Here is a 70,899-nt window from a genome sequence, read left to right as displayed (position 1 = left end):
CTTAGGCTACACATCTAAGAAAATATACATCATTCTAAACATATTAAAAACCATTTAATAAAATTTAAAACGTGATTGATTTGATTTTGATGTTAATTTCTGAAGAATTCCAATTCCAAATCTCCATATTCTTTTCATTTTTTTTACGTATTCTTCTTTCTCACCATCTCCACCGTTGATGGTTCATGGGATACGTGCCGCTTTTCATAATTTTGCAAAATGAACGGTGTGGATAATGGGAATTTTTGAGTTGTTTTCTTTTTTCTGGCTTTATGACATTTTTTTTTAAAGTCAGAATAGTTGACTTTTTAAAGCCCGAATGTATGACGGACAGTGTTGAATCTGTTGATTAAATTTGATCCTCAATTATGGATAATTCTATTACTATAACGAATAAATGAATTAATATTACTCCATATAATTATATAATTTTACATCAAAATTCAATATATACATATACATAATTTAAGTTGGTAAGGCGTAGATGAGTTGGTAAGGCACTCTTCTAGCTTAAGTGAGGTCGCGAGTTCGAACCGTACTCATGTATGCAGCCGTTTAAAACTTGGGGTCAGAGCTTTGCCTCCTGCAAGGTACCTACCCGGCTCGAGTGTGGATAAGTTTGAATGTGGAAGGCTTAAAGGTGCCGTCTCATAGTTGGGACCCGTTCAGGACATCTCATGTACCCTGTACCAAAAAAAAAGAATATAGAGTAAAACTAAGAAAAAATGAACTCTCATTTTTTTTCTAAAATTAATCACTGATTATTTTTTAAAATTTTAAATCTATATCATTAATTGTTATTTTATTTGTCGACGTCAATTATTTTTCACTCTCCTAGCATAGATAGCATTATCTTTTAATAATTAGAATAAAATGATATTCTTTTATAAAGTAATGAAATTTTATTTAATCACAAGTATTTCCAAAATCACATCATTAAGTCGACTTAATAAATTACTTAATTAGCTTTTGTTAGATTTGAAACAATTACGGGATTCAATGTTTTTGATAGATATGAAATCATCATTCACAATTAGTTTAAATATTAAACTTGAGAGGTTACTAAATTATGCGAAAATTTTAAAATGGATACTGAATATTTTTTTTATTACAAATAAGTATTAAATTTAACAAAACGTTGCAAAAGAAGGATTTTCAATTATTTTTCGTTCAATCACTGGAGAACATGTGGTTGCAAGTCATTCTTTTATAATATTTTGCTCAATTTAATATTCATTTTGTAATAATAAATTATTTAATATTCATTTTATAGTTTTTATATTATTCACGTACTATCCTCCCAAGTTTAATACCACAATTATTTTTATACTATAGTATATATCTGGAGATCAAACTATAAAAATTCACTTGTAAATGAAATTGGACATTAAATAATGGGACTGTTCACCAATTTAGAGTCCCGTCTTGTCTATTCCATGAAATAGTTTAGGTTGGACGACTAGAATTGTCCTTTTGGTATTTATATTGACCTAGTTGGCACTATAATTTGTTTTTGCTACTTATGTCTATTTTTTAATTAATTCAAACTCTTACCTCATTTTAGAAATCGACGAAATATTTGTATTTGTAGCAAACATACCAACATTCACTTATCAAATACAATTCAAATGATGTTGTTATTGTTATCGATATGAATTTCAAGCTTATGAAAATTAAAATTTGATTGATAAACAAATTATAATAGAAAGTAATACATTTAATTTAAACTAAAAAATCCTGAAAAGATATTTGTTATCGGTGCAAAGTTTGAAGATAAATTATTACATGCAACCGTTACGCCATATCATTCGTGCAATAAACCAATAGTGCGTTAGCTATGTAGAAAAATTAATAATAAAAAAATTAAGTAATAACTAAAAGATTTTCCATCGCAATTGCTCCTTTTTTTATTATTAATTTTTCTATTATTAATTTTTCTGCTAGGTCGTGGGTTCGATTTAATTGTGTTAATATTAATAAAAAAACTGTTATTAACTTTCTTTATTATTAATTTTTCTGCTAGGTCGTGTGCTCATCATTATACAAAATATATTTTGTAATATAAAAAAAAATTAATTGTTCTAAATTTTTTATAAAGTTGATCATCTTCGATAAAATATAACACTGATATTTAATCTTTATAATGCGTGACATCAATTTTAAATTTGTATACTTCAGAATACTGATCATTAGAATATTGATGATATAGATGTTTGAATAGATGGTTCGTACTTAAAATTATCAATATTAAATTTTTATATTAATTATTTAAAAATATTTAAATCTTTAAAAAATGAAATTTATTTATAGAGAAAATTTATAATTAAGTAAGAAAAATTCAAATAAAAAACATATTTGCAAGAAAATTAGGGAGTAAAATGAAACAAAAAAAAAAGGAATGCCTCCTAGATAGAGTACAGCCAAATGGAATTTTGGTAAAGAAAATAAAAAATAAAAATAGACAGAATTTGGATTTGATGGGCATTTTGTGATGATGACGAAGTTGGCGTATTATAAGATTTGATGTAAGAAATAAAGAACAAAGGTCAAACTTCAAACTTCAAACCAAACCACTTGGCTTGCCTCATTTTTATAGGTGTAATGATTTTAGACGAAGCATAGATCAGAAGCTCGTGAATTTTATTTTCATAATTTTTAGTACTTAATTGTCTCTCTCTAAAACTAAAAAAAGCAACAGCAAACACAGTTGTTAATCAGAGGATTATCAGTATTCTAGTCCTTCCTTAAAGGAATTTACAGCCTTTCTCGTGATCTTCTCTCTTTCTATTCTCTATTTATCCCATTCTTCTGCACTTTTTTTTTTGTTTTTTTCCACCTTTTAAATTATTTAAAAACCTCTTCATTTTCTCTTTTCATGGTGTAAAAAAAGTACCCAGATTGCTAAAACTTGTTTTGAGAGGCAAAGTTTGAGTCTTTAGAGGAACCCAGTTGGAAATTCTGTAGGGTTTTTGAGAATTATGGGTAGCTGTGGAAGAGGTGGGACTGTGAGACAATATATAAGATCAAAAGTTCCTCGTTTGAGATGGACTCCTGAGCTTCACCATTGCTTTGTTTATGCTATTCAGAGACTCGGTGGTCAAGATAGTAAGCTTCATTATTATTCATTTTCCTTAGTTTTAATCTCTTTTTAATGTTGTTTTATGGTGTTAAAATGAGTTTTTTTTATGTTAAATTCTTTGCAGAAGCTACTCCTAAACTTGTTCTTCAGTTAATGGATGTCAAAGGTCTCACCATTTCTCATGTCAAGAGCCATCTTCAGATGTACAGAAGCATGAGGGGTGATCTGAGTAAACAAGGTGAGTGAATCTTCAAAGATTTTGTTTTTTTTTTGATGAAGAATTTAATTAAAGTTCATAAATTTTGATCAGGCTCTTTATCATCAATCACTATCTGTGAATATAAATATGCATTAATTACAAACTTAGCAATATACTTTCCCCTAATGGTTCACATCCACAGTTTCACAGTTTAAAACATATGATTTGAAAACAATATACAACCCTCACTTCATTTATTATCTACTCAAAGATTGTTCATTTTTTTTATGCCAAAAGAGTTGAGAACAGAATGAATTTGTTTCCTTTTCAGATCTTCTAATATTAGCATTTCTCATGAAACCCATAACCTTCTTCTTCTTCATCATCTTTAATGCCATTTGACCCTGCAATTGCATTTACTCCATTATTTTTAATAGTACTACCCTACTAAATGTTTGTCAAACTTGCATTTTTATAGGCTTATTTTATTGAATTTGGTGTCTCTTTTTAATATATGGCAGATAATAAGAGGTGTAGCCATGAAAGAAGACAATCTTTTGATGAGCTTGATGTTTGTATGGATGAAGTAAAACAAATGGAAGAATCTGATTCTCATTTGATTTACAGTACTTTTCCCTCTAAAAGGTACTATTTAGCTTCTTTTTTCTCTACAAACAAACAAAACTAGATTTCTATCATCTTTTCCTTTCACCTCCACTTTTTCTTTTCATCTTTTTTCGAGCGCTCGTGGGAGGAATTGAACCCCCGATCGTCGCTCAAACGCTTATACCATTTGAGTTATAGCTCGTTGTTTTATTTCTAACGTTCTATATTTAGTTTTTAACTTTTTATTTTGTTTTTTAACCTGTAGGGCAAGAATGGAGAGCAGGAGTGCAATCTCTGATAAAAACCTGCAATGCAGCCAAGGAATAATATGTGAAGAAACAGTCACAAATCCGTACTTTTTTGATGATCATACAGGAATAAAAGAAGATCATGGTGGTGGTTTCAGATGGGAACAGGCTCATTTTAAACCCCAATCAACGGTCTTCTCTCTGCCACATGAGCCATCCAAATCCACCAACTCATGCAAATATGCAGTTCAAGAATCTGATTTTCTTGAGGTACACTATACAAAAAACCCTAATATTCATTATTATTCTCTGTCTCTCTATGAGCCTGCATGTTGGTGAGGTTGAGTGTAATGTTGGGTTTGGTTCAAAGCTGGTTTGTTTGCAGTTTCCGGTTAATAATGGTTGAAACCAGTGGGTATGTGTGGAATATCCATTTCTTTTTTTAGGTCAACCTGTGTCACTTCTTTGGTGTTGTGAAAGTGTTTTCATGATTTTACAGCTTTAGATTAGGTAAACTGTTCTGTCGTCTATTCTTTTACTGCACGGACTTGTTAGAACATGGTAATTTTTCTTTTTTCAAATGAGGTGTTTTTTCATTACTTTTTTATCTCCTTTTAGAAAGGTTTTTACTCATTGGTCACATGGTTAAAAAAATTTATATTTGTAGGTTACTTACCATGCCTACATTTTAAAAGTGGTGTTTAAACTAAGTTACTTCAAGTCATTTGCTTTTAGTCATTTCCAATTGTCTTTGAAGATTCTTGTATATTTTTGTATAGTATTTTATTGTAAAAAAATTTAGGATTAAAGGTATTTTCGGTCAGTAAACTATAAGTTCTTTTATAGAATATGTATCATCGTTTTATTTGTTATATTTTGGTTACCAATTTTTTTTTATTTTTACATCAGCATGAGGTTACTATAGCAATTCGGACCAAAAATTGACTTATGTGACAACGTACACGTTGGATAATCACACAAATTTATGTGGCCATATAAATAAATTTTTATCTGAATTGCTAGCTATAGTAACCTCATGCTAATGTTTAAATAAAAATTCCATATCAAAATATTAAAAATGAAACTATTTTAACCGTTTATAAAATATCTATAGTTCAATAACCGCAAAACCAAAATTAACATAAAAAATTATTATTGAAATTTGAGGAACAGTAAGTTTCTAAAATAAAATAAAAAAAGTAGTAATTTTAATCTAAAGTTAGAAGTGATAGTCATTTTCCCTTTATGTTATGCACATGTAGTTTCCCTGTTCCCATAAGCTGTTATAGGAAATGAGTGAATGTGTATAGGTAAAAATTCTTATATTCTGTGTGTGGTCCAATATAAATATGGGGACCTCTGATATAGGAAGACAGACAGAATTAAAATTCAAAATACTTATTGATTGCATAGGAGCATATGCAGAACCCTAAGAACCTGTAATTCTACTGTTGCTCCATTATGTTCAATTCAATTTATACTGGATTGCCCCATCCTTATTTTATTACCTATACATCTACTTACCCTGTGGTCACCTCTTTAAACCAATGTGTTTATCGACGTGAATAAATTTCGTATCCGATAATTAAGAGACAGTCAAGTTGTCGAGGTATGTATATGTAGCACGGTAACAGAAATGCGAAACCGAGAAAAGTTGAAGTAGTAAACGGTTAAAATAAAATCTTAATATTGACAAGTAAATATTATAAATATAGGACAGTTAGAAGCATATTTGGAGATGGAAATAAAATGCTGAAACGTAAAATATCTTGATTGCAGATTTCCAAGGTAGAGGAGAAAATTAGCAAACCACATTCTTCAAAAATGTGCAAACACGAAGCTACTAGAAGCGGAAGAGCGGAAGAAGAAGAAGAAGCGAATGGTTGCGAGTTATCGTTGTCTCTCTCGTTACCCCATCCGTCGTCACAAAGAAGTAATGCATCTTCGACGAGTGAGATCAGCGAGGCGTTCTCGTATTCGAGGTCTATATTCAAAGACTGCTCCGGTTCTTCGTCAAAGAAACGTAAAATTAACTTAGATTTATCTATTGCTCTTTGCGGAATCTAAAAAAGTCATTGTAAAGAAAATTCATTTGTTATCTTCAAGTTATTCTCTCTTTTTGTGCTGTAAGAATATTTCTTAGTTCATTTTTCCTATCTTAATTTAATTCCCTTTAATTGACTGAGTGTTTTTTCAATCAACCATAGAGCTTTTACAAGACTTTTTGGACAGTCATAAATATGTTGCATTGCATTAATGTCTGCTGTGGAAATTGAGCAAGTTAGGTTATCCTTGACTATTAGGCTAGTTTAGTTGAGAGTAATTCAAGAAATTAAATTAGAGTAGTCTTTTTATTAGAAATTCTTAGGTAAATTTACCACGGTTAGTTGAATTGAATCTGTCTATCAATGAGTTGAAACAATGTCTAATACTATAGGATTGAGATTCCTTCAAGTTCAAATGAACTTGAGAGGGTCATGTTCATGATTTACAGCGTTCATTATAAAATGAACGGTATAGATGAATTTGATTAAAAATGTATTTTTTTGATCTACACCGTTTATTTTGTCATGAATGGTGTAGATCATAAATATGACCCCCTCAAGTTCAATAAACTTGAGAGAATCTCAATCTATTACTATATGTTTAAGTTATATATTGTAATTTTCAAGCTCTAGTTCTTTTGAATTTTGTTTCTCAATTTTCTGCATTAAAAAAATGAGAGGAAAAGAATTTTGTTTGAACAAGTTGCTGAAATTTTCCTTGAGGTGTATGGCCAGTAGGGGTGACCAAAAATTTGGTTAAACCGATTTAATTTGGTTAATTTGATTATATATGTTTTATTATTTGATTTAAGGGTTCTAATTAATTTGGTTAGTCCAGTCGGTTTGATTTTGTTAATAAATATTTTTATTTTGACTACGATCAAGAGTTTTAAAATTTTGACTAACCGAAATAAATAAATTAATTGAATGTTTTTAAAACTAATTTTAATGATAATTTTATTTGTACCGGTTTGATTTAATTAACCGACTAATTCAATATTATAATTTTAAGATTTTGGCTAATTCGAATAATTCTATCGGTTCGATTAAAGAGATAAAATATTTTGATAAATTTGAATGTAGTTAAATTGATCGGGGTTTTTTTAACTAAATTTACTGTTTGCTCGCCACTAATAGTACTGAGGTATTTTGGAAATTTCCATTGATAAATACATAAAATAATTTATATAAAATTTTAATCTATAAAAATAGAAAAAAAATAGTATTTTAAGGTAAATAAAATTATGTTACTAATTCTTTATTAATAAAATTATGTAAAATTTAAAGTTACAAGGTGAATAATATTCAATTATATACTACTTTCTGTATTGTATGTCGGTTCTTGGTTTCCTTTTCCACATAAGTATTTTTTGGGTGGGGTCTAATTGGTATAGAGGTTTAGAAAACTCCTTTCATAATAAAAATTAATATACACATTATAATTATTTTTCGTGAAATAAAAATTTATTATTTTAAAAATAGATAAATAGATATCTTTAAAAATATAAATTTAAAATATCAGCAACAAATTTTAATATATATATTTTTTTGAAATGCAATTTCAATCTCTTGAAAATAAGGTTTAAAGGCATCTCCAACAATAACCCTTAAAATAGTGTGAATTTTATACTAAAATTACATTACTATAGTGTTTCATCTCCAACAATAACTTTTAGGTAGACTTAGTCCACCACGTCATCCGTGTACTAAACCTATCATATAATGACACGTCATTAAAATGATGGCAATCTTGTAAATTCGTTTATTACTTATTTACACTTTTGAATAGTAATATTACAAGATTGCCATCATTTTAATGACGTGTCATTATGTGATAGGTTTAATCCACGGATGACGTGATGGACTGAGTCTAGCTAAGAATTTCTCCTATTTTTCACTCTAAAAGAATATTCTCATCATATTTCTAAATAATAAAATTTTAAACATTTTACACTTACATCAACTATATTCAATACTTACAAAATATAATATATCATTAATTTTAATAATATATTTACTAAATATGTTTATGTATGTATTTTCAATTACGTTTGCTAATTTTAAAATATTAATTTAATAATAAAAAACATTAAATATACTATATTTATAAAGTATTGAATTAATTAATACAAAAAATTATTTATTGTTACATATTTAAATTTCCGATTAAATCGAACATTCTTAATTTTGGACTATATTGTAAAAAAAATTAACAAATATTTAATAATAAATTTATAATAAAATAGAAAATCAAAAGTAAAATAGAGTTACTCTATTTTCTTCTCCAATAGTACTCTATTTTAAGGTACACTATAATAGAGTGACTCTTTAAATAAAGTAAAAAAAATAAGGTACACAATAATACAGAGTGTTTATCCCATGCAACCGTTGCGCCACGTCATTTTTACATCAAGCCAATGAGCATTTGCGATAGGGAATCTTTTAACTATTACTTATTTTTTTTATCATTCAATTTTCCACATGGCTAACGCACAATTGGTTTGTTGCACGAATGACATGGCACAACAGTTGTGTGCAATAATTTTTCATAAAATATTATTGGAGAGAATTTTTGGAGATGGCCTAAGGACCAAACAAATCTAAAAGTTTAGAGAGAATATCAATTCTATCAAAATCTTCACATTTTAACAACCTATTTTGACTTATTTATTTCTGTCGCAGTCAAACTTTTTTCAATGTTTAGATTTATTTTGTTTCAATCAGCTACTATTGAAATGAAATAAATAAAAATAAACTACAACTGATAAAAAAAAAATGAATAGAATTAAAATTCTCCCTGAATATTTATTCATTAAAAAAAAAACCAAATAGCTCCTCACACGAACTGAGTTTTTTTTATCCTGACCTGAAACATAAGTTAAAACGATTTCTTTAAGAATAAACCGATTAACAGACCGTCCAAATGTTCATATGAAACAAGGCTTGTTTTTGAACTTCCTCATAATTAGGTTTTAAGACAATAAAAGATTGTAGTTAACATAGGAAAGATTTTGAGTCCGAATATCCGATTCCTGGAAGAATATAGTGAAAACGCTACATGCATAACGTACAATATTCACCTAAATTTTTTTCTGTTTCTAAAACAAAAACATAGGAAAACTGCACTAGTTATCCTCACATTCATGATAAATAAATGAATTGATGACCTTTGCTCAAGTGATGGATGACATATAACTGAATGAAAAAGATGTAGTTTCAGAATCGCTTAATATGTTAATGTTAAACGACCATCTTCGACTGTTTTTTATTCTTCACACCGGCATCAGAAACCAGTGGCCTGATGCACAGTTTTGGCTTTATGCTAACAAGGTTTTGAGGAAGAACTGCCACAGCAGCAACTAATGATCCCAGTCCAGACACAGGCAACAACTCAACGAGTATGGAGAGCTGACAGATTCGTAATTATTGTTAGAACGAGAAGAAGGAATAAAAGGCAAAACTATATCATATTTTCAGCATCCTTACCTCTGGAGATTTGAGATCGACAGCTGAATCTGATACGACATCTTTAACTGCAGAAGCCACAACATCAAAACATTTGTTGCGCTCCAGCAAAGGACACAGGTTAGAATCCTTTGAAGCAGATTTCACATTCTTTGCCTGAGTCTCTTCAATACCTCTTCTGTTATATGCAACTGCAAACTATGAATCAAAGGATTAGTTAGATCAGGTCAATGTAGACAGTATGCCAAGTAGCAGTAGACTTTCTTCACCCTTAAAATTCCCAAAATTATGAATTTTAAGTTCCACTCAATACACTTACTGAAAACAATGAGAGAGAAGGGCGTGAAATTTTCGTAAATGCAATTTCTTATTTCATCCACATACCTGTAGTTCAGCATTTTAATATATAATAGCAAGATAATTTATTGTGACGGATTTTGCTTCTTTAACTTATTCAACCTCCCCATCTATTTTACCCTCGGAGGTAGCTATATAACATGAGCTGCCGATGAGCTCCTCAATTGCAGTATTAATTATCTCTGTTGATTAGAAAAAAGAACTCTATACCTTTAAGGTCTGTCCGGTCTTGTTAGGTTTCTCTTTCATGAAATCAGTAACGAGCTTTGACACGACTGTGTGCAGTTCCTTCTCATCCAGACGACAAGTAGCTTGGATAGGGAAAATGCGATGGCACCAGCTGCATCAATGAAACCCGGTTCAAATTAGAGGACAATATATGCACCACGAGAGACTAAATTGAGACAATCATGATCCATTAACATCTCTCTGGAAACTCGTGACTTACAAATGATGCAATCCAAAAAAGAAAGTTCTCTTACTTTATTCTCCATTTTGATGATTCATTTCAGATACCTTTTTAACATTACAAGTACTTAATTGTCTTTCAAAATGTTCAGAAAGTAATATTCTTTTAGCAGCTATCCATTACAGTAACTAGAATTGCGCTGTTTATAACTCTGATAGCCATTACATTCTTTTCTTTCTCTAACAAATTCTAATTTCACATCCTAACACTAAACTCCCTCTTAAAATCTCACGAACTCATCAATTGGTGATTATTTTCACAGGCAAGACCAGCATAGTTTTTTTTTTTTTTCCAAATTCGATAAGATAGCTAAAATCTTATCAGCCAGACAGAACACTCAAACAATGACAATGTGAAGTTTTCACTTCCTATATGAAAGACTTGATATATGTGATGTTATTCATATGCATAGTAATCTATTATATGCCTTTTGAAGATCAAGTGCCTGAAGATATGCAATCAAGTATAACATACAAATCTAAAAAAATGGTTCAAGATATGATTCAAAGGCAGCAGTTCATGTGAAGAGATGGCAGGCAGGTAAAAGAAAGAACTTGGATCAAACAATCATCAAGTTCATCTATTGGAATACCTAGAACTGTATCTGTTAGTAAAGACATAAACATAAGTACCAATCTGAGCTGAGGACTCACAGAGGTGATTTTAGATTCCCAGATTCGAGATGCTGAAAAATACTCGATACAATATCAATAACATTGAAACAACTTTCTCCCACAAAGGTTAGCAGAAGCAAGCCACTCTTTGTCAACTTCACCAGAGATATAGCAGAACTTGTTTCTCCTACTTTACATGTCTCCTCGGAACGCCCTTCTATAATCACGACAGAAAGTAATTTCATAAAATGACAAAAATTCAATATCTCACAAAGTTTTCACAAAGTCATAATAGCTATTTGCATGGTTAGTTAGAAGAAACTCATTACCTACATCATCCTCACTAATGCTTTCACTTTCTATACCTTCAGCACATATTCCACCCATTAACGTTTTCCTTCTTTTAGTGCTTTGTCTACCATTAAAACCCTCTGGCGTTCCATGATCATGGGTTACAATATACTGCAACATTATTAAGAATCACATTATCACTACTTGTTAACAGAAAAGTGCATTTCCACCATAAGATATATCTCAATCAATTTATAGCTCATATCACAAATTCTACCATAGAAAGAAGTGAAACTAGACAAAGTTCACGAAATGACACAGTTGAGACCTAATATCGACCTAATATAATTTGAACCTAAAGTGATCCATAGATTGCCTCCCAGCTATCAATCGTTTGCCCATTCGAAGTCTCCAAAGAATGGATACTGGCATCGCCTTCTCCTAATAAGAGGCGATGTACACCCCAACCCACTACGCGAAAATAACGGGCATCATGGTAACCCCTATACGCACTAACTGTAAAAGAACGTGGCAAAGACCACGTTCTGATCAGTTTACTATACCTTTCTGCTGGAGGCCTACAAATACCACTCTAATGCTAAGGAGGGTAATGCTTTTCTAGGCCTAAAAACTTACTTACATTCATTATCTTTACCAAAGAACCTTACTGACTCAAGCGTGGGAGTGGTTTTCAGGCATCACCACCCGTGGATTTTCTACATGTATGAAGACGGAGCTGATATCGGGCAAACTGATGTTTCTTTAAGATTGAGACTATCTAATAACTTTTCAATTACAGAAATCAACTAATAAAGAAATGTAAAGAAAAGAAAAGTTAAAAACCTTTTGAAGAATGGACATAACTTCTTTGGTGGCACTCTTTTCCCTCTCTGATACCAAACAAACAAATGAAACCCTAATAATTGAACTTCATAAACAAATGCAAAATAATTAATCATAAACAAAGTTAGGGAACTGACTGATGGAGCAGGTGACGAGAAAGCCGGAGTGAGAACGATTAAGAAGATTAGAAGGTGCGTTGTAATCGAATCTTGGTATGCTTATTACTGCTGCGTGCTGCTCCCATGGTTTCATTCTTTTTTCTTCTTCTTTATTCAGCTCTGCTCCTTCATTTGCCGTTGTTAGTTCATTTGGTTGTTCAGATTTTGATTCTGTGTCTAATTTCTTGGTTTCTTCTTGCTCTTCTGCCATTTCAGAAAGAAATTTCTTGTTTTGCTTTTCAAACTGTAGTTCTGTTATGTACTCTGTGTTTGGGGATTGCTCTGAAAAAGACGCTGGCTTTGAGGTTTCCTTGTTAAAATCGGAGATGGGTTCTACTTATTTTTGGACTTCGCATTCTAAAGTTCGAGTTGGTTGCGAACATTTGGGAAGTTTGTATCGGAAAGTCGAGCTGAGTTGCCTTTTTTTTCTAGTTTTTTTTTGTCGGAAGATATGCTTTTTTAGGGTTTAGTTATGGTATTTTGAATCTTTTAGACTTTTGTACTTTTTCATTTAAAATGTGTAAAAAATTTATCTCTATGTTATCAGTATATGATCATTTAGAAATTTAAAATTTCAATATTTATGATGTTTATATTGTTATTATGAGAAGTAGCAATGACACATTACTTGTTTAGAAGTTTAGGACACTTTCAAAAATATGTCCTAAACTTGGCCTTTTGGTCACAACTCACTTTTAACACAGAATTAAAATATTATTATATGTGTCTCTGTTTTTCTTATCCGTTTCTGTTCTATCTAGTCTCGAAGTCATATAAGACGTGATTTGAAATGAGTTATGTTTTGGTTTACATTTTTATAAATTTTAGAATCTGCAAATTAGTTTGCAATTTGCGATAGAAGATTAATATAATTTTAGATCTCGATTGAGTATTCTTTTCATATTAACTTTTTTATTAGATTTCTAATTGATGATGGTTGATTATTAGCATAATTATATTTTAACTGTCTCCAAAAATCATGAAAGAATTCCCTTTTCCTGTTTGAATGTTGGTTGATACTTGTTATAGGTGTTCAAGTTCAAATATAGTGATATGGTGTACATTGTAATCTGTTAATAGCTTAATTCTTTTGTTTGGTTATTTTGTTTCACTAGAATCACTACAACAAATATACTATTTACTGGCACTTTTTATAAGCTTTAACGGCATTTACAAATACCGCTATTTATTTTACCAGCATTTGATAAAATGCCGTTAATTGCAATGTCCCTGAAAGCTATAGTGACATTTAATGAAAAAGCTGGTATAAATAGATTAAAATGCCAATATACATTAGGTGTTTTAATGGCATTTACAAGTGATAGTAAAATTGATTTTATTTTCCCATCAAAATCAGTTAAAGATAGTTTTTAGTGGCATTTAAAATTTCCATTAAAATTTAAACATAAATTTTAAATATAATTATAATGGCACTTGTAAATGCCATAAAAAACACAAATGCAACTACTTTTTAGAAAATTGCAATTAATTTTTTTTTTTTGAGAAAATAAAATTTATTAAAAAGCAAGCTGCATATCAGCCATGGGATTGAACATCAGAAGAGACATTTCGCAACTAAATAGAAAAGTTGTCTAGAATTTTAAAGCATCGTTTAGCTAAAGAGTGTACTACCATATTAGATTTCCTTCTAGAAAACGAAAACCATTTACAGTATTAGCTCCACTTAAACTCAAGCAATCTTCAACAAACAATCCCACGTCATTACAAGGCAATTTTGAACGGTTGAAACAATCAATTACCACCTTCGAGTCTGATCTGATTTCAAAGGGAATAAGATTTGTTTCTATTGCCAGGCTAATTCCGTCACACACCGGACAAGCTTCACCCACACTAGTTTCAGCATTCGAATCATACCTTCTATTCGCAGCCACAAGAACAGTCCCATTGCTATCTCTAATTACTGCCCCTGTACCGAATTTCCTTCCTTTTACGTCAAAATCCGCGTCTACATTAACACAAAAAAACCCAAGCCTTGGAGGTATCCATCTATCATCACCTTTAACATTTTGCTCCTTATGCTTCATAGTGTTTAAGCTGCCAACCTTGCTATACTCTTCTAAGAAACTAGTAGCCCACCGCAGGTTAAACAACATTACCAAAGACTCTACCATTTCTATTACTCCAAATAATCCATAGAACAATAGCAAAAAGAGAAAAGTCAGATTTTCTTTGATCTGCTAAAAGCATGAAAGAGCAAATCTTGCATTTTCCACTGAATTTCAGGTTGTAACAGACTATAAAAATCCCAACTTTTCTAAATACCTCTCACTTTTTTACAAAACCAAAGACTATGAATAGCCGTTTCACAATCCTTGTTGCAAACAGGACAAATAATATCAACTTGCATACCTCTATTAAAAAGGTTTACTCTAACAGGTAAGTAGTTTTCAAAGCATTTCCAAATAAAAACTCTAACCTTATATGGGATATTAAGACCCCAAAAATATTTCGACCACTTCAGCATATTAGAATTATCAGAGTTGGAGCTGGACTGTTTCAAATCCACTGCAACTCTATATCCACTTCGAACACTAAAAGTCCCCTTCTTATCATGAAAAATTATTGCACGCAACTGTTGCGCCATGCCATTCGTGCAACAAACCAATGGTGCGTTAGCCATGTGGAAAAATTCATAATAAAAAAATTAAGTAATAAATGAAAGATTCCCTATCGCAAATCCCCATTGGCTTGTTGTAATTATGACATGGCACAATCAATGCATGGGATAAACACTCTCTTATCATAGTGCCATCAAAGCACATCAGGCTGCAAAGACTTTGGCAAAATACTGTCAGCAATACACGAAGCATAAACAGGTAAGAAGTTTGCGATCAATAAATCAGAATTCCATTGGCCATTAACACCAATCAAGTCTCTAACCATAGTATCCTCCCCCATCACTGGTTGGCTAAAACCTTTAAAAGACTTTACTCTAGAAAGCCATTGATCTTTGTAGACCCTTATAGATACACCATTACTAACCCTCCATCTAATCCTTGCCTGTAAAACCTCCCTAATTCGCAACTTTGCTTTTTAATTCCACCCTTAAATACTAAATTGATCTCTTTTCTATTTGAAAAAAATTAAAATAAATTATCAATTTTTTACTTTTTATGTGGAAAAGAGTTCAAACGAGTACTTTATAAGGGTTTTTATGAATTTTTTTCGAGTAAAACAGAGTCCAATTTGATTTTGAAGGTAAAATTGAAAACCAAAGTTGCGAATTTGGATGCAGGTGACAAAATTGCAACGTCATAGTGTAACTGAAAATGGGCTAAAAAGTGGGGTTTTTTTTAGGTGATTAAGCCTAAAATCAATTATTCCAACAAAACAAAAATTAGCATAAATTTCAAAACCGTCACTCGTTTTTCCCTCTCTCTCCATAACAGAACTTAACAAAGCAACTAATAAACTAAGCCATGCTGTCAAATGACTCGCTCATTACTCTTCCACCACCACAGACGACGATCACCTTTTCCTCCGCCTTCCTCCGCCTCTGCCTCCTCCGCCGCATTTAATACTATAATGTGGCCGGAATCTACTCTTCTTCCGCGCACCGTACTCGTTTTCGCTATAATGTTTGTATCCTCTCTACTTCTCTACGGCGCTTACGACTCTCTCCGCTTCCTCTCGTTTCCCTCCGCCTCCTTCGTCTCTTTCCCTAACATTTTTCCGTCGTTTCTCGACGACAGCTCCGTTATTGTAAGTAGAGTGATAGTCTTTCAATTAATTGTATAATTTGTTTGTTACATAGTTTAAATGAGATTTTGTATGTGATTATTAGTTAGAATTTTGAAATTGGAAATTATAGCTCAGTGAAATGAGGTTGGATTGGATTTTGATCAGGCATGGCGCATTTTAGCTTAAGAAACTACGACAGCGTACGATAGTCTCACGTACTGCTTTTGGTGCACATTAGCTAGTGAAATGTCACTGTTATTGATTTTGTTCCCTTTTCAGTTCTGTTTTAGCACAGTAGGAAGCACACACTTAAAATTAAGTGATCAATTAATTTTAATTGGCAGCTCTTTTTTAAATTATAGATTAATAATTGATAGTATTTAAGTAGCTAAGAAAGGAATAATTAGTTTGTTCCATTGTTATCAATTTATTCCATTTAATTAATGTTTTCCATTTCAGTATTTAAGTAGCTAATGATCAATGTGTTCCATTTTAGCATAAGAAAATTACTAGGCCCACGTTATCAAAGTACTTATCATCAAATTTGCTTTTGTTTTGTGCATTTTAGGATAACTTTCATCTATTAAGATAACTTTTCATTAAGCGTACGTTAGCGCAATTCCTGATCAAAATTGCGTGCGGATTTGAGAATAAGTTAATTTAGGCGCACATTAGCAAATTCGACTATTGTTTTTCTTTCTCTATCTTTTAGACTTTTTACAGCCTAACAATGGAGATGCTTGATTTAGGATAAAGACTAGTGGGATGCGCATTTTTCATTGTTTTATGTATAGTAAGAGAGTTAGTTTAATATGTTTGATTGTGATGCAGTTAAGTAATGAGCAAAAGCTTGATAAAGTATTGAAAGAAGCAGCAATGGAAGATAAGACAGTTATATTAACCACTCTAAATGAAGCGTGGGCAGCTCCCAATTCAGTTATTGATTTATTCCTGGCAAGTTTTAGATTAGGGGAGCGTACTCGTAAGCTTTTAAATCATCTGGTGATTATTGCGTTGGATGAAAAGGCATATGCACGTTGTCTACAAGTCCATGATCATTGCTTTGCTCTTCCGGACGGTATTGATTTTAATGGAGAAGCTTACTTTATGACCCCTGTTTATTTGAACATGATGTGGAGAAGGATTGACTTCTTGCGTTCTGTTCTTGAGATGGGTTATAATTTTGTTTTTACGGTAATTTCCCACTCTTGTTCTCTTACTGGATATGCGCAAAAGTTCTTAATTGCATAACCTGACTTGGTACAGTATATTGAATGGCTTTGTTAATGTGTAGATTAGTTCATGCTGCTTTTTCAGTGGAAGGATTTCAAATGAATTGAATCGGATACAGCGTTTAGTTTAAAATTTAAGTGGAAGTCATTAATTTCTTACTTGATCAGAGTAATGATTGTGAATGAGGATAGAGTTGAGTTGGATTTGATAATTACACTATTTTATAGATTTTCTTCTTGCAAATGAGTGTTGTATTTGCATTGATGATGAGACTTATTTGAATTTTTCCATAAGTGTAATTGAACAATAATCTAGCTAAGCAGTAGCATCTTCTGTTCTCCCTTGCATTACAAGAACTTGTGACGTCCAAATATGTATCTCCGTATTTGTTTGAAAAATTTATGAATGGATTTCTAGCAGAACCGATCATTGAAAATCTGTTCTATAATCTTATTTGAATATGATAAGCTCTCGGCTATTACAAATCACTACATATGAATCAATCTCTCAACAGACAATAGGTTTTGCCACAAAATGATCTTAGACCATTGATTGCATATTTGAAGGTGTGCATGTGTTTTTGTGATAGCTTTTAGGCATTGCAGTATTCCTCTATTTTTTTGTCTGTTACCTTTGTATTTGCATGCTGATATTTACATCCAGAACCAAATACATCTGATAACAAATCCATCTAGTCTTTTCAACTAATGTTTCCAGCATACTAAGAACCCTTTGGTTCCTCCACCAGGATGCTGATGTAATGTGGTTCAGGGATCCATTTCCACGATTCTATTCAGATGCAGATTTTCAGATTGCATGCGACCATTTTTCAGGCAGCTCTGTTAGTATACATAACAAACCCAATGGAGGTTTTAATTATGTGAAGTCCAATAATCGGTCAATAGAGTTTTACAAGTTCTGGTACTCTTCACGTGAAGTTTATCCTGGAAATCATGATCAGGATGTTCTTAATAAAATTAAGGATGATACCTTTGTGGATGATCTTGGTTTGAAGATGCGATTCTTGGATACTGCATTCTTTGGTGGACTTTGTGAACCTAGCAAAGATTTGAATTTAGTTTGTACAATGCATGCAAATTGCTGTTATGGTTTGGATAGCAAGCTTCACGATCTTAAAATTATGCTTCAAGATTGGAGACAATTTTTGTCCTTACCACCGAGTTTGAAAAGATCACCAGTAGTGTCATGGAGGGTCCCAAAAAATTGCAGGTAAGATGGACTTCTTATCTCGTCTGTCTGAATCTATTAATACAATTCAATTTTTGCTAATTGATTTTCATCCCCTGATTGGATCTTTGTTATCTATTAATTGCTTTCCAGCCTTCATTCCCTTCGTCATTATGGTTCTCCGCCAAAAAGTAGTGAGCAAGGATTGGAAGAATGATTGAAATTGATACTACCATCAAAAGCAAAATGATAAGGTAAGGGTTTGATGTACGATTGCCGGTATTTTGTCTACTCATGTCCCTTTTTTGTTTGTGCATGTATTTATTGTGAATGTATAGATTCACCAATAAGAAGTAAATTTAAATGCCGCTAGTATGTACATTGGAAGCATAGTGGATGAGCACTAAGGATTGGGAAAAGAGAGAAAAAGGCATAGGACTGAGACTTAGAATTGACAAGTGAAGAGAATTGCACATTTTTCATCTTTGAAATTGCAACCAAATGCTCAACACCAGTAGGACCTAACGCAATGTCTAATTAAACATGCCTTCATAAGGAAACACTTTTTTCTTACGCTCTTCTGCAGAATTTACTACAAATCTACATTACTTCCCATGCATCCCCTGCTCATGAAATATGTCACAGCCTCTGTCCTCTCAGAAAATCCAATTTTGCACTGCCAGTTCTAGAATATTGCTCAATGAAGAATTTTCTTTTTTCTGTATTACAGAATTATTAGTTACTCGCTGGATTTTTTTTTTGGGACATTTACCATTAAGTGATTTATATGAATCATTAATCTTTTTTTTTCATGGGCTTTTTCAATTATCCGTATGATTCCGTATTCTTAAACACCTGAGCCTCTCACACAAGTTGCAGATATTAAACATGTTGTATATTCGTATATACATCATCATCCATAACACTCCTTGTGTCCCCTGTGTAAAATTTTCCTGTCTACCTAGGAGTGTATGTGTATATGAAGAGTTGATGATTCTGAAGTGTAATAGTGAGTGATGTAAATCATCTGGAGATCCTAGGAAAGAAATATTCTCGGTACGGGGATTAGTTAGTTGTATTTTAGTAGTCAGTTGCCCATTTTTAAGGCCTATAGTGAAAGCTAGTCTTCAAAGACTAGAGCATTATTACCTTAGATTGGAATTGGTGAATTTTATGAATGTTCCATTGTGTTGCATTTGCAGATTTTATGGAATTAGGGGTTCATGAAGAGGCTCCAATTTCAATTTCTCAATCAATTCATAGGCGGAGTTGCAACTCAAATTTGTGAGCAGCAACATTGAAAGTGAGATATTTGGAGTAAAACTTTGTTTTCCTTTCGACCTTTGGAATACAGGCAGTAGATCATAGTGTTTATAAATTATACTTGTAACTTATCCTGTTGGTAAGCCTACACATGTACAGTTTTTGCTTTAGTCAGTATCCGAATATATCGGAGCATTGGTCTCGTCTTTTTTCTTTAATAACAAATTCAGCATAGCTGCCTGAGGTTAATATTCCTTGAAAGGGCTGATTACTGATAGTTTTTGACTTTGTTTCTTTGTTAGGAGCAATGATTTAGATAATAGTGAATTTTGAGACTTGGAGAATCCCCTCCCTTTGTCTTAAAATTACATAGCTTTTATTTTATATTCCATTACTTGTGCTTAGTGCTAGCCATTAGAGTATCATCTCCGAGCCAAAATCTTTTTCATTTTTCGAACTGCAAATAGAACTAAATCACTAAAATTTGTTGCGTCATTTGTATATAAAATCCAAACTTTTTGAGTTTGTAGTGATTTAAATTTAATTTTTAATTTTATTTTTTAACATTTTCTAGCACCAAAATATACTTTTTCATCAAATTGTATCGTTTTAATGGTTTTAATGACTGAAACGACATGTAGTAATGCTTCTGAGCTGTAAAATGCTAAAAAATCATGTCAAGTTGTACTTAAATAGCTACAAATGTAATAAAATAAAATTTTATGTTCAAACAAATAGCCAAAAGTATTTTGGATAAGTCTCATGCTTTTTTAATAAAAAGATTAAAAAGTTAAATGTTTTTTAAAATTTGAAAATGATATAGTAGTATATTTAGTCTAATTTATATAAAATAAATAAATAAATTACTATTTAAAATAAAATAAATTTAGTTTGAGAGCATCTCCTATCGTCGGTTCATCTGGAAAGTCAGATATATAGTTAGACTTCCCCTCGTATTTAACAATAGCGCGACCAATGAAAACGTGAGAAAATGCGGGAAAGAATTAAAAGTACTCCATCAAAGCAACAAACAATAATTAAATTAAATCCCCCTTTTCATCCAATTTTTTCTTTCAAAACTAAATTCCATTGCTCAATCGCTCTTCAAGAACAAAAATTTGCAGTTACTGGAAATTGTGGAATAGAAAGATCACATCTTTGTCTTAAATGAGTAATTGAATTAGTAGACACTGAGCAACAGCAATGCACGGAGCATCATCGTCAACATCAGACATTTTGCAAAGATGGAAAGAGTATGTAAATGTTTAGCACGGACACTTCATTTAATTTACGTGTTCCGTTTTAAAAACATTTCAGACAGTTGATTTTTCAGACACTAAACTTTATTTTTTTAGATAGAAGGCCTAAAAATAACACTGTTTCGCCGTGTCCAAGTGTCCGTGTTTCTATGTCCTTGACTAACTACCCAGATGGCTAATTTTTCAGAATTCAATTTTCACTCAAGCAAGGATTGATCTTGGAGGATGATTTTCCATGGAAGGTACCCACATCAGAAGAAGAAGATGGTAAAGAACAAGTGTTGAAATATATTGGTGGGGTTGATGTGAGCTGTTTGAAGGAAGATCAATCAGTTGCATGTGGAACACTTGTTGTCTTGAATTTTTCAACTGGTGAAGTTGTTTACCATGACTCTGCTCATGTTAAGCTTCATGTTCCTTATATTGCTGGCTTTCTTGCCTTTCGAGAGGTTCATCATTTTTACTATACTTTTATTTAGGTCATCTTTATTTTATTTAGGGTTATTGTCATAAACAAATCCCCACTTTTCTCGTTTTTTTCCGATCTAAGCACATTTTACCAAACGTGTCACCGCACATTCCATTATTTTCAAATTTTTCATCATATAATCCAGTGTTTAGGCGTTTTCTCTTAAAAAAAAAGTCTTTTTAACCGTTTTTGAATAACGAAACGGACACCGGATTTTGTAGTTGAGCTGTAAAATGCCAAAAAATGAAAGATCGGAATATGGGGTGCCAGGTTTGATAAAATGTGCTTAAATCAGAAAAAACGCAAACGGTGAAGATTTTTTTTATAACAGTAACCCTTTTATTTATTCAGCTTTGTACAAAGATGCCGAATTTAGAATTCAAATTGCTTAAAATGATCCAATCTCTGATGTATTATTGTTCTTTCTGCTTTTTCAGGCTCCAGTTCTTGTGCAGCTACTTGAAAAGATGAAAACTGAAAATAATCCTTACTACCCACAGGTGACTCTTTTGTTAAGTAGCAGTACAATTTTGCCTATTGTCTCATTGTGCTATTTGGTTTTTGACATTTATAGTCATTCAACTCAATAGAGAATTTGAACTGAGATTTTTATTCTGAAGTGAGGCTTTTATGTGTTTTGACAGTTAGTAATGGTTGATGGCAATGGTATACTTCATCCTCGAGGTGAGTCTCTTTGCCATTAATCTTAATAAATATCCAGTTTCTAATTTGGAATTCACACACGCTGTGATTTTAGCAGTGTAATCGGTTGTGAATAAACTGCTTTTGCATAGATTTCGTATCATATTTATCTGGCGGTGAATATCAATAAATCATTGGACTTTTTATGTAGGCTTTGGCTTGGCTTCTCATGTAGGTGTTCTGGAAAATATTCCCACCATTGGGATCGGAAAGAAAGTGAGTTCTGCTTTTAGGATTTGAAAATTACTCTACTGCTTTTTCTGTCTTAATGATTTCCTAAGTTTGCTTTCATTTTTAAGGATTTAAAATGACACATTGCCACTTCCAAATTGCTTCAGCTGCATTGTGTCGATGGTCTTACTGAAAAGGGGGTCAGAAAATGTCTTCAAGACGAGGAAAAAAATGGTGAAAATCTTATTACTTTGACAGGACGCTCTGGGCGCATACATGGAGCAGTAAGAAATCATCATATTTTTCTGTGCTTATGTAAGAAAGAACTTTTAACTTTCTTTATATAGCAGATTATGCAAGAGTCTGAAGTACTTTATTTTTGAATGATAAAATATCACAATTATTGTTGCTTAAAGTCATTGAAACTCTTAGCTGTGCACGGAAATGTTTCTTTATATCAAACTGTTTTTTTCAACAGGCAATGAGGTCAACTGAGGGCTCAGTGAGACCTATATTCATATCAATTGGTCACCGTGTTTCACTTGATACTGCCATTAGAATTGTTAAAATGAGTTGCAAGTATCGTGTGCCAGAACCTATTCGGCAGGTAAAGCTTGAATGCTCTCAAAATCAAGTCATTGACTGGGTTATCTTTCATTGGTGTGCTTTAGAAGTTATATGACATAGACCTAGTGAATGAACTAAGATCACAGTCTACCCTCATCATCTTTAGACTAGTGATACTGCCAGTGGATTGTTTTGGCTGTGTTACGTATAGACTCACTGTATAGATTAAATATGCTACGATTTTTTTTAAGTAAAGTGCTGTAGCTTTGCTATTAATATTCAACTTCTTCCGCTTCCTATGCAAGTATATAGTTTGAAAGTATGATACGGAAAAAACTTGTGAGATCATGCGCGGACTCAGTTTTCATTGGGGTTTGACTTGATTATTATTTTGGCGGGGCCCATTTAATGAATTCATGGTCTATTTTGCATTGAAGTTGCAAGTTAGGACACAATTTCATAGAACGTCTGTGATTCTTCTTTTCTCATGCAGCTTCTCTGTAACAAATTTGAATACTGCTATTATCATGTTGGGGAATGGGGGAATTATGATGTTTGATACGTGCTTTTACCATTGGTTCAAATGCAGGCTGATAAAAGATCAAGAATTAATGTACAAAGGCCTCAAGAAATATTAGAACAGCTTCATTGCTTGAATCTGGTAAGTTTGGTTGATACTCTTAACAATTTAATGTGACTTCAATCTGTAGTAAAATTTATTTAGTTTACACTCTTAAAAATTCTTCAATGTATACAGTATAGGACTGGATACCAGAAATGATAATGTTGAGGCACTCGTATCTTATCCCAATTTTAACACCCTTGACATTGATGAAGTCGAAATGCTTATGCTACACTGAAACTTAAGAGACCTAAAGTTAAATGGAGCTGAATTGACCTTTATCAGATTTTTTTCTTTCTTATGTTAGATCAGAATGGCCCGAGACTAGGCTTAGAAAAGAGTTGCTTGTAAACATAGATCTCTTAAAGTTTGGTCTCAACAGAGACCAAACTACGATGTTTCTTGCAAAAGTGTGTACGTAAATGTATGTGGTGTATGAATGATAGCTGTTTTTACAATTTGGTTGAAAGAATATATTCGAACACACATTTTCAATGGGATAAAGAGAGAATGTCCTTTGACCTTTTATTGATCAAACATTTGGCGGTGAACGGGTACTATACTTGGAGGACTATATAAGATTCTAGCAAATTAGGTTGAAATGGAATGATGTTTAATTTGGAGTTGATAAGATTTTTGTTAAGTTATTGTTCGTCGTCAAAAATTGATGTAAATGTATTTCAGAAATGCAAATCAATTTAGGTGAAAAAGGAATGTGATTCATGTTTCATGGACACAGACCATGGTGTTAGGTTGTTGTAGTTTGAGGAAAGTGAACTTCTCCCTAGAAAAGGGACGATGCTGGAAATGTTAAAGTATTCGTGTATGTGTACAAGGAAGAAAATGAGGAACAATACATAAATAGAAGTTTTTATTTTACGATTTACAGTCTACGCTTTCTACTGCAATGTCTTTTAACGTGTTTTGCTAAATCATTTTGTTTAACTTTGTTCCATTTCTACCTTCTAAAATCTGACAGTTTACAAATGGCATTAAATGTTTTTGCATATGCTTTGAGTATTTTATAGTTGGGAATGATTACTGAGTCAAATTGAAGAAAAAGGCCTTAAATTTTCTTTTCACACGACGTGATGGAAGTTGGTTTTAATCACTGTCCTTATATGGTTGATCTGAATTCAACTGTTATTAACTTAATTGTTCTAATGCAGGAAGCAAGTGCATCTCGAGAAACTATCACCGACAATCATCCCTCCGATGACTTGGTGAGTTCTGATTCAAAATTCCTGTTTACTGTGTTGAATAACTCGCAAGTTTTATGATGAAATAATTGAGGCTTTCTTGATCTTTTATTCACGGAAATTTCCCGCAGACATTTTTCTCTTGCTTTGAGCTTGTGAACTCCATGATTTTTTTTTGAAAAAAGAATGCTTAAATTTAACTTAAACTACTTCGTTTTGTATGATTTTGTAGAGAATGAACAAAAGCCAACTGCAAAATGGCTCAGCTGATACAGGCCGAGACACATTCCGTGAAAAAGACGCAGGTCAGCAGAGAAGGGGACACGAGAGAGGCAGATGGCAAGAAATAGGACAAGTTGAAAATGAAGGGCAGTCAAACGGGAGAAGTAGGGGCGGAAGAGGAGGGACAGGACAGGGTAGAGTAATAGGAAGGGTAAAATTTTCTTGTACCTCATAAGATGAAATATTCATTCGTGTTATTTGTACTCTTAAAAATGCTTCCGCCTTTGGTTTAAACTGCAGTTCGGAAGGGGAAACAATCATGAGTATGCCTGGGTACGAAAGGACAGAACATAATTGAATTGGTAATATTTCGGAATTCATACTATGTTTTAAGTTTCAACATACATGCGGGGTTTCTTACTGTTGTGGTGATTCATACAAGGATAGCCTACGGCTTAAATTCAAATACTAAGGCAGTATGTAGCCAGATTTCAAGAGATGGAATTGCATACAAAAAGAGAGATCAAAGAAGTTCATATTTTATACAATCTCTTCAGCATTCTTGTTTTACAGTTGATAATGTTTTTCGTATCTTAGATTCTTGAAATTTTTGTAATATTATAATAGTATGAAAAATGCTATTCAAATCAACTTGTTGTACCGTCTTAAGTCACATATTTTTATTTGCTTAGTTCCTATCGAAAAATGTATACTTCAATTTCCGTCTTTAAATTGATCCACTCGTTTGTTGCTACGTCAGGTGGTACAACAAGTCGGGTTAAAATAGGTGGATTAAATAGCATTACTTTTTAGTATTTGCAAAAGTTATGCATTGGGTAAGCTATGAGTGACAAATTGTATAAAGTGTTTTAAGGAACTAACCAGGCTGGCTTGTTCAACGGGTTCGACCTCAAACCGTAGGTCAATGCAGTTTGTTTTTTCCTAACATCTGGATTTCCACAGTTCAATCTGTTTGAATTGGATAAAACCACAAAATTGAAAAGTCACTGAAATGGTCAACCATAAAAACAATCCGGTTTTTTATTTACTAGTACTACTTTTTATTTATTTAATTGGTTGAACGGGTGGATGAACTGGTGGCCATATTGATTTAGACACTGTCACACTGGTTCAGTTTTCAGAATACTTGACTATATATATATATATATATATATATATATATATATATATATATATATATATATATATATATATATATATAGAGAGAGAGAGAGAGAGAGACCAGTGTTTTTAAAACAAACCGATATGGTCACCGGTTTGTGGTCCAACCGGTTCAACAGCAGGTTGAACCGGTTGAGTGAAAGTGTGGAAAAAAAGACCAGCCTTACAGGGGTTTCTTTTGAGAAACCTAGCAAAAAATAATAATAATAATAATAATAATAATAATAATAATAATAATAATAATAGGAAAAAAATGGCAATTGACAAGGAAGAGAATTTTAAAAAATTACCATAAATTTAGAAAAGATTGAAAAAGATAAGAGCATCTCCACTCTAGTGCCAAAATACCTCACAATGCTATAATTTTTTTTTTGATTACAAAGATAGGCCAAGGCCAAGAGATTAAAAATCTCTACACACTCTCGGGAGAGACACGCCAATATTATCCTCCATGATGAGGCTAGCAAGGTCTGCATGAACTCTATCATGAATATCCAATCCTAGATAATGAGTGAAACCAAAGTTTGCCAACCAGTCAGCACAACGATTGCCTTCTCGTAACGTATGTCTGATGCAAACTTTCCAGCTCCTACCCAGAAAGCTCCTTATAGCATTGTAAAGATTGGAGTTCGCATTTAAGCTGTCATCGTTCTTCAGTAAAGTGTCGACTGCTATTTTACTGTCCATTTCCAGAATAACATTTCTGTAACCCCGCTGCCAAGCTATGTCGAGACCATCCAGGGCTCCCCACAACTCGGCTTGAATCACAGAGCATCTTCCTATAAATCTGCTATAGCTGAACAAGCAGACGCCTTCATAATTTCTGGCTAGACCACCTGAGGCAGCCGTGTTGGTAGAGGAACGGACTGCACCATCTGAGTTGATTTTTAACCAGTTAAAAGGAGGGGAATCCCATCCAATGAGCTTTGTAGACTTAGGTGCCAAGCCTGGACGGGATAGCAGGATAAACTTCTGAGCTTGATCAGTATAACTCGTCATGGTTCTTATAGAGTGCACCACTTCCGCTGCGCTTTGTCTTTCACCGTTGAAAATGTAGTTGTTGCGACGATTCCAAAGGCACCAACATGCTAAACCAAAAATCACGTTCCACTTCTCGGTCTTGAGACCGGCTTTACCCTGCAAATTCCAGAAAAACCAGTCAATTAATGGCAGGTTAAAGAAAGTAATATCAATATTAACACCAAGTAATTTACTCCACACTTCCCTAGCAAAGATGCAGGTTCTAAAAATGTGATTTCCATCCTCAGCGCTGTCTCCGCAAACAGGACACGAAGAATCTTCAGTCATGTGACGCCTTTTACGTTCCAGATTGGTCAGGAGTTTGTTCCTAGAACCCAGCCATAAAAGGATTCTGACCCTGTGGGCTCCCGGCCAACTCCACACAGCTTGCCAGTCTCTCTGATTTTCCTCCATGATGGCATGTTCTTGAACTTGATAAGCAGATCTAACAGAAATGTTCCCAGAACTGGTGAGGCTCCAAAAGGGGTGGTCAACCTCATTGCACTGGTTTGGAGGTTTCACGGCCGCCAGATTGAGAAGGACATAATAAGGGAGTTTACTGCCCAGTTGATCCCAATTCCAGTTACCATTCATAGTAAAATCTTTAACTTTCAGTTCAAGTTCAGATTCGGGAATATGGACAGTAGATAGAAGCCTAAGAGGACCAAGGTCCCCTAGCCAATTGTCGCTCCAAAAGCTGACCGAGCTCCCGTCTCCAATCGCCCAACTGCAGCCGGATAGAATAGTTTCCCACAAGTGAGCAACATTTTTCCAAAGAGGTGAACTGTTCTTGCCCGCTTTACAAGTATTGCCCTTATTTGCCCATCCGTATTTGTTCCTAAGCACACTCACCCAAAGAAGATCCGGTTTCGTCAAAATCACAAACCCAATTTTCATAATAAAAGCGTTATTTTGTTTTTTCAGGTCCCTGAATCCACTACCCCCAGCAGAACAAGGGGAACACATCTCTTCCCATTTTAAAAGATTGGGTTTCCGGGAACCTTCTTGATAACCCCAAATAAACTGACGCACGAGTTTATTGATGCTGTTGCAGAGGCCCACAGGAAGAGGAGCAGTTTGCATCGCATAGCTCGGGATAGTCATAAGAACCGTTTTAGCAAGTGTAATTCGACCGGCTAAAGAGAGAAGGTTGGCATTCCAACCAGATAATTTTTTCTGGATCCTCTCAAGAATAAAATTATACGTTTCCTTAGTAATGCGAGAATGAAGCAGTGGGACTCCAAGGTATTTGCCAAGATCTTGACAGCGTTGGAAACCCAGTAAGCTACTAATACTGCTAGCACGCTGAAAATCCAAGTTGGGAGTAAAGAAAATTTTAGTCTTAGAGAGACTAACTCTGAGCCCAGAACTAATCGAAAAATCCTCAAGAATGGACTTGATAATAACCCCTTGATCTTCTGTAGCCCTACCAAACAAAACCAAGTCATCTGCAAAAAATAAATGAGATAAATTAGGACCTAACTTGTTAAGCTTAATAGGGATCCACTCACCATTTTGAACCGAGAGGCCAATACGGTGAGATAGACGCTCCATACAAAGAACAAAAATATACGGAGATAGAGGGTCTCCCTGACGAATTCCTCTTGACGGCTGAAATTCTTCGGATGGAGAACCATTCCAAAGAATATTCAAGCGAGAGGAAGAGATACAGTTCATAATGACTTGAACAAGATGAATAGGAATGCCGACATCCATAAGCGTATCTTCTATAAAACTCCAACTGAGGCAATCATAAGCTTTTTCAAGATCCACTTTTATAGCGAACCAGCTTTCTTTACCCTTTTTCCTCCTCATAGAGTGGATAACCTCCTGAGCAATTATAATGTTGTCGGAAATATTTCGACCGGCGACAAAACTCGCTTGGGTATGACCCACGATACTAGGCATTAAGGGCTTGAGTCTATTCGCAATAACTTTCGTAAGAATTTTATAAATCACCGTGCAAAGGCTGATGGGACGAAAATCTTTAATGGACTCAGGCTTATCAATTTTGGGAATAAGAGAAATAAGCGTTCTGTTCATATCACTGTCCATATGGCCGTTATTAAAAGCATTTGTAACAGTAGAGCATATAGAAGTACCAACAACACTCCAATGTTTCTGATAGAAAGCCGCAGGGATGCCATCAATACCAGAAGCTTTCCAAGGCGACATCTGATGAAGAGCGTGATAGATTTCCTCCTTGGTAAGTTCTCTGCGCAGATTGCTATACATGTCCGGAGCCAAAACAGGAAAACAACCCCGAATCTGATAAACTGGACGACTATGATTGGTCTCAGTATACAACTTCTTAAAGAAAGAGATAGCCAAATCGCGCAACAACGCCTCATTATCGCACCAAACACCATCAGCGTCTTTAAGGAGGCAAATGCGATTACGTCTTTTCCTAGCGGTAGACTTCGCATGGAAATAAGAAGTATTACGATCCCCTAGCATTAGCCAGTCGCATCTAGATTTCTGCAACCAATAAGTTTCCTCCCGTAATGAGACTTCTTCAAGTTCAGCTTTCAAAGTATTCTCCAACTCTGAGAGGAATTTACAAGGTCGATTTTCAAGGTATTTCTGAATTCCATTAATACGGGCAAGAAGGATTTTTTTCTGCTTAAAAATATTCCCAAACACATTAACATTCCAGTTTTGAACTTTTTCTGTGAAAGAGAGAATGTTATCCTTCAGAGAACCATTACTGTTCCAGCTCTCATTTACCACATTAACAAAGTCTACATGAGTAAGCCAAGGGGCTAGGAATTTGAAAGTTCTATTTCCCGCCCCCCCCATTCATACCACTGTTCAGCTTGATAAGCAGAGGTATGTGGTCCGAATGAATGCGAGGTAAGTGATGAGTAATAGCATTAGGGTGTCTTTGAAGCCAAATATTGTTGCAAATAACTCTGTCAAGCCGCTGAAAAAGAGTTCCCCTCCTCCAAGTGTATTTCGGGCCTACAAAATCAAGTTGAGATAAAGCGTTAGACTCTATAAAACCAGAGAAGAGGGGACAACCCAAATTTCTGTTGCAAGAGCCCCCTTTTCTGTCCGAAGAATCAAGAATCGCATTAAAATCCCCTGCAAGAATCCAAGGAGAGTTAATATCGATATAGAGATTAGTAAGATCCTTCCACAAATCATAGCGTTTGTTGGGGGTAGGGCTACCATAAACAGCAGAAAAAAGGAACGTCTCACCGGTGTTAGGGAAGGTAAGAGAGCAATGGATAAATTGGAAATGGTTCTTTAGAATATCAACTTTGACATTGTCACTCCAAAGTAACCAGATACCGCCAGCAAAACCATGAGCTTCTACGCGATGGGAGAAATTAAAGCCTGTGCTCTTGATAACTTTATCTGCTTTAGTGCCTGCAATTCTTGGTTCAACAATAATCATAATAGAAGGATTATGAAAGTCACGGAATGACTTAACAGAGCGAATGAAATTTTTTTTTTGCTGCCCCTTGGCAGTTCCAGACAAGAAGGTTGTCAGACATAAAGAAAATAAACAAGATAGAAAGGGACGAAAGGCTGACCGTCCTTAGACGGTCTATCATCTGATCCTTGGAGGAACCAAGGTTCTGTTGCTGATCAGTCGACACCACAATCTCAGGAGAGGAACTAGTTCCTTCCGAGGTTTGAACAGGTTTAGTTATCTCCATAAGAATATCACCAATATTATTAGTAGATATCGCCTTAGGAGTCATTCTCTTTTTAGCTTTGCTGTTGTTTTTAGAAATTTGATTAATCTTGACATTCCAATGGTTGCGTTGTTTATCCGGACCTTTCGGAGTGAATTTATCACGAAGAGATAATAATTTGAGCTGTTGGCAATGGTTTTGGTCCGTCACTGGAGATAAAAGTGCCACTGCCGAATGGTTCTTCTGGTTTAAAGATACTTCCACCGGAAAAAACATGCTGCCAGAAGGATCTTGAATATCTTTAGGATCAGCATGATTTTGCATGTGAGAGATGGACTTGGATTTGTCATTGCTGCCAATGCTGGATTGGACTTGTGTCTTATTTTTTTGTTCAAATTGGGCTTTAGTATCTGCATGGACCTGCATGGACATTTTTTTATTAGTGGCATTAATGTTTGTTTCAGAGAATTTACCTTGTTGGTTGGTCGTTCTCAAGATGGGAACAAGAATTTTCTTTAAATGGGAGCCTATGGTTTCCTTTTGCACATAAGGAACAAAATTATTCTTGTTATTAGTAGTATCGAATTGACCCTGAAAATTCTCCTCCAAACTGGCAATAGCATCAAATCTTGATCCAGAATGTTTGTTACCGTTATTCCCTTGATTGTTGGCAGGGATATCGGGTTTCCTTCTTCGATTCACCACCTGCATCCAGGGCCCAAACGGCGGACTTTCCACCACCAGCGGCGGTTCTGAGACGGGGTCTGAGGCGGCAGGGACTCGCTCAGTCCTGGGGCTATTTGAGACTCCCTCGACAAGGTTTTTATGAGTACAAAGGTTTTCTCGATGACCGTACCGTCCACAGTTGAAACAAATAATCGGAAGCCCCTCATACTCCACCTTTTGAAGACGGCCATCTAATAAAATCCTGGAACAAAGAGGCTTAGTTAGATCCAAGTTAATAGCCAATCTAGCGAACTTACCTCGTTCTCTTGCTTCCGTGTTAAAATCAATTTTAATGACCTTCCCTAGAGTTTTGGCTATTGCTTTCAGAACATTATTGTGATAATACTGGATAGGGAGACCTGGGAACCTGACCCAGGCAGTGACTGACGTAGCATTAATCTTGTCTGATGAGAATTCTGGACTCCATGGTTGCACCGTAAGGTAATGACCAAATAAAACCCATGGTCCTCCGGACAAGGCGTTAATATAGTCCTCCATCGAGTAGAATCTAACGAGGAAGAAGTTATTATCCAGATCGACGAGACTTGGGTAACTTTTAGGCTTCCACAATTTCAAGATACGACTGAGAAGGGTTCTATACCCAATATTTTTGCCAAGAAGACGAACAACTATGCAGAGTTTCATGTTTTGTGATATAAGATTGTGAACTCTGTCTGAAAAATTGATCGTTGGCATTCCTTTAGAGTCACCAAATTCTATATCCTTTTCTTCCAGTGTGAAAGCTTCAAAATCTTCATCCTGGCTACTCCGATCACCTTTAAAATTGTTCATAAGAGTGTCCTTAAACGAGATTTTCTCATTGTCTTGTGATATTGTGTCCGTGGAGATTTTCTCATTGTCTTATTATATCTAAATTATTTACAGATTTGCCATCAATAATGATAATCACTTATAAAACTATAAATTTAGCATTTAGTTTAGCATTTTGCAATGGAGTAAATTTTAATAATATGTGCTATATGTAGCATTTTATCTTATTTTGTGCTAAAAATAGCATAAAAAATACAACATGCAATGGAGATGCTCTAAGCAATACACCAAATCATTCCACCATAATTTACGCATCATGTATATTTGCCCAGATTTGCATTTCTCACAAAGTGAGGAGAAGAGCCAAATTAGGGAATAAACAATTAAGGTTAAAGTGGGCTAAAAATAGAATAAAATTAAATAAAATAAGCCAAAAATAAAATAAAATAAAAAATTAATAAAAAGAAACAATCAATTAAATATAAATATTAAATAAATTACCACTTTAATCAATTAGTTATGAAAACTATTCTATTATATATTATCATACACTAAGTAAAATTAAATAAATATTACTCTATTTTAAATTTTAATTTAGCAAATGAAATTAAAATATAATTATTTTTTTAAAATTATTCTATGCAAAATTAATTATAGTCATATTTGACTTAAATATTGAAAATTTACCATTTTTTAACTCATTTAGCAATCAAAATCAATTACTACCAAATGCTAAATTAAATAAATAAATATTGTATCCTTTTAAATTTTAATTAAGATAATAAATTAAAGTATAATTAAATTTACAAAATAACATTTTTTAATTCCATATATAAATTAAATCTATTCTAGTTAATATGGAAGCAAAAATTATTTGACTTAAATATTATAATGTTTCCAATTTTAATTCAATTAATAATTGAAAATCATTTATTAATGATATATTACCAAATGCTAAATTAAATAAATAAATATTGTATCCTTTTAAATTTTAATTAAGATAATAAATTAAAGTATAATTAAATTTCCAAAATAACATTTTTTAATTCCATATATAAATTAAATCTAATTCTAATTAATATGGAAGCAAAATAATTTGACTTAAATATTATAATATTTCCAATTTTAATTCAATTAGTAATTGAGAATCATTTATTAATGATATATTACCATATGCTACAACATCAATTTTTCTTATCGATTTTAGTATAGAAACTTAAAGAAAAAAAGAAATAATTAAAAAGAACAAAAATTAAAAGAATTAAAAATTTAATTTAGATATGTATGTATAATTGAACCGGCCAGTTCAATTCGGTTCCGGTTCAACGGTTCTACTCGGTTCTTCCAGTTCAATTTGGTCCAACTAAGTTCTGAAAACTTAATAACCCGGACTGATGGCCGGATTCCGGTTGAACCAATTGAACCGGCCGGTCGTCCGGTTTTTAAAATACTGATGTAGACATTTCATGACAAAGACTGCACCAATCGTTGGTTTCTTGGTTTTACTAACCGACTACCTCAGAAAACTTGCCAATTAATGCAAATTTGTAGTAAGTCGAAATGGCGCCTATTTCATCTAAAATATTTAGAGATGATTGGTAGCCACATTGTAGAGTCGATCAAAGTCTTTTAATATTCTATACTTTTGGTTGTTTCCCATAAATTTACAATTCTCATCCTTCCCCTCTGTAACAGTGACCTTTTACATGCACAACTTTAAGAATAAATTAATTGCTAAGTATACAAAAGAAAAAGAGAAGACTGGCTTTTTCCAAACCAATCATATATTTTACTGAACATAGAAAAAAGAAAAAGAAAAAGAAAAAATTTCTTGAAATTTTCACATCAAAGATGACCAATTATTCTAATTTATGCTAAACCGGACCATCATCTATCTTCTTCTTCAGCACCATCCAAATCAAAGATGCCCAGTTGGTTAGAGTAAGTATATATAATGTCAACATGTTCATATTTCTTGCTTTCTTGGTTCATATTTTCTTGATTTCTTGGTCTATATTTTCTTTTCTTATTTTGAGAAGAATTGGTCTATATTTTCTTGATTTCTTGATTCTTGGTTCATATTTTCTTGATTTCTTGGTTTGATCATTCATACTTTCTTGGATTCTTGACTTAGGACTCAGCATTCGCTTAAAAGGAGGCTGATCGAAGAGGATGATTTTGAATGGAAACTACCCAACTCATCAAGAAATGATAGTAAACTATTGTTAAAATATGTGGGCGGTGTTGATGTAAGTTTCTTGAAAGAAGATCCTTCTGTTGCTTGTGGATCACTTATTGTTCTAGATCTCCAAACTTTTCGAGTAGTTTACGAAGATTATTCCCTCGTTCGCCTTCGTGTTCCTTACATCGCCGGCTTTCTTGCCTTCCGAGAGGTCACTTTATTCACCAGTTTCTCTGTTTTTTTGCTCTTACTTTACACTGAAGTTATGTGATTTTGACTTTTTTTTTTGTCATTTTAGGTTCCAATACTTTTACCACTTATTGAGAAGATGAAGAAGAGTCAAAATCCTTTTTACCCACAGGTGACTGTTGAATGTTTTGAATTGCAGTAATTTTATCATCTGCTGGTACTTTCTTTTACCATGTTTTAGACTTATTTTTCACTTTTTGCTTAGTTGATAATGGTGGATGGTAATGGAAAGCTTCACCCAAGAGGCAAGTAGTCTTCTTTCAATTTATTTGACTTGCTTTCAGATATTATTTTTTGTTTCCTATATTGACAAATGTATCCTATAACATAAAGATAAATAAAAAATCTCATGTAGGTTTTGGCTTGGCTTGCCATCTAGGCGTTTTGGCTGATATTCCCACCATTGGGATTGGAAAGAATGTAAGTTTCTGGTAATATTATTTTTTTTTCTCTAAATCTCTCTAAATTACTAATTTTTTCAGATTTTTATATAGATATCTGAAACCATGTTGAGAAATAGCAATTTTTTAAAATTCAAGTGGAAAATGGTGTTTTTTTTAAAATTAGAAAAACAGTATCAGATCTAAATTCATGAGTGATAGTAATCGACTCATAATTATATCATCTTAAATCTTTTATATATCAGAATATTTTGGATTGAATATAATTTCAGCTGCATTATGTGGATGGTCTGAATGAAGATGAAATCAGAGAACTGCTTCAAGACAGAGCAAGAAATGGTGAGGATTTTGCCAAATTGACAGGACGCTCTGGTTGCATGTGGGGAGCAGTAAGAGATTCCGAATAATACACCCTGTTTTTAGTATTGAGGATTTTTTTCTTCTTCTGCTACATTGTTTTATTAAATCATTTTTCCCCTTCAACAGGCAATAAGAGCAACAAGGGGATCACATGATCCCATATATGTATCAATTGGTCACAGAATATCACTAGATACCGCCATCAACGTAGCGAAAATAACTCGCAAGTATCATCTGCCGGAGCCTGTAAGACAGGCTGATTTAAGATCAAGAGAATACATCAGGAACCAGAAATCAACATTGTTAACTATGGCTGACAGTTCTTGGAAAACAACTACTGCCATTCATCTGTTCAATGAGTTGGCGAGTTCTGATTTCTTGAGGTTTCTTCCTAGTTACTTGAGGGGGCCGGAGTCTTTATGTAGATGGCACTTGACACATTTGCACACAACTGATCAATGTGAGATCTTCAGGAGTTTCCTAATCAAGAAAGTTTATTATGAGAATTATGTTCTCACTGAGGAGCAGCTTTATGCTATGGGGCTCGAAGACTTTCTAATTTCGAACGGAAAAAGATTACTTAGATTCTTGAGAGACTGAAGACACTTTTCTTTTTAGCTTTTTTTTTTTTATAGTTTTGTCTTCCATCAATTGCAATTCTGGAAAATGGAAACTCTAATCTTTTTTGATATTTTATGTTTTACGCTAAAGGATTTTATCGCCAAATTTTCTTAGTACGGTCTACTATACATTCACTAATCATCATTCACAAAGTGAAAATGTATCAACAACATACAAAAAATGTTGAAACAGTGTACCATAAATAATTGAAATAATACTTATCGAGCATCCTTCTCAGAATCGACTTGCTTCCGACCCACAAGAACACCCTCGTCCCATGTCTCAATAAACCTACGATACAGAGAATTGGTATCAGATAACTGGACAAAAAATAAGTTTATGTATATCTTTCCCTAAATCTGCATTTGGAAGAAAAATTGAGGCATTCTAATAAAAAGTAACCTTTCTCCATCAATGTCAATACAAAGGAAGAGGCCATGTCGCCATCCATCTTGGAAATGGCCAAAAAATACTTCACCAGACTCCGCATAGAAGCGGCCTTCACCATTTGCCTTACCCTTCCAAAAGTTTGCGAACCATCGATCTCCAGTGTGAAAATAATACCAACCCTAAATGATGACAGAAATCTATTCAATTCAAATTCATAAGAGAAAATCCATCTATTCCATGAAAGTTACGGAAGTTTCATATCAAAATTATGTAGCAGGAGATGTAGGAAAAATTTGTACTACATTGAGTGCGAATTAAGGATGCAAGTCAGAAGGCACACAAGACATGTTTGATAGCATTCATGGATAATTGTGCTGATCCCAATGAATTGAACATTAATGAGATATCACCGTGCTAGAGGCGCAACAAGATAAAGTCTTAATTGTAGCATTTCTTTTTAGAAAAAGAAAATGTTACAAAAGGAAACCAAACCTTTCCGTGCATGACATCATCTCTCCATGACCCCTGAAACACATCTCCGTTACTGAAGTAGAGTGCACCTGGACCGGATCTCTTACCATAACGCCACATTCCGTCATATATGCTACCATCTTCAAGCATAAGTTGGCCCTACACAAATAGATTAACTTAAGTGGCAATATACCCCTTGAACTTGCAAGCAATGGGCAATTAACACAAATATTAACTTTGTAGGCAAATCAGTACACGAACTTGATGATTATGGGCAATTTGCCCCATTTTGAAAATTTGCCCCCTCAATTTGTAAGTTAATTGTCTCTTAAATTGGCAATTTGCCCCCTTAACTTGTAAGTTAATTTGCCAAAATGGGCTAATTGCCCATAATCAACAAGTTCGTGTATTGATTTGCCAACAAAGTTAATTTGTGTGTTAATTGTCCATTGCTTACAAGTTGAAGGGACAAATTGCTACTTAAGTCCAAATAGATTCATTGAAAAAAGGCCTTTGGTTTCTTCTACTAATAAGAAACAGAAAATCATCCAGGAAGAAAATTCTGCATAGTGCTGACAGGGATACAGCTGGGTACCTTTCCTTCAGGAAGACCTCCTTGGCACCTGCCTCTATAAACACCTCCTCTGTACTGCATCTCTGTAACAGGACTCCACTTTTTTGGGGAATCTCGCTCAGATTCCTGCATTCAACTAGATAATTAGAATACAATGCCTTCTGAAACGACGGAAGAAACTCATCTTTAAAACCAGAAAGCAATTTAAAAAAATAAAAATTTAGGATTTAAGATTGGCTCTAAATATACAAAGGAGACCTTGGTGTTCTTCTCATTTATTTCTTAATGAGGAAGTGCTTATATTTAACAAAGAAACAAGAACAATGATAATAAAATAATTATAGAAAAAGGATAGTTGATCCTAATATATGAAGTAAAAAAACAGAAGTGCTAATAGTAAAGAGCTTGCTGATACTGTTGGATGCTAAAAATAAACCCTTCCAAAGAAGCCATAAGCACAAATCCATAATCAATTAATGCAAGAATCGTGCTCACAGCAAGAATATATCCATCCCATTACAAATTATGTAAACAGTTTTATCATCCAACCAAAAACATTAAAATACATTTATAAGCCCATCTCTCAGTGCATGATGCAAGTTATCCAACATGGTTAGAGTGAAGTTAGAAGTCACCTATTGTGTTGAAATAATATACATATATAAAGTTTAAAAGTTACCAACCAAAGTGCCCAAAACAAGAACAAAATGACATGGAATAAGTAGAATACCAGCATAGATGCAGCACGAACAGAGAGAACGCCTTGCTTTTTTGGTACATCAACATTCCTGCTCTTTAACATTGTAGATGCACTATTGTAAAAATCCCTTACTAATAGGAAACCTGTATCACTCAATGCACCCAAAGAAGAGACACTGGAGATGGCAATTTTTTGTTCTTTAACAACTCCTTCAGTTTTTGGTTCAAAGAGTTCTGTTGCATATGAGACATTTAGACCCTCTTTCGATTCTTCCCAAGACCTTACACCAACTGGAAGGCGGAAGATGCTCAGGTTATCAAGCATTGAAGTATCTCCAGCCCTTTCTTTGGCCCACTCTTGTGCAATTTGATATCCTGGTCCCCAGTTCCAACTAGTAAGTGGCTCCCTCTGCAGAACAGGAGTTTCTACATAATATCATGTGGACATGGTTAGACAAGAGATAGTAATGACTTCACAAATCGTACACTGATAAAAATAAAAAGAATTGATTCAACTATAACTGAATTTAACCTTTTGGTGCTACCTTCAGTAAATTGCTCATACAAATTGGAAGAGGTGGTGGTCTCGGCATCTGATAAGCCAATCTCATCTTCTTTAGCTTCATTACTGCAATGTTTATCATGTCAAAAATTCAGAAGTCAAAGTTGATAAGAAAATGGAGTATCAGACACATATAAATTAGAACAAGGCTCGAGAGTAGAAACAACTGTACCTCGAACTGTTAATATCATGATAGTTGCTGCTTGGTAATGTCTCAGGTTCTTCATATCCCTTATCCATACCTTCTGCCACACCACTTGCAGCACTACTACTTTCTATTGCAGCAGACTCTGATGAATTTAACTCCTTGGAAAGCTGTGGATCTGTGACTTCATTGATTCCTTCTTTATCATCTGATTGTTGTCTCCTTAAGAAGTTAGAAACAAAGGGGAAATGCTGGGCCAGTCTGGACAACAAGCTATTTCTCTGAGGACTCTGTACCTCACTACAACTAGTAATAATGAGACAAAGTTCAAAAAGAAAATAGAAGAGAAACTAAAAATTAGCATATTTTTGATCAATGAATATGAGGGTGAGGATTCTTGTTAAGCAATTAGAAAAGCCAACAACAACAATTGCCCTAAACAATGTACAAACCAGCCTCATATTTTCATAGCATAGAAATATGTCTATCCAACAAATTCAGAAAGTTCTTAATGTTGAGAGATCCTGTACCATTTTCACCTGAAATTCTTATGTGGGATTATCACTAAAATTGTTTTGAATTTATAACCAGAACTAGTTTAACTGAATAATGATTGGAAAAGTAATTTTTTTGGGACAAAGCATCTGAAAAGATACTAAACAATTATCAACCAATGCACATTGATGAAAATTAAGATCTCATCCGATAGCGTCGTATGTTTCAAGTATAGATTCTTACCCCACAGTGAGAATTGTTGTTACAATCATGTTGCGGTCCAAATTAGGTTCATGAGCTGTAGTAATAATAATTTCCCCCGTATATTTTGCAGTTTGACGAAAAGTAAGCAAGGAGGTATCTATGTCTCTGTCTTCAATAAAATCTGAACTGGCAATGTTGCATATGACAACGCCATTTAAGTTCTGTAAATAATCAACACCAAAAGAATCAACAATCATTAGAATAGAATTTAGATTTCAACAAGAAAGAATGGTGTTTAATCCTCGAAACAATGACTTGAGATAAGAAAATATTATGATTCAAAATGTTTGTACCTATCCGCAAGACAACAAGAAGAAACCCATTGTTTGTAGAAAAATATACTTTGCAATTTACATTTGTTAAATCATTAATGCAAATATTCACACTTCTCCAGTGAAATGTACTTTAATCATACCTCCACACCAGGTCCTATGAAAGGGCAGTCATATAGAGCTTTCAAAATTGAACTTTTGGCGTTGTTGCCAGCTCCAAATCCAATTTTTGATTCTTTGAACCTTTTCAAAATCTGTGCATGATTGCAATTGCTAATAAAGGTCAGAACAGGGGAAGGAAAAAGAAATGAGACATACAAATCTAAATGTCCTGTTATCCTCAAAGTTAAATCATGCATCCATCAATTTGAAAGAGAATACTTTACTGATACTTTTAACCATAAGAAGAAACTATGGATATATGCCAGAACAATAAACAAGAAGAAATACACAAAAATAATTGAAGTCACTAACTTGTGTTGATGGAATGGTCATCAACCCTTACTTTCAAAACTTCTGAAACTTCGACTTCTCTCACATTGTTATTCAGTGAATCAATTAGTTTCAGGTGCATCTCCTGAAACAACCAGCAATATCCAAATTATGGTAAGAATGAACTGAGATAGACCAAGAAAATAAAAAAAATACATACTGAGATAAAAACAGAAACGGTATTCATGGCCAACAAAACAGCAGTATTTGCAGTCCTCAAAGCCTCATCTAGAGTGACCAAATCCTTTTTGAGTAGTGTGTCGGCATCAATATCTATAAAATACAACAAAAAACATAAAAAAACATCTATTAGCTTACGAATCTAGTAGTAAATCCTGATTCGTAGATAAAATCATTTGATCTACTTCCAGAAATTTTATTTAACCTAGCAATTATCTTTCTCTGATGTTCAGAGAGAAAGAGCTAGTCGCAATATCCCAACAATGTATCAGTATAGTCCAAAAAAATTATTGTTTCATAATGCCTCAGGTTTCCAGTAGATACCCTCAACCAGCTTCTTAAGTCAAACAACTAGAACAAGCTGCCCTCTCCTGGGCCATAATCCCAAGTCAGAAAGGTAAACAACATTAGATCATACGCACATGGTAACATGGGTGGTCTAATGATGTGACTATAAAGGAGCTCATGCATACGAATAGGCAGCCCTGTCAATGATATTGGAGAAAGCCACGGTCTAATTCGAAAATATCATTCTCTATCTGTTTTATAGTTCTAAACAAAAGCAAACAAAAGATCTTGCTACCTAAAGGTATTTGACACATTACTTACCAATGCAAAAATTTGCATACTCTTGGATTTTTCCTACCAAATCTTTCACCTGTGAAGTGGTATTTACAATTTCAAGGAAAACAATCAAGCAAATAGGCAAATAAGAGAATAATATTTTCGAGTAAATTGAAACCCAAATGAAACTTTTTCAACATTGAATTAGTTTCCCATGATACTTTTGTTTTTTATTTGTAGAAAAGAAGCATGTCATATCAGTCAATCTCATAATACCTCGTCTTGACGCCTTTGTCCTTCAAAGCTGAAAGGCCTCAGACAAACAGCAACAGCAAACCCATTTCTAGATCTTACAGTTTTAAGTACATCAAGTGCTGTAACATGCTCTATGCCAAATCCTGCAGTAGCCACCTAGCAAAGTCGCACACATGCATGCACAACAACAAACAAATGATAAGCCATACTTCCATGTCAGTCAAGCTATTAAGTTACCAAAGGACAGGAAACACTAATGACACCAGAATAGCAAATTAAAATTTCTATAAAATCATATAGTTTTTTTTTAAAGTAAAATTGTTTTCATTTAATGCATCTTAACCAGAAATTACACGAGAAAAATTGACTCACATATGAAGCACAGATTCAGAATCACAAATTCAGACTAAAAGAAGTTATAGATATACAATTACGTTTAAGTGTTTTGTTTTCAACCTCACATGCATGTATAAACAGAAGCAGGACAATTTAATTAATTCAAGTAAGTTTAAGCATTTTCTTTTCAGCCCCACATGCGAAGCAGTATAATTTAGTAGCTTGACCGGCTGAAAAAAAATCAAGAGAATTACAACATTCACAATGAACATCCCAAATTGTAAGTTGATAATGGTATCAATGAGCACTATTCTCATACCCTCATAAAAAGCATATATTTCCTGTCGAACATATCTTTTGGTTCAGAATTTCTCCACACGAATTTTGATATCCGTCATTACAATTACACACACAACAATTCATCTAACAGATAAAAGCTACTCCAAGTTTATTACGGTCTCATAAATCATAGAAATGAAATGAATCGCAGAATAAAGCACAAACCAAGATAATAGCTGTTGAACATGACTGCATAAAATAGGAAGCTTCCAAAATCCTTGGATTAAGATCTGCAAACATGAAGAACACATGTTAAGATATCTACAATCCATGACATGATCAACACAACATAAAAAAAATGTTTCTCCAATCATGCTCAAGATTCCATAACGAAGCCCTTTCTACAAAAATACAAAAAAAAACACACATACAAGAACCTCCTAAAACTGCCACCACATATCAAAACCATAATAACCACTAAACACCAAAAAGAAGGCTCCAAATTCTTGTTAGTTAATTAGTAACTAGACAAACCTAAATGTTTTATGCATAAAACAAGAGCAAACCAATACCTAAAATCCAAACCGCATAGGCAACTAACAGTTACTAAATCCCTAATATCATGATATCTAACCGAATTAAATAATATATCAATATTTAAAATAAACAACTGCATATCTAGGTAGCACTAAGGGAGAGTTTATGGTGTGTAGTTGCCACCTTATTATTTTTGAATCTTGTACTACAGTTTTGCTCCCCTTAAAATTTAAATTTTATCAATTTTGTCCATTTTACAGACTTTCAATACAATCTTGTCCACTTTACACACTTCATTCAATCAACGTGACATAAAAATACATCAAGATAATGTTAAATTCGTAACACTAACCATCTCCAAAAACTCTTTCTTGTAATTTCACATTCAGTGAATCTTTGGCATCAATATCCCTGCAAAACAAATTCAAACTAGATAAACACTAAACACTACACTTCAAAAACAAAACAAAAAAGCAGATAAAAACAGTAATTAGAGAAATTAATTACCAGAATCTAAACGAAGAAGATAATTGAAACGGAGAATCAAAACAGAAATCAAAAACAGCATCTACTCTACTTCCAATTCCAATCACCTCCACCACTAACTCGCTCTGACTCGCTCTTTTTTCTTCTTCAACCTCTTCCAAACTCGCCGCCGCAACTCTAAATAACCGCGGCGGGGTACTTTTACCGGTAAAATTCAATCTCCTGCTTAACTTTAAGGTTTGAAAGAACTGTTTATTATGCAAAACGGATTTTGACGAAAGGTAAGAGGATAAAGTGATGCGAGAAAGTGAGTGAAAATTAGCGTAAACGGGAAGAAGCTCCATTGCAAATTTTTAATGGAGTTTTACATCTGGAAAAATATAAAATTGTACGGTGCTCTGTTTTCGGATTTGCCTTCTTCCATAGGAAAAAAAATGGGAATTTTACATATAAATACTTCTTAAAAAAAACAAACAACAAAGATACTCGTTCTTTTAAGGAGGTCGTTATATTTTTATATTCTTTCTCCAAACTTTATAATATCGAAATAAAAAATAACACGACCTTTAAAAACGTGGCAATTCAGGACACCACCTTTTATTTCTTTTCAAAAATAACACGGGCACATTTTTAGTGGCATTTTTGCTGACGTGGCATGACACGTGACACTCCCATCGGGTGTCCAAGTCAGCAAAATTTTATCTAAAACGTGCCCATGTTGTTTTTGAAAAGAAATGAAAGGTGATGCCCTGAATTGACACATTTTAAAGATCGTGTTATTTTTGAAAATTCGTATAAAGGTGGTGATTTTATATGTAATTAACCCTTCTTTTAAGGAGGTCGTTATATTTTATATTCTTTCTCCAAACTTTATAATATCGAAATAAAAAAAAGTTCTTTTTGGCCCTCCAACTTGGCATAAAATATCAATTAAGAATAAGTTTATAGTTTTGGACAAAACCACCCACAATTTGGCTAGTTTACCCCCTTAAACGAGATGGCGCAAAATGATTGGAAAAACTGGAACTCGAGTGGCAACAAATTATTCGACAATTTGGAGTTGAACGGGCAAAACGAGCCAAAATGCAACTTGCACATCACCGATGACAACATCATCACTGAGCATAGGACACATCAACTAAAGCGGTTTTTGAAAGAGACCTACCGGCTTAGGAGCAGTTGTTACTAAAATGGATGTACGTGGAACACTGTTTTGATCTTTAAATGGCTCTGGATCTGTCTCTACATCATAAATTGAGGGTATTTTTATTTAAAACCCTAAACTTGACTTTATTTGATCTTTCGTTTCAAGTTCAAGGGGGTAAAATAAAGCTTTGTTGATATCGAAATTGAAAATCGCATTACAGCTTGCTCTTCTCTCTCTCTACAAAAACATTCTCTCTCTAAAATCTAACAAAATTTTGGTTTTTAGATAAAGAAGCTGTATATTTCATTTTCAAATCAAAAATCACTGTTTCTTAATTGAATTTTATGTTTTAGTAGTTTTTGCTTGAATAATGTAATATTCTGCACCATCGCGGTGTCAGTTTTCGACGTGTGACGTGTGAATCGCCGAAATTCGGACGTGACACATGTTATATGTGAGGTAATTTTCATTAAAATTAAGAATGATTGGTGATATGAGAATACGGGTTAAGAATTTGTATCAAAATCGAACAGTTATAATTATATGACAATTGAGATAGTGAGATGAAATGAATACACTTCGTTAAACGATTTGGTCGTTGGTCGGGATTGAATTCTGTACATTATTGAAATAAAATGGATGTATAGGAAAGATATATGAAATGCTATGATGAGTGTACAAATTGGATTTCCTTCGAGATCGTTGTGATCCATTTTGGAGAGTAACTAGGGATGGAGTTCAGATGCCTTCAGAAATTGGCATAGTTTAGTAAAGCGACTATTTCTTCTAATTTAATCGTTAGATCAAGATAAAAATGAATAAAGGGATTCCTAAGAGGTATAACAATAACTAGGCTGGAAAGATCACACAACTAAGCGTGTGATGAGGTGTGCGATTCGGTGCTCAAGTCTATAAATAAATTTGGACACGATGAAAATCAGCACGTCCTTATTTTATTCACATGCTCTCATCTCGCAAGTCCTATGTAACGTTTTTAACCCTAATTTCTTGCAAAACAATCACTGAAACATCAATCCGAACTTAAATGAAACTAAAAATCATATGCGTAGAGCACGAATCGAAGAATGGTTCGCGGAACCGACAAAGCTAATCGATCGAACGTCAAAGTTTTTGATGTTTTCTTCAGATTTCGGTTCAAATCATTCTAGAGGATACTAATAACATTTCTAATGTAAGTCTTATATGTTTAGATGACTGATTGATGAGTCTTATGAATTTTGGTTGAAACCCTCGGCTAGCGAGATTGTGTAATCAAGATGTTTGGACGACGTGTCTATGTTTTGAGGATTAGGGGTCCAATTGATTTCGTGTTTGGTTGCATTGAGAATGAATTTTTTTTGGTCAAATAGCTGTTGCATTAATTTCGGTAAATAAAAGTATATAATGTTTGTTTGTCAGAACTAGATAACATATATTACAATAATTACTCCTAAAAAGGAGGATTTGAGGACTTTTTAGCCACTTCATGAGTCATCCAATTACACATTCGCTTAACATATGCAAAGTAAGCGAACAGTATCAAAAATTATGACTTCTATTATTGATGGTATATCTTTCTCGCCTTATGCCAGTGTCTCCGCAATTTCAGGTGATATTATTTCTGAAAAACAATGAGAACCACAATAAGTGTTAAAACTCAAAGTATCAATACAAATCATATCAACAACTACAAAATTGATAATAATATTTAAAGCTGCATCAGAACTTATCTTGAATATTTCAGACGGTAAAGGCCTTCATCAATATACTTTAACATCATAAAGAGTACAATAATCTCGCAAGAAGTACAAAAACCTCACAAGGAGGTTTTACAAGGAGTACAACAACTTGGAAGTTTAGCTAGGGGTGGTGCGATCACTAAAATACTTCATATGACTCTATAGTCAAGAGGGGTGCATGATAGGAGTAGAATTACTCCTATATTACAGTTGTTTTACGAGTTATTTACGTGTGTTTGGTGATTATTTTTATGCATATTGGGTCTCATTTCTTATTTAAGCGTTTCAGGTACTACCACGTAGATTTCACGGAGTTTCGAAACTAATCGGAGCAATACGGTGAAGTTTAAGCAAGACCGGAGTTGGATAGGCGTTTCGAGTTAGTTTCAGAGCTGTTCTGAGATTTTGCCTGAGGGAAGATGGAAGGCACGATGGAAGCAATGTGCCTCGCATCGTGCCCCTAGTTTTATTCATGTTTGGTGGAAGGCGAGATGGAAGGCACGATGGTGGTATCGTGCCTCGCATCGTGCCTCTGTTTGGTTTTTTACTTGAAGAGGAGGCGAGATGGGAGGCACGATCTCGCGTCGTGCCTTAGGGAAATTTATGCTGAGATTTTAAGGCACGATTGAATCAACGCGCCTCACAATGCGCCTCCCATCGTGCCTAGCTGCTGAGTTGTCCAAAATTACGTTTTGACCCCGATCTTTCATTCCGATTCTAAAATTATGAAGGGACGACTTCGGGACTTCAGCAAAATACGAATCTAAGGCTGACAACGGGTATATATAGTGGTGTTTACAACCAAATTAGGGTTGGCTTAGTTCGACCACCATTGTATTAGACTAAAAACAATAGATTAGCTTTATTTCAGTATTAGTTCATCGTTTTTCGATTTGATTACTTTTTGAGCTGGATTTTATTCTTCGATATTATATTGGGATTTTTATGCGATTAAGGTACGATAATTCAGAGAGATCTTTTTCATTGTTTATCTTATCAATTATGAATTCTATATATTATATTGTTGGTTTATCTTTGATCATGAGTAACTAAACCCATCGTCGGGGATTATTGATTGAATTTATGCTTTGCTAATTAATTGGTTTATTGGGTTTTGTTATAATTGCGTATTAATTATTGTTCTTAATGCTTAGTTTAATTTGATCACTTAAACTATTGGCTTGTGTTTTAATTGTAACTTGAGAGAGTTGAATTGAAATAGACCGTGTAATCAATAACACATGAGTTAACAACACGAGAGTGAATTAGCGAATGTGTGTTCTTTAGGTTTGCTTAACAAACATCAATCAATTAATTATTTAGGTTAATTATAACACGAGAGTAAGTAGTTGCCTATTAATTGTTTAATTGACTGTTTTTGCCTATAGCGGCTTGAGAGAGAGCTATAGGTGCCTTAGATCAGCCTGAACCGCAATTTGATAATGAAATCCATAAACCATGAGATTAATGGCATAAAGTAGATTAATAATCCCTGATCTTTCTCATTATTGTTTAAATCCTATTTAATTTACAGTCTCAGTTTACTTTATTCTTTAATTGTTTAATCTATCTTTTAAATTTACATACTTCAATCCAATTTATCTTTTTAACTATCCGAATCGAGTCTCCTAATTGGTTGTCTTTAGACGCTTTCTCTATAGGTACGATATCCGGACTTTACAGTCTATATTACGAGTTGACACTGTACGCTTGCAGTATTTTGCCAACAGTGCACTGTCCATTCATCCACACTACTTATTAATGTTTTATGAGAAATATTTAGGTAGACTCGGTCCATCACGTCTTTTGTATACTAAACCAATCATATCATAAAACCTCATTAAAATGAAGGTAGTTTTGTAATATCATTATTCAAAAGTGTATGTAAATAACAAACAAAATTACAAGAATACCCTCATTTTAATGAAGTGTTATGATATGATTGACTTAGTCCACAAATAACGTGGTAGACTGAATCTACATAAGAATTTCTCATGGTTTATTACAACGACTATCAAAATCATTACTATTTGTATATTTTTTATAAACGATTATTTTTACAACGATAATCTTATTTTTACAAATTGTATGCTTTACCAACAACTTAATATATGTCGTTTTTAAATATAACCATTTCATAACGACAAATAATTTCATTGCTAAAAAAAAAAATAGAATCCCAATTTAAAAAAAAAGTGAAATGAAAATATTGTCTTCTCATTATAATAGAAAACCGTATTTCACTATAAAAATAACTTTTCACTTTTATTGTAATTTATCGATGAGTAGGTAAAAAAATTAAATTTTAATAATATTTATATTTTAAATTATAAAAATAAATAAAAAATTCTATAAATTCTATAAAATTCTATAACATATGAAAATAACAATTAATATTATAATGTTTTGAAAACGACTTTTATAGTTATTGATTTTTTTTAACAACCAATTTTTATAGTTTTTGTAAAATATATCGTAGCGACCAATATTAAAAAAATTGTTATCAAAGAGATTATATTACACCAACACGCATAAACACATTTATCGTTGTTAAAAACTTTTGACAACCATATTTAGAATTTTCATAACGATAACTGACTTATATTAAATTTGAAAACTTGAATACATAATTGTAGAACATATATACATTTTTTTATTAAACTACCATTTATACGTCGTTAGCTTATTATTTTATTAAAAATGAGACTCCATATTTAGTTATGAAAGTTGTCTTTATGCAAAATTTATCTCTATCTTAAATTTGAGAACTTATATATTTAAAAATTTATACTATACTTGTTACACACTCACACGCAAATATTATAATATTTAAAATTTTGTATAGCATAATATTTTGAATGCATAATTATAGAATATGTATACTTTTTTTTCTTATGGAACTAACATCTAATACACCGTGAGTTTATTTATAGAACTAACATCTATACGTTACTAGCTTAATGTTTTATGAAAAAAAGAGACTCTATGTTTAGTTATCAAAGTTGTCTTTACGCAGAATTTGCAGTCTCTGTATTAAATTTGAGAATCCGAAGAGAGAATTAAATCATTACTAACTTTTATAAATAAAATATATCTTTTCTTTTTGGCTTGAAAGGAAAAGCCATTTATCACATGTCAATATGAAAAGCTAATATCAAGAAATTACTTCTCATTCTCACATAAAGATTTGAAGTGAACAAGCTTGTAGATATAGTGAAAAGAAGAAGTGGCCATTAGGGCTATGTTTAGAAATTTCAAGGGTTAAAGAGTAAGAAATTTACTTTCTTTAAAGCATTTTAATACCCAATTTTTATGGTAAATATCTTTTGACTTTGTTTTTTTTTTCTTTGTTTGAAGCAGCAGAAGTTGTTGGATCTCAAAGGAAAAATCTAATTTGCTTGAAGAGGTATATATATAATTTTTAATTTCCTCCTCTTTCTGGGCTATTATTTTCTTTTTGGTCTTCTTTATATTTTTATCTAAAAGTCAAGCTCTATCTATCTTGGTTGATTTTGAGTTTAAAAGAGTTATAAAATTGGTAAGGCCAAGAAAGCCAAACCCCCTAAAAATAATCCAAAATAATATTTTAATTCACATAATTTTACAAAATATTATGTAAACCATATTGAGAAAATAAAGAAGTTCCATAAAAATAAATAAAATTATAATAGATAAGTACTATTTGTGTTTATTTTGCACAATAATTGAGAATCAAGTGAAATGATTTTTTTTTATTAATCACCTAGATTTGATGTCGTAAAAAATTAATATTTTTATTTCAATTTTTTTTAATATGAAATGTGAAAACACATTAAACTTTTATCTACATTCTCTTCTTCTCTTTCCATTGGTATCAAAGGAATCAGAAACAAATAATGTTTTGACATCTTATATAATTATCAAAATATTATTTCAAAGAATATACATGAGTAACCTTCAACTTTTGCCATATAAAAAGTTAATTCAGGGCCGGCCTTAGATGAACCGAGGCCCTAGGCGAGATCTAGTATTTTTTTTATAAATAAAAGCTATTTTTGTAAAATTGTTCGTAAAAATAAACTCGTTTTATTTTTCTCATAAAAATATGTTCTTTTTCACTTTATATAATTAAGGTACTCTCTCGGTAGATTATTGATAAATATTTAGTAAATTTTTGGTAAATATCGATAGATTTTTAGTAAATTTTTATAACATTTTTTTTTAAAAATAATTTTTTATATAAAAAGAATATGTATAATGTAATTTACTCTTGTTTGTATTGCTATAGTAGTTATTATTAAAAGAGCCTAATTTATTTTTAAATATAAATTATAACATTTACTACCATAAAAGAGACCCTTTAAAAATTATTTTCTAATTACAAAAAAATCTAATTAAATTTTAAAAGTAAAAATTTCATCTATCAGAAAACAAATTAATAAAATTTTAATATGACATTTATTTTTTCTATGGACCCCATATAATTATGGGGCCCTCTAAAATTTGTGGCCCTAAGGCCGGGCATGAGTTAATTTTATACGAGTCGGATCTACAGAGGTGGTGATGGCCACTCCAAACCCTAATTAGATCTCTAAAAAAATTTATATACAATTTTGATTTTTGTGGTTTATTTTTCTAAATTTAATTAATTTTGATGAAAACAAATTCGTTTTCTTTATTTGAACTAAATATTTTATATTTTATTGATAAAATGTATGTTAGAGTCTCTTATGCAATCTTTTATTAATTAATTATATTTTTATATTATTTATTTTTTAGAATTCTTTGAAGCAGTCAGTTAATTTGAAGTTAAAAATGATCATAAAAGATATATCTATATCTATACTATATATAAAAGCACGGATAGGAGGGGGGGGACAGACACATTTACGTTAATGTCCTTAATACTATTAAAATATTATTTAATAGTAATTATCTTTTTATCTATATATTAGCTAATTTAAACTACTTTTAATCCAACTATAATACTCACCTATTCTATAGAATTTTATACCATATTAACTATTAATAGCTATTGAGTACAGAATATAAAAATTCCTATTTTGATAGCTTTTTTTTTTTGCAGCGCTTTGTAAAGTGAATCACAATGTATCAAACCTTTACTATTTTAAATGTTGGCAGTGTAAAGCATGGACCAAATTTGTAATAATAACATATTCGTAAATTGGAAAAAGTAATTTTATTCAAGTCAAATTTATGATTCCTAATTCAACTCAAACTTCAATTGTGACATATTCTTAATAAGCTTAATATATTATTTCACCCTTAAACTATATTACTTTAATTTCTATAATTTATAAATTAATTTTGTGTTTAATTGAACCTCTTAACTATTTTTTTATTCTATTTAACCGTTCATTCGAAACGTGCACACAATGCGCGCTGACGTAGATAAAATTGCTGACATGACTTTGTTGACATGACATTAATAGAATAAAAAGAATAGTTAAAAAGTCCAATGGAACACGAAATTAGTTTAAAGATCGCAGGGAACAAAATGGTAAAGTCTAGGGTTCAAAAAAATATAATAAGACTAAATATGTTATTTATATTTAAAATAAAAAATAACGTATTTTATATATTATTTGAAAAAATCGTTTAAAGCTTAATTACTTTAAAAGTCATGAAATTTAGCGTGTTTTGTAATTTTAACACAAATTTGAAGAATTTAAAATTGATTTGAAAAGTTTCAAATTGCAAAAAAAAATTAAAAGTTGGTATTTTATATTTTTAAAATTGAAAATTTGTTTTAATTTGTGAAACACACTACAAATTATATATTTTAAGAACAATTAAGCTTTCATTTAATATCATCAAAGTATAATAAATTTATGTATTTTATAATATCGTTAAAAATAGAAAAACTTTAATTATCATTATTGAAATGTAAACAAATATTTACATGTATAAGAATTTATATCATGTAATTATTTAAAAAATTTAAATATATTTCTTTTTTCTACTTTTTCCTATTGTCGTCAACAATTTATAAAAATATTATTAACATTTTAAAAAATTATATTTTAAAAAAAATTATATGTCATCGTACATAAATTAATTTACATGCTTCTAAGAATTTATTATAGACATAATATTGTTAAAAATTAAATAATTATATTTTCAAGGAGGTTAAATGGATAAAAATTAAGAGTTCGAATCTACAATAGAAAAATCAAAAAGTTCAAGGTTCAAATAGAACAAAATAGTATAGTTCAGGGGTTAGATAGAACAATTTATGTATTTTAAATATTCTTCACGCGTTTTTGTCACGTTTGACAAAAGAGTCAGATTGTAAAAAAAAAGTTGAAATTGAGGGGTTAAATAGGACAAAAGATAATAAGAGCAAATTATTCTGAGACCCCTCACGTTTGAAAAATCAAAACTGAGGTATCAAATCATTTGATTTTCAAACAATATAATATTTTAAATTATTCTTTATTAATGAATTATATTATGAGCTACATGCAAAAATAAATAAATAAGTAAAAGTGTATTTTAATTTTAATTTTATTTTTATAATAAATAGGATAATAAAAATTCTTACTAACTTAATATTCATTATAAATAAAATGCATTGGCATGGTCATAATATATTAAATTATAAATAAATATTATTCATGTCAATTAAATTTAAAACGAATAAATAAAAAGTAGTATATTTATTTTAATAAAAAAATCGAACTAATTTATTATTGATTGTAAATAAAATAAATTAATACTATAATTATAAAAAAATTAATTAATATTGTATATTGACGAGTTACATCACGGGCCACGTGCATAGCACGTAATGCGAAACTAGTAAAGTAAAAAGGATGTATTGAGGTGAATTGACACAATTAAATTAATTAAAAATAATTAATAGAATTAATAAAATCGTCACATTGAGATAGATTTGCAAATTTTAAAAGTTTTGGATAAATTTATAGAAAATTATAAAATTTTTGGGTTTTGTCACCATTAGACCCGTGACTGGGATGATATGGTCATTTTACATTAAATTCCAGCTCGACATGCCATGTGGGCAAAATTAAATCGATTTTAAAAAATTAAATAGAATTGCAGCAAACAGATGAAACCGAATATAATTATAAAATTTTAAAGGAACGATATAAGTTGCAAACATATATAAAGGTTTGGATTTTTAGCACCATATGTTTTTTTAATTGAACTAACATACACGTCATCAACTTAATATTTTATTGAAAATGAGACTCTATATTTAGTTATCAAAGTTGTTTTACTCACAATTTATTTCTATACTAAATTGAGATTTTGAAGAGAGAATTAAATTATAATATAATAAATATATATATACACACGCGCGCACGCACTTATGTTATACTTCTTATATTTAAATCACATATCTAATGTAAATCAAATTTGAAACTTTAATTGTATAATTATAGAATATCTATACGTTTTTTTTATATAACTGACATCTGTACGTCACAGTTTATATTTTATAAAAAATGAAACTCTATATTTAGTTATCAAAGTTGTCTCTCTATTAAATTTGAAAATATGGAGAAATTAACAATTAAATCATTAAGTTTTATAAGTTGATATATCTTTTTTTTTACTTGAAAGAAAAAGCCATTTATCTCATGTCAATATGAAAAACTATCAAGAAATTGCTTCTTATTCTCACACAAAGATTTGAAGTGAGCAAGCTTGTAGCTAGACTGAAAAGAAGAAGTGTCAATTAGGGCTATGTTTAAAAATTTCAAGGGTTAGAGAGTAAGAAATTTATTTTCTTTAAAGCATTTTAATACCCAATATTTATGGTAAATATTTATTGACTTGTTCTGTTTCTCTTTGTATGAAGCAGCAGAAGTTTTTGGATCTCAAAGGAAAAATCTAATTTGTTTGAAGAGGTATATAATTTTCAATTTCCTCCTCTTTCTGGGCTATTATTTTCTTTTTGGTCTTTTTTATATACCTTATTTAAAAGTCAAGCACAATCTTGGTTGATTTTGAGTTTGAAAGAGTAAAAGTAGTAAGGCTAAAAAATAAATCTCCCCCAAAAAAATCCAATGGAAGATTTGAATTCACATAATTTTTATTACTTAGTTTTAATTAGTCGGTTAAACTGTTTAAGTTAACCATATTGAGAAAATAGGGAAGATCCATAAATAAAAAAGATAAGAATTCAATGTTCATTTTGCGGAATATTTGAGAATCATGTGAAGAGAGATATTAATTTTCTATTTAATAATCTATTTTTAATATCGCATAAAATGTATTTTTATTTTTATTCTTTTTTATGTGATAATTATAAGTTTTGCGTGTTTACGCGGAATCAAATTAATAATTTATCTAAATAATAAATTTATTAAAAAAATATATAAAATATATAAAATATAAAAAAATTCATAATATTCAAACTAATAAAATAAAAATTTAGCTTAATGTTAAAAATACATTATTTGAAAATATTAATGATAATACTCTTTTAATAATGACTTTTGTATTAGGTAAAAATCAAATAAAGTACAATGTTAAAATAATAAAAATGAATTAAATATTTTTATAATATGTGAGTTTCTCAAAATTCTATATTAATTTTATTTTTAAAGATTAATATTTAATAAATAAATTATGTATAGGGACTAGAAGTTAATATATATTGAACATATAAAGTATAGAGATTAGAACTTAATATATATTGAACCCTATAAAGTGTAGAGATTAGAAGTCAATATAGATTAGAACACTATAATGTGTATTAGAAGTTAATATAGATTAGAACACTTATTAAAATAAATATAATTTTAATAAATGACTTAAAAAAAAGTGAAAATTGATAAGAATTCTCTATTTAATGAGAATTAATGAGAAAATTTTATTTGTTGAGAATTAATGAGAGGCCTTTTGATATTATATAAATATATAGATATAGATTAAAGTTTTTTTATTTGCTCTTCTCTTTTCCAGTTTAATTTCTTGATTTTAAAATATATACAGTAGTTCTAAAAAACTAAAAATAGATATAGAATAATTCTATATTTCAAGAGAATTTATTGTACGAAGTGGTGTCTTGATATCGAAATATTAACAAATTGTATTTTGACATCTTATATATTTTAAAATTACAATAACATCCCACTTATTCCATTTTAAAAGTTACAATTATTTAAAAAATAAGTTTTAACATCATATTTTCATAGCTAATTTTCACCCACAATCCCTAGTATTTCACCTATTTCTCACTGAAAATCGTTTACTTTATTTTGTAACCGAAAATACCTCACATTTAAATAAGTGTAGCTAAACATATTGCTGTCAATTTTACATATTTTACGTAAACAAAACGTTGATTTGTATGCCACGAGTAAAAAAAATACAATGTCAGAAGGTTAAAAGAACGGATTGGGATTCCCTCATGTTCAAATGAACATGATGGGTCATGTTCCCTAATCTACACCATTCACAATCCGATTTATTATTATCAATAAGAACATGTCAATAAGATTTGTAAAAAAGGTTCCATCAAAAAATTTGTAATGTTCAAAAAGAATTAAAAAAAATTTAGATACGTGAGACTAAATTGATAGAGTGGTGAACAAAAATTTATTAAATAATTTTAACTTTTTTTTGAGAAAAAATAATTTTAACTTTGGGTGTATGTATACGTGGCATTTAGGTCAGTATGTTTGTACGAAAAATATGCAAAATTGATGATAAGGAGTTTTTCATTACACCAGTTTAAATTTTAGATAATTTTATTAATAATTAAATTTTAGATATTTTTTAATAATTAATTAAACTACTATAATGAGAAATAGGTAAAATATAAAGGTCTAATGTCTTAAAAAAACCCTGACCTTTCTTTTCAATCATACCCTGATGTTGAAAATTTGTCAATTTTACCCTATTTTGCATTTTTGTGTTTCAATTATACCCTGAAAAATTAAATTAACGTCTTTTTCGTTTGGAAATTTGTTTAAAACATTCTCCATGTCTAGCATATGTTAATTGTACGTTTTTAAAATTTATTTAAATTTATTTAAATTAATTAAGAATTTAAGTTAGTGTTAATATGATTATGGGTTTTAGTTAGTTTTTAAAAATAAAGGATGTATTTGTACTTTTTTTAATAAAAAATAATTTAATTCATGTTTAAATTTAGTTAATTGAATGATTTCATCCTTTAAGTTAAAAAATTAACAAAAATTAAAAAATTGGGGTACAATTGAAAACGGAAAATTCAAAAGTGGGTAAAATTGACAAATTTTCAACGTCGGGGTGAAATTGAAAAATAAATTAAAGGTGAGGGTTTTTTGAGTGATTAGGCCAAATATAAAGGAAGTGAAAAGTTATCCTATTTTCTCAAAAGAAGAAAAAAAATTGAATTGTGGATATTACATAGTGTAGGGACAATATAGGCCTCCCTTGAATTGGTATCTAATAAAAGCCCAATCTAAGCCCAATAACTTAAAATTTCAGTAATTTTTTTTTTTTTTTTGCAAAGGCTAATTTTCATTATATCAATACGATCAATACAATGAGAAGTATGAATGACTCCTCAACAAGCACGAGTGAGCCATTCCAGAATAAAATGATGAGATCTGCAGAAGCAGTCATCAACAAGGGCTTTTTTAGCCACCGAATGGGCTACCCAATTACAAGAACGAGATACAAACTGAAACCTAATTTCCGAAAAATTAGAAACTAGGTTAAATATATCTTCTAAGATAACTCCGGCATCTCTGTCTTCACTAGAGGAGGAATTTATTGCATTAATTAGAATCTGACAATCCCCTTCAAAGATCAATTTCTGATGATCTATCCGCAACAATTCCTCCATTGATGTCCGAAGTGCCAAAGCCTCTATTACAATTGGGACCACTATGCCAGGAAATCGTCGAGCCCCAGCCAAGATAATTGTACCTGTATAATCACGAACAACAAAACCAATAGATCCTATGCGAGAATCCTTATTTATTGCTCCATCAAAATTTACTTTATAGAACCCCATCGGCGGCGGCAACCATATAGCTACATCATCTCTTACACTAGGAGGAATGTTTCGCCTGCCTTCAAGTGTAAATCTCCCCTGTTTTGCCTCCATGTACTCTTGTATTTGTTCATTTACCTTCGTGATTATCAATTGAATCGGCCAATGACTTTGATTAAAGACAACCTCATTTCGAGCTTTCCAAATGTTCCAAAATATATAAACACAAACCACAAAGTCTTCTTTGCTCCGTCCCAGTTGAAGCAAATCATTGACTAAAGCATTCCACCACTCAATCAAAGAACCATGAGGTAGTAATTCCGAGCGAAGGCCAAACTTTGATTCAAACCAAACCTAAAATTTAATCAGCATTAAAACAAAGAAACAAGTTATTACACTGGTAATATATCAACTGGATACACATCTCATTTCTATACATAACAAGTTTTGAAATGTTTTTCTATTTCAAGAATCAATGGATAGTCTAACACTACACAGAACTGAAAATATTAACATCATTGATATTCTCAGGATTAATTTTACCTGAAATCCATAAACACTTAAATCCCAGATTAACTACTTAAATAGGTAACATCTAGCACACACTACTGCATAGTGTAATTGGATAACTGCAATAAAATTTTATACTAAACATAACACGCACATTAAATTGAACATATCATTTACTCACATATTCCATCTGTAATTGGGGTTACTTTCAAGTATAGTCACTGTACGTAACACCTAAGTTTGTTACGCCTGAATATATTTACTTAGTTCCATAAATAAAATGTTGAATATAATACACTTTTAGCAAAGCAGCTAAATTCAAAAAAATATAAAATCTATTATTTTATTTTACTTACTTCTTCACCATATTACTAAAGTCATCAAGGAAACAACAATTTAAATCGAAAATGTGATCATAAAAAATAAACATACTACCTGCTTCTTAATTCACATATAATATACGGTGTAACAATTAACTAATTCATAGCTAACCAAATCATAAAATGACCACAATGTTTGTTATTGCTATGTATGTTTCTACTGTAGTTACTTACTCTTTACTTATTCCTATTAAAGATTGTTTTCTTCTCATATACATTGGTTGTTGTAATTATGCATTTTTAGTTTGATGGCAGGCCATATGAGTAGGTAAGTCATTTTGTCAATCTATAAATATATCATATGCATGACCAAGACATACTATATTTCACAGAATTAAACTTATTTGTAAAGAAAATCATGACACAATTTATTCTACCCTACATAGCTACCTTGTTATTAGCTACAAAAGGAAAACTCACTCATGTAATACACATACATTACTGTTTTAAATTTCCAGCAAACCAATACTTTAGAATAATATGATTTCTCTTCTTATAATTATCGCAACATCATCTAATCTTATTTATATAATTAGTATTAAATCAGTAAGTAAATATTTCAATAAAATACTTACCTGTGTTGCCGTAGTACATTGTGTCAATAGGTGAACCACTGTTTCATCATCCTGTTTGCAAACAGGACATATCGGATTAAAATCTGGTATGCGGCGCTTTAAATTCACGTTGACTGCAAGGCAATTGGATAATGCTCGCCATAGAAAATGTTTCATTTTTGGAGGACAACTTAAAGACCACAAAAGCTTCCAATTAGGTGAAGTATGCAAACCTGACCCAGCAATATAGCGACCTCGAAGATCCAAGTCTAAACACGTATCATAAATTAAATGATAACATGATTTGACAGAGAATATACCATTACGAGTACAGTTCCAAATCAGCTTGTCTTCTACGAAACTATTTGATAACGGTAAAGATAGGACATAGTCGCAATCTGATTCATTAATGACCAGTTTAACCATCTGCACATTCCATTCATTTCGACCCATTATTAACAAATCTGAAACCCGTTGAACCTCTATAGGAGCATTTTGTAAAATCTTCGGTTTAAACGGAAATTCTGATGGTAACCATGGATCATCACGGATAGATATCATTCTTCCGTTGCCAACCCGCCAACGCAAACCTAGCGTAAGTGCATCTCGACCGACCAATATTCCACGCCATGCCCACGACGGGTGGCCTCCTACATTAGCATTCAGAAAATCAGTTGCCCGAAAGTACCTACCTCGATATATTTTATACAGCAAAGTGTTCTTTTCATGTATGAGACGCCATCCTTGCTTTGCTAATAATGCAATGTTGAAAGCCTGAAAGTCTCTAAATCCAAGTCCACCTCGGGACTTACTTTGACACAGCTTCTGCCATTTAATCCAATGGATTTTCCGTTCAGAGTTTCTTTGTCCCCACCAGAATCGTGCTACTAAGCGGCTTATGTCTTGACATAAAGATTGAGGCAATAAGAAACAAGACATTGTGTAAACCGGCATCGATGTTGCAACAGCTTTAATCAGAGTCTCCTTTCCAGCAAACGATAACATTTTTCTTTTCCATCCTTGTAATTTTTGTGCTACTTTATTTCTGATTTCTGAAAAAACTTCTGTTTTTGATCTTTCTATTATTGAGGGCAACCCAAGATATTTATCTTGTAAACCAACACTTCCAACTTGTAGTTTATGAACAATTAATTCTTGTAGATCAATCGGGGTATTTCTACTAAAAGATAAGGCTGACTTTTGGAGATTTATAATCTGCCCGCTTGCGTTTTCATACAATTTCAGGATTTTTAGAAAAGTTTCACACTCCTCTGGACATGCTCTAAAAAACACTAAAGAATCATCTGCGAAAAAAAGATGAGAAACACGAGGGCACGATCGACTTATGCGCAAACCATGAAGTGCTCCACTAACCACATGTTGATTTATAAGATTACTGAAACCTTCAGTACAGAATAAAAAAAGATAAGGAGACAATGGGCAGCCTTGTCTTAGACCTCGTGTTGGATGAAAAAAACCTTTGGGCTCACCATTAATAAGGATAGAGTATGATACAGTTGTGACGCATTCTATAATCCAAGAGATCCATTCTAAAGGAAAACCCAACACTTGCATCATATGTCTCAAATATTGCCATTCTACTCTATCATAAGCTTTTGACATATCCAATTTTAAAGCCAAATCAAAATCTTTTCCTGAACGACGAATCTTAAGTGCATGGCTGAGTTCATGTGCCACTAAAACATTATCAGTAATCAACCTACCACTTACAAATGCACTTTGATTCAAACTGATAAGCTTAGGCAGCAGATTCTTTAAACGACGAGCTAAGACCTTAGCAATGATTTTATAGAAAATGTTACATAGGCTAATAGGTCTTAACTGATTCACATATTGTACGGAAGGAACTTTAGGTATTAACGAAATGAGAGTATGATTAAACCCGCGAAACAGTCGTCCGGTTCGAAAAAAATCACGGATAGCAAGATTAATATCATTCCCCAAAATATGCCAGTGAGTTTGAAAAAACTTACCAGTAAAACCATCAGCCCCAGGAGCTTTCATTGGTGAAATTGAGAATGCAGCTTTTCGTATTTCAGTCGAAGTAACCTGTTTAAGCAAAGAACGACTCATTTGAGGTGTAATAACAGCTCCTAATCCATTTGTTACTTGTTCCAACTCAGTACATCCAACCGTGGTATATATATTCTGAAAATAAGATTGAATTGTAGTTTGCATTGCTAAGGCTTCTGTAACCCAATTGCCTTGCTCATTATAAATCCCCTTAATACTGTTTCGATGTCGTCTGCCGATAGTCATAGCATGAAAGAACGAAGTATTTTGATCACCAAAATTAAGCCATTGTACCCTTGATTTTTGATACCAAAATAATTCTTCTTGTTGGTATGCAACTGATAATTCTTGTTCAACCTCCAACACCTCGTCCCGGTTGTAACTGCTTGTTCTTGATTGTAACTCAGCTAAGTGGTTTTTTAATGTACTTATCTTACGCTGAGAGTTTGTAGAACCACCACAATTCCACCTTACTAGTTTATGACGACAATTCTTGAGTTTTTTGAAAACTTGATACATTCTCGGACCCTCAACAGATTGTTGCCATTCTTCGTTAACAATCTGGACAGCACTTTCATTTTCAGCCCAACGTGCGTCATACTTGAATTGTCGCTTCGCCCTACAAAGATTTGGTTTTAAATCTAAAAGTAGAGGACGGTGATCAGATCCTATTTCCTCCATGTGTCTGACCACTGCTTCAGGATAAACCATTCGCATATCTCCAGACATTAAAACTCTGTCAAGTCGCTTTTGTATATTATCGGGTGCTCCTCGTTTATTATTCCACGTATATGGATGACCAATAAATCCCGGATCAACAAGCGCATTTGAAAATACAAATTCATCCAGTCCTGATAATTCATTACTCAAAACACATGTTCCTCCACTTTTTTCACTAGATGATATAATAGCATTGAAATCACCTAAAATTACATACCATTGCAGATTTTGTACTAAAAGACTAAGCTCTGAAAACTGATTCATCCGAGTGGTATGATCCGTACTACAATATACCCCGATCAAATTCCAAGTGACTGAATTTTCAGTTGTGACATCAGCTTGAATGAAATAATTTTTCTCTTGACAAATAATAAGTTGATTAGTTTGTATCCACATCAACAATAGACCCCCTGAAGTTCCAATTTGCCCGGATGGTTCAATATAGTGCCATTTGTAAAGATTAAATGACGATAAAATTTTGGCAACCTTATCTCTTGGATTTTTAACTTCGGAAACCAAAATTATAGAAGGGGAATGTACTTTAATCAATTCACAGAGATAACTGATCGTTATCGAGTTACCTATTCCGCGGCAGTTCCAAGCAAGGATCTTCATTGCTTTCTGTAAAAATGAATAGATAATTAGAAATTACGATACAATTGAATTATAAAGGCAATTGAAATTTGAAATATAATTTGTCGACTTACAATTGATTTGCCTGAATATCTGAAATTAGAGTAGGGGATAACACTAAGATGAACTTTAGATTAATAAGGAGACCAATTCCCAACTATAGCTCATTATTTTCCTTTCTAGTGTATAAGAAGAGTTCGATATGCTAGTCAATTTTAGGTTTTGAAGAGAAACAGTATTTTGAGGTTTTATTAGATTGGTGTTTGAAGAAAGTATTTGAAAAGTGTTTTATTTATTTTGTTTTAATAAGTAATATTATTATTAATTTATTTGCTACTATTATTTAGCCAAGAACTCTCCAGTCTTGTATGTTTCTTTTGTTCTTTCAATTTTTGTATATTATACATATGTTTGGTAATCTTATTTATTTTCTAGGTTGCAGTTAGATTTTGCAATGAATTAAGGGAAATTATTCCATATTCTCTGTTAAAAAAAAAATTAATTGATGCTACACCCCTTGTAAATATTTTCGTTGGCTTTTTACTCAAAATCTTGACGTATTTTAGTTCTGAAAATTAACGAAAGTTGTTTCCTATTATGTCTTAATCTTCTACTTTGATGAGTGAGTTAAAAGTTAATTTTTTAAATCCCTCGATTATGCTATTAGTTATCTATGATTATTTAAAGGTGAGTTTTATTTGGAGTTTATGAATCACCCTTAATTAAGTATAGTCCTACTCTGATGTTAACCAATTCTCCATCTCATTTTGTTTATTTTGTTAGTGGTTAATATCATGTTATTAAAGTTTAGGAATTGTGAGTTGGGTTTCCACCCTTTGAGAAACTCAAAGGTTTTAACTTTGGTAAATTAATTTGTTACAGGATCTTAATCGCAATGATTGTTTTATGTTTATTGCGGATTTTATTATTGGTATATATAGTCTTCGTTTTCCTTTGAGATCATTCATGATTAGTACTGCGGCAATATTTCAATTTCATAATTCTAGATACATCACTTTTTATTCTGATGAGCCTAACCTATAACTTCCATTGTTTTCCTTCATTAATGCAATTCAAATATTATTAGTTACTGTTACTAAAATCTGGTGTTTGCTAACATTTCCGCATTTTTTACTAGCATTTGCACAATAGGGTTAAAAATATTTGTAATTTGATTTCAACTTACTTATATGATCAATTTTCCTTTCTTGCTCCTGCTTTGTATACATATGTGGCACAAGAATATCAGGCTGCACAATCAGTAAATATTATATGTTTTCTTTAATTATCTTCTGCACTCCTTTCCCAATGAGTTTTGGCTTTAGATCTAATTTGTACTGTCTATGAATAAGCATAGAGTGGGATAGGTTTTTTTCAAAAAAGAAGTGTAATGATTAATATATATTATATCAAAATTAGAATTATTCTAGATTAATTATTTTTTAATATTTTTTCTATTAAACATTTATAAATGTAAAACTTCGAATTAAATACAAAACTATTTTTAATAACACAACATAGAATAAAATGTTCAAATATCTTTTTATATACAGCGTTCTTTATAAACCGTCATAACAAAATAAAATCACATAACTAATTTCTAATATAATAATTATTAAATTTTTAGTTTTATAATAAAAAGCTGACAAATCCTTCATATAACAAATCAACCCTTCTTAAAAGAAACGAGTTGAACATTTTACAAACTAAAAACTGACAATTTTTTTTATAAAAAAGAACAGCCTATAAAATAAAATTATAATAAATAATAACTAGATTCAAAAAAATATGTTTATAGGTAGCAGGGTAGATCTAGAAAAAGTTTATTGTAAACAATTATCTATTTTACAATTTTAAATTTTAAAAAATATATAATAATAATGTAATTTTTTTATTTAAAATTTATAGCATCTGTGATTTTTTATTTTATAACATAGTTTTATAAGCAAATTACTCTAAAACCCCTTACATTTGTCATATTTCACAGTTTAATACGCCTTATTTAAAAATCAAACGATTTGACACCTTAGTTTTGATTCCGTCAACAATTAGGGGTTTTTGTTAGTTCCTTTAATAATTTGATATTTATTTTCAAACGATTTAATACCTCATTTTCAAACAATTTGATACCTCACATTTGTTTCGTTAACGATTTGATATCTATATTTAACAGAAGGTCGTAAATGTTTGCAAAATCAAAACCGAGGTACCAAATTATTTGATTTTAAACAAATGTATGAAACTGTGAATTATGAAAAACGTGGGAAGTCTTAAAATAATTTGATCTAATTTTATTTATTTTTATAAAAAATTTATATTTCCGCAATTAATAATTACTGAAGGATAATTATATGAATAATAAAAAGATGGCAATATGGGTAAAAGGGAAAGGTGCCGCCATTGTTGAAAAGGAAAACACAAGCGTGTCCATGTTCTAACAAAACTCTTTTCGTGTTGTCACTTGTTTGTAGTTCTATTGCTCTTCAATTTCTTACCCTTTTTTTTTGGGATAATTGTCCTCTCTCTATTTTTGTCCTTAAAACTACCTTCAAATCTACACATTTTGTATATAATGCACAATCTTTCTTTTTCACTGAATTTTCTAAATTTCATGCAACTTTGACTTTTTTAAAATACCAAATTAAATTTGAAAAAAGAAATTAAATCATTTTTATTAAATTATTTTTAAAATTGTGAGATTTTACTCAATTAAAATAAATAAATAAATAAAAAGTTAGGAGGTTTTTCTTTAGAAATACGATATATATTGCTTAAAAATTATCATTGTAAAAATTCAGGAAGAATTTAGTGGCTTGACATAGAACAATTTATAATTAAATACACAACTTTTGCATAGTGGCTTAGATATAAATTTCTATGACTATTTAAACTGGATAAACTTGATTCAGTAGTAATTTGCAACTCACAATTGCACAAAGTTTGATACTAATGAAACTATGCAATATACAAAACTATCAAAAAAGCATTTGAACGAACTAAAAACATGACACTAATAAAACATCTTAAATTATCATCTAGAAATTTGAATTGTCAGCTCGAACAAATGTTTAAGAATTTTGATGGAATCATAGATCAACATAAACAAACATAAAATTACAATATTAAACACATCGAAATTGCATAAAACTCCATGAAGCATTAAATTATTTGGAAAAATAAAAGGAAATAGACACAAACGGGTGAAAAGGCGACAATTTTTGCCCAAAAATTACTGCTATGCATATTCTAATGATTAGTTACTACTACGTACTTATGCAATTTTTTTTTTTAAAATTTATAAAATTATTATTTTCTTCATAAACTTTAAGCATTGGATAAATGAAACTCTTGTACAAAAGAGGATATATAGGTTTCAGTTAAGAGAAACTAAAATACTCTGAGAAAAAAATAGTTTTTTATAATTTAAAAAATAAACAGTAATTTCAACTAAATTCAAGAAAATAATAACAGTAACTAACCAAACCAAACTTTCAACTTATAACTATTTTTTTCAATTGATAGTGGAAAAAGGGTCATAGCTTTTGTATTTGACCTTCCATGTGGGTTAACCATAACAATATTTTGACCTGTCATATACGTTACATATCACATGTATATAACTTACATCTGAGACTTTACATGAAACTAATTATTTTACTTGGCATTTAATTTACCTTATCCACTAGGTCAAACACCAGCAAATTCTGATTTATGCATACAAATTTATATGATTTGTCTTCAAGCATGAACGTATATAAATCTGATTTTATAATTTAGGGTAACCTCAGTTTTCTATTTGATGGATTGTTTATATTGTTTTGCAGTCCATTGGTATTAAAAAAAGGATTGGGAAAATAAAATATTACGAATTATTGAGAAATGGTTGTCTGCTATTGAAATAAAAATAAGAATACAATTGTCTCTATTAGCAAGAGGAATGAATGTCTCTCTTGATTGAAATTTCAAATAAGATTCGAATTCGAAGAATATTATCTTTGCATTAAATATTTGTTCATCAGAGTACGTTTACCCTGTACTACCCAGTATATTTAAATCGGCAGCGTACTGAATTTTTTTCGCTTAATGCCTTAAAAATCCCCCACCTTTAAATCCTTTTTTAATTATATCATGACGTTAAAAACTGGTCAATTTTATCCTATTTCGCATTTTTTTATTTCAATAATATCCTAATTTTTCAATATTTGACAGTTTTTTTACTTAAAGAATGAAATCATTCAATTAACTAAGTTTAAAGATAAATTAGATTTATTTTCATTCAAAAAAGTACAAATAAGTCCTTCATTTTTAAAAACTAACTAAAAATCATAATCAAATAAAAACTAATTTAAATTATTAATTAATTTAGCTAAATCTAAATAAATTTTAAACATATTCAATTAATATATGCTAGACATGGAAAACGTTTTTGAATTTTTTTCAAATGAAAAAGACATCAATTTTAATATTTCAGGTTAAATTGAAACGCAAAAATGCGAAACAAGATAAAATTGATGAGTTTTCAACATCAGGCTAGTATTGAAAAGGAGTTAAAAGGTCGGGATTTTTTTAAGGTATTTGGCCAATTTGTTTTAATAGTTTTTTTTTTGGTAATTTTTTTCAATAGTTTTAGGACCTAATTTTCATCAAATAATATTAATTCAAGCATCTCTCAGTCCAAACAAAAAATAACTCCCGTGATTGTTTAAAAAAATTTCTTGTTTTTACGTTGATTTTTTTTATTAAGGTAATTAATTTTTGGGGTAACTACGAAACTACCCAAAAGACCACTTAATTTTCAAAAATACGTATTAACTCAAAAAAAAATTAATTTTACCTAAAAAATAAAAACTTTATACATTTTACGTACTTCTTTTTACTATAAAAATAAATATTTGATACATTATCAGTATCTCTCTAATACATCTCTTATACGGTATGTAAAAAGTGAAAACCTATTACGATTTTTTGAATTTTTTTGATATTAAATATAAACTTTTCTAGAAGTACACATTTTTGTAATTGTTTTTCCGTTTTTTTGATTTTTTCTGTAATTTTTCCTTAATTTTTTCCAACGATAAGAAATTAGTAAATAATTTTTCGATGCGCTTTTAATTAGATATAATGGTGTTCTTTTGAGCAAGATATGTTAAAAAGTCAAAATTTTCTGATTTTTACAAATTTAATACTTTCATTGGAATTTTATTTAATCCATTTGAATCAATTTATAACTGTATCAACCTTTCACTTTCATACAATACTTGTTTGCATTGTTTATTTTGAGTTTTAAGTTTGTTTTTTACTGCAACTACTGAGAAATAGATAATTTAAACCTAATGTTGCTAGTTTTTTTTATTTTTGGATTAGAAGTTTGAAATTTTTGAAAATAAGGTTCGATAACTAAGGAATTAGTTTAAAATCTGAAACTATATATAAATAATTAGATTGAATGAGAAAAAATTGAATAGATTTATGACGAATTTTATTTGATAATAGACGAAATTATTAAATTGTTATAGATTTACAAATTTTAAATTTTTTAAATCTATCTACAAAAAATCGCTCCTTTAACTATTAAACCTTTTAATTATATGAAAAACAAAATAAAGTATTTATTATATCATAAACTTTAAAAGGTCATAAACTTTATTTAGAATAACTGCTAACTTTTAAATAACCTCACAAACCGAAAAGTATGTATTTTGAATTGAAATCTCCTCAAACTTACTTCGATTCGAGAAGTCTAGTTAACAAATCTACAATATTTTTTACAAAATGAATGGTATAAATTACTTTAATTAGAATTAAATTCTTTTGATCTACCCTATTCATTTTATAAGAAGTGATGTAGATTATTTGAACTTGATCCCTCAATTTGAGATTAACTTGAAAAAATCGCAATTCATGTTTTTTTTTATATGTCATCCATGTAGATAACACGTCAGCGAAATTTAACAAGCAATTTGAAAAGAGAGATGTTTATTTAAAGTAAAAAAATTTAACTATACTATAAAAATATTATAGTTTGATACTGTAAATATATTTAACTCCGACATCTGATTTTTTTATTCTGGATAACTGAAACGTTCATCAAATTTTAAATTTTGATATTGAAGGCAATCGTTATAGGCTATAGCTTAGATTAAAACCTGAATAATTAGTATGAAGCTAATTGTATTAATTAATTAATTAAAAAATGTCATCCACCCACAAAATTACAGGCTCAGCAAATTATCAGCATGAGCAATGAAAATGAAGTGAATGGTTATGGTTAAGCTGTCACTATTACAAAAGAATGACAAGTATCATTTTAATAGCTAAACCTTCTTATTTGAGAAAATTAAATTAGCTGGCTCAACCAATGAAAAACTATCTTTTTAAGGAAATTAAAAATAAAAATTGGATATTAAAACTGTCTTAATCATTTACATAGCTTCAAAAATTCCCACATAAAGCACATAATTCACTTTATAATTATATCATCATCTTCTTGACTAATTGAAGTATAAATAGTAATTCTTCCTGTTTTGAAACCCATAAATCTATGGTCAAATTTTACTTGTCATTATGTACAAACTATAGGGATGTGAATTAATTATTCTAAAGCTAATTAGAGCCTAATTAATTAATAAATTAAGAGGCTAAAATTCATTGTGTGAGAATTGTTTATCCATAGTGGTTGGATTAGGTCTTTTCTTAGGTCTTAGAATCTTGATTGTGATTTTCCAACTTGTCCTTAAATGACGAAAATACCCTTATATATATATTTTGATGTGACTGCCTGGTCCCTTATTGCATGTAACCGAACCAACCGGATAAACAAGCACAATGCAGTGTTCTGCTGACCAGTTTTTTTTTTGCTCTTTGTATGTCAGTTAACCCAAAATCTACTGTTGAACACAACAAGCTAGTACAATAATCACCCAATCTATCTATCTGTATTGCCGAACTAAACCCGGCCGGATGTACGGCCGTTTTTCTAATCGCTAGTTATCGATTTTTTTAATTTTTTTTATCTCTTTTAATGTTTTTTAATTGTTTTATCCCGCTTCTATATTATACGATTATTAATAGCATCATTGTTTTTAACTCTGATTTTATTACTTACAACTACATCTAGTTATATGTAATTTTTATTTTCTTTATCATTGCGGTTTTTCTTTATCGTTTGTAAGAGAATTTGATCTCACGATTTAAGTAGAATTGTATCAGTGCACATACCATTGAGGTATAGCTTATCGGTAACTAAAATTTCGGATTAGGTTTAGAAGGTTATATTGAACTTAGATTTATTCAATAAGATGTACTGACAATTAGGGTTAGAGATAATTGTTTCTAATAAGATGATCAATTTGAAAAATATTTAGATAGGATCACTTGATGTATAATTCTTTGATTAATTAAATATAACATAAATTAAGGAGTCAACTGAAAGTAGTCTTCCAATCAAGTCTCAGGTGCTACTGCTACAACACAACACCCAGTTTCTCAGTGCACAAAAACAAAGAATTGAATAACATTTTCGATCAAAAATGTGGCCTTTTCCGAATTAATGTCTTCTCTAGGACGTTATTACAAAACTACTATATCTTATAATAATAAAATTTACATTTTTGAGTTTAATAATATGTAATAAAAGTGAGGTCCACAGTGATGAATGAAAGTTTGTCTGGAAGTGAATAAGAAGATACGAAGGTGTAGCTGTTCGTTTCATGGCTAACCTCTCTCGCACCATACCCATGTCGTTTTATGACTCTCTATTGGGTCCACCGACTTGTAAACTTTTTTCTCTTTCAATTCATCTTTTTTTTATTTTCCTCCAAATTTATCATTTAAATCAAGAAAATAAAATGAAAATAAAAACTATAGTGTTGTGTTATCATATCTGCATGACACCAAATCAAAGAGTGTTCAAAATCTGTCATTTAAAACAAAAGAAACTGTAGTATCATCAACAATTTCATTCAGAAACTGAAATCTAATGCCCCATGGGGTTTGATATTAACCTTTTTTCTGTTCTTTCTTATTAGTTTCGCTTCATCGTCGTCGTTTTTCTTCTGTTTTCGTTGCTGTTTAATTAGGGTTTGAGTTCAAGAAACTTGAATTTGCATGTGGGGCTGTGTTTGTTTGTTTGTTTGTTTGTTGAGTATAAATTGGTTTGCGCAGAGTGAATTAATTAGAACAAGAAGCTGAAGAACAAGAAATTTACTGGTAGTTGAATTGAAAAAAAAATGGCTACTTCTTCTTCATCAGTACCGTTCTTCGGAATTAGAGACGAAGATCAAAATCCGATGAAACAACAACATTCTTCGACACCAACTTCATCTTCAGCTCAAGCTCAAGCTCAACCGGCGCAGAAGAAACGAAGAAACCAACCCGGTACACCAAGCAAGTATCACCAACAATTTTATCTAATAATAGCAATTCAGATCTTTCAAATTCTAGTTTTTTCTTCGTTTTAAATGATTTTTTTTATGTTTTTTGCAATGGTTTGTAGTTTTGTAAATTTGGTGGATTTGTTTATGTAATAATTTATGGTTTGTCATTTTTCAAAACAGATCCAGACGCAGAGGTGATAGCACTATCTCCCAAGACCCTAATGGCAACAAACAGGTTCATTTGTGAGGTATGCAACAAAGGGTTTCAAAGGGAGCAAAATCTACAGCTACACAGAAGAGGACATAATTTGCCTTGGAAGCTTAAGCAGAAGACTACAAAAGAAGTGCGGAGGAAGGTTTATTTATGCCCCGAGCCCACTTGTGTTCACCATGAGCCTTCTAGGGCTCTCGGCGACCTCACCGGAATCAAGAAACATTACTCAAGAAAACACGGCGAGAAAAAATGGAAGTGCGAGAAGTGTTCGAAGCGTTATGCTGTTCAATCGGATTGGAAAGCTCACTCGAAAACTTGTGGCACTCGTGAATATAGATGTGACTGTGGTACTCTTTTCTCAAGGTAATTTTAAAATCTTCAAATTAAATTTTATATCTTCTTCTTCTTCTTGATCAATTCTTGTTTTTCTTTAATAGTTTATACCATTGTTGTTGCTACTGTTTGTTTTTAGGGTTGATAAAGATTCCACCAAATTATAAAATTT

The 70,899-nt window shown here is 31.6% G+C and overlaps 7 protein-coding genes and 1 long non-coding RNA gene across 13 annotated transcripts in view; 6 read left to right on the top strand and 2 right to left on the bottom strand.

Annotated features, from left to right (window-relative positions):
• Positions 1 to 2,638: 2,638 nt before the first annotated feature.
• Positions 2,639 to 6,313, top strand: LOC126680713 (myb family transcription factor MOF1-like). The gene is made up of 5 exons (XM_050375889.2): positions 2,639 to 3,105; positions 3,204 to 3,317; positions 3,800 to 3,923; positions 4,150 to 4,402; positions 5,912 to 6,313. The coding sequence occupies exons 1-5, from the start codon at positions 2,979 to 2,981 to the stop codon at positions 6,197 to 6,199; spliced, it is 906 nt and encodes a 301-aa protein (XP_050231846.1). The 5' UTR covers positions 2,639 to 2,978; the 3' UTR covers positions 6,200 to 6,313.
• Positions 6,314 to 9,142: 2,829 nt separating this feature from the next.
• LOC126680711 (uncharacterized) lies at positions 9,143 to 12,844 on the bottom strand. 2 transcript variants are annotated; one of them, XM_050375886.2, is made up of 7 exons: positions 12,354 to 12,844; positions 12,217 to 12,263; positions 11,412 to 11,544; positions 11,122 to 11,299; positions 10,210 to 10,339; positions 9,664 to 9,840; positions 9,143 to 9,585 (listed from the first exon to the last, which is right to left on the bottom strand). In XM_050375886.2, the coding sequence occupies exons 1-7, from the start codon at positions 12,583 to 12,585 to the stop codon at positions 9,418 to 9,420; spliced, it is 1,065 nt and encodes a 354-aa protein (XP_050231843.1). In that variant the 5' UTR covers positions 12,586 to 12,844; the 3' UTR covers positions 9,143 to 9,417. The 2 variants fall into 2 exon arrangements, with proteins under 2 accessions (XP_050231843.1, XP_050231844.1); XM_050375887.2 differs by having other exon boundaries at positions 11,122 to 11,296.
• A 2,894-nt stretch (positions 12,845 to 15,738) lies between these two features.
• Positions 15,739 to 20,151, top strand: LOC126680710 (uncharacterized protein At4g15970). Its single transcript, XM_050375884.2, has 5 exons — positions 15,739 to 16,097; positions 16,908 to 17,270; positions 18,058 to 18,539; positions 18,651 to 18,751; positions 19,700 to 20,151. The coding sequence occupies exons 1-4, from the start codon at positions 15,825 to 15,827 to the stop codon at positions 18,712 to 18,714; spliced, it is 1,182 nt and encodes a 393-aa protein (XP_050231841.1). The 5' UTR covers positions 15,739 to 15,824; the 3' UTR covers positions 18,715 to 18,751; positions 19,700 to 20,151.
• A 541-nt stretch (positions 20,152 to 20,692) lies between these two features.
• On the top strand, positions 20,693 to 24,845 carry LOC126680712 (uncharacterized). Its single transcript, XM_050375888.2, has 9 exons — positions 20,693 to 21,013; positions 21,207 to 21,468; positions 21,926 to 21,988; positions 22,133 to 22,172; positions 22,342 to 22,406; positions 22,529 to 22,645; positions 22,840 to 22,968; positions 23,518 to 23,589; positions 24,720 to 24,845. The coding sequence occupies exons 1-9, from the start codon at positions 20,964 to 20,966 to the stop codon at positions 24,828 to 24,830; spliced, it is 909 nt and encodes a 302-aa protein (XP_050231845.1). The 5' UTR covers positions 20,693 to 20,963; the 3' UTR covers positions 24,831 to 24,845.
• A 143-nt stretch (positions 24,846 to 24,988) lies between these two features.
• LOC126680714 (uncharacterized) lies at positions 24,989 to 25,662 on the top strand. The gene is made up of 3 exons (XR_007641272.2): positions 24,989 to 25,182; positions 25,272 to 25,333; positions 25,419 to 25,662. It is a non-coding gene; the product is annotated as an uncharacterized LOC126680714 (long non-coding RNA).
• An 8,297-nt stretch (positions 25,663 to 33,959) lies between these two features.
• Positions 33,960 to 36,216, top strand: LOC126680762 (uncharacterized). The gene is made up of 7 exons (XM_050375941.2): positions 33,960 to 34,255; positions 34,449 to 34,707; positions 34,795 to 34,857; positions 34,951 to 34,990; positions 35,101 to 35,165; positions 35,419 to 35,535; positions 35,633 to 36,216. The coding sequence occupies exons 1-7, from the start codon at positions 34,239 to 34,241 to the stop codon at positions 36,104 to 36,106; spliced, it is 1,035 nt and encodes a 344-aa protein (XP_050231898.1). The 5' UTR covers positions 33,960 to 34,238; the 3' UTR covers positions 36,107 to 36,216.
• On the bottom strand, positions 35,542 to 43,580 carry LOC126680760 (protein ACCUMULATION AND REPLICATION OF CHLOROPLASTS 3, chloroplastic). Of its 3 annotated transcripts, XM_050375939.2 has the most exons (17): positions 43,150 to 43,580; positions 42,995 to 43,053; positions 42,331 to 42,395; positions 41,512 to 41,646; positions 41,281 to 41,329; positions 40,652 to 40,764; positions 40,505 to 40,576; positions 40,143 to 40,253; positions 39,707 to 39,888; positions 38,996 to 39,274; positions 38,807 to 38,889; positions 38,293 to 38,687; positions 37,584 to 37,688; positions 37,010 to 37,147; positions 36,530 to 36,696; positions 36,325 to 36,418; positions 35,542 to 35,986 (listed from the first exon to the last, which is right to left on the bottom strand). In XM_050375939.2, the coding sequence occupies exons 1-16, from the start codon at positions 43,470 to 43,472 to the stop codon at positions 36,346 to 36,348; spliced, it is 2,349 nt and encodes a 782-aa protein (XP_050231896.1). In that variant the 5' UTR covers positions 43,473 to 43,580; the 3' UTR covers positions 35,542 to 35,986; positions 36,325 to 36,345. The 3 variants fall into 3 exon arrangements, with proteins under 3 accessions (XP_050231896.1, XP_050231895.1, XP_050231897.1); XM_050375938.2 differs by lacking the exon at positions 35,542 to 35,986 and having other exon boundaries at positions 36,170 to 36,418; XM_050375940.2 differs by lacking the exon at positions 35,542 to 35,986 and having other exon boundaries at positions 36,170 to 36,418; positions 38,996 to 39,268; positions 43,150 to 43,579.
• A 26,053-nt stretch (positions 43,581 to 69,633) lies between these two features.
• Positions 69,634 to 70,899, top strand: part of LOC126681254 (protein indeterminate-domain 5, chloroplastic) — a 5,927-nt gene continuing 4,661 nt past the window's right edge. Inside the window, exons 1-3 of one of the 3 annotated variants that reach the window (XM_050376750.2) lie at positions 69,635 to 69,795; positions 69,969 to 70,190; positions 70,361 to 70,757. In XM_050376750.2, the coding sequence (XP_050232707.1) occupies positions 70,034 to 70,190; positions 70,361 to 70,757 (554 nt within the window). In that variant the 5' untranslated portion in view covers positions 69,635 to 69,795; positions 69,969 to 70,033. Of the gene's footprint in view, positions 70,191 to 70,360; positions 70,758 to 70,899 lie in introns of all 3 variants that reach the window. The other 2 variants (XM_050376751.2, XM_050376749.2) reach the window with 2 other exon arrangements.

This window comes from Mercurialis annua, linkage group LG5 (genome assembly GCF_937616625.2).
Source record: "Mercurialis annua linkage group LG5, ddMerAnnu1.2, whole genome shotgun sequence".
Lineage (NCBI taxonomy): Eukaryota > Viridiplantae > Streptophyta > Magnoliopsida > Malpighiales > Euphorbiaceae > Mercurialis > Mercurialis annua.
This window is presented reverse-complemented; position numbering and strand designations above follow the sequence as displayed.

Excerpts from the sequence above, each read along its gene's own strand:
- LOC126680762 (XM_050375941.2), top strand. Across the intron at positions 34,708-34,794 it reads GCTTTCTTGCCTTCCGAGAG|GTTCCAATACTTTTACCACT; the intron begins GTCACTTTATTC and ends TTGTCATTTTAG. Across the intron at positions 34,991-35,100 it reads TGGAAAGCTTCACCCAAGAG|GTTTTGGCTTGGCTTGCCAT; the intron begins GCAAGTAGTCTT and ends AATCTCATGTAG.
- LOC126680713 (XM_050375889.2), top strand. The coding sequence starts at position 2,979 with ATGGGTAGCTGTGGAAGAGGTGGGACTGTGAGACAATATATAAGATCA. Across the intron at positions 3,106-3,203 it reads GAGACTCGGTGGTCAAGATA|AAGCTACTCCTAAACTTGTT; the intron begins GTAAGCTTCATT and ends AATTCTTTGCAG. Across the intron at positions 4,403-5,911 it reads AAGAATCTGATTTTCTTGAG|ATTTCCAAGGTAGAGGAGAA; the intron begins GTACACTATACA and ends TCTTGATTGCAG.
- LOC126680711 (XM_050375886.2), bottom strand. The coding sequence starts at position 12,585 with ATGGCAGAAGAGCAAGAAGAAACCAAGAAATTAGACACAGAATCAAAA. Across the intron at positions 11,545-12,216 it reads TTATGTCCATTCTTCAAAAG|TATATTGTAACCCATGATCA; the intron begins GTTTTTAACTTT and ends ATAATGTTGCAG. Across the intron at positions 9,586-9,663 it reads TCGATCTCAAATCTCCAGAG|CTCTCCATACTCGTTGAGTT; the intron begins GTAAGGATGCTG and ends CGAATCTGTCAG.
- LOC126680760 (XM_050375939.2), bottom strand. The coding sequence starts at position 43,472 with ATGGAGCTTCTTCCCGTTTACGCTAATTTTCACTCACTTTCTCGCATC. Across the intron at positions 41,330-41,511 it reads GACAAAGGCGTCAAGACGAG|GTGAAAGATTTGGTAGGAAA; the intron begins GTATTATGAGAT and ends ACCACTTCACAG. Across the intron at positions 38,688-38,806 it reads GTATGAGCAATTTACTGAAG|AAACTCCTGTTCTGCAGAGG; the intron begins GTAGCACCAAAA and ends GATATTATGTAG.
- LOC126680712 (XM_050375888.2), top strand. The coding sequence starts at position 20,964 with ATGCACGGAGCATCATCGTCAACATCAGACATTTTGCAAAGATGGAAA. Across the intron at positions 22,407-22,528 it reads CCATTGGGATCGGAAAGAAA|CTGCATTGTGTCGATGGTCT; the intron begins GTGAGTTCTGCT and ends AAATTGCTTCAG. Across the intron at positions 23,590-24,719 it reads AGCTTCATTGCTTGAATCTG|GAAGCAAGTGCATCTCGAGA; the intron begins GTAAGTTTGGTT and ends GTTCTAATGCAG.
- LOC126680710 (XM_050375884.2), top strand. The coding sequence starts at position 15,825 with ATGACTCGCTCATTACTCTTCCACCACCACAGACGACGATCACCTTTT. Across the intron at positions 16,098-16,907 it reads TCGACGACAGCTCCGTTATT|TTAAGTAATGAGCAAAAGCT; the intron begins GTAAGTAGAGTG and ends ATTGTGATGCAG. Across the intron at positions 18,540-18,650 it reads AGGGTCCCAAAAAATTGCAG|CCTTCATTCCCTTCGTCATT; the intron begins GTAAGATGGACT and ends ATTGCTTTCCAG.